This window comes from Camelus bactrianus, chromosome 10, assembly GCF_048773025.1.
Source record: "Camelus bactrianus isolate YW-2024 breed Bactrian camel chromosome 10, ASM4877302v1, whole genome shotgun sequence".
NCBI lineage: Eukaryota > Metazoa > Chordata > Mammalia > Artiodactyla > Camelidae > Camelus > Camelus bactrianus.
In genome coordinates this window covers 89,464-156,634 of record NC_133548.1, presented here as the reverse complement: position 1 = coordinate 156,634, position 67,171 = coordinate 89,464, and the positions used below count along the sequence as shown (strand labels likewise).

Genomic DNA, 67,171 nt, shown 5'->3' with positions numbered 1-67,171 from the left:
CCACCGGGCAGGTGCCTTTCCCCCGGAGCAGCTGCGGTGTCTGTGGGACGGCTCAGGGGTGTGTGTCGGTCGCCGGGTCTGCGCCTTTGCTGTGCTAACCGCCCGGTGGGGGGCAGGCTGCCCGGTTCCGCCGCTTTCCCAGGAGGCTCTCTGCCCACACGTCATGGGCTTCTGCCTGTGGAGCCTCCAGGTCCACTTGGGCGGGGTCAAGACTGCCCTCTTCAGGCCACTGCGTCCTTTGTGTAGACGTGGAACTGAGTGGGACCCTGTGGGTTCCTGTGTCAAGTTTGTCATTAACCTCTCTAGCCAAAACTTTATTCCTTTTTTGTTCTACCCCTGTTCCTCCTCAGGATTGAGGGGTAGCAAAGAAAAGAGGGGAATTGGAACCAAGCAGGACCCTGCAGCCCCCTCAAGCCCTGCCTCTTGTTGGTGGAAAAGCTGATGCCCCACCCACTCCGGCTCCCTGAGTCACAGAAGAGCAGCTCGAGCTGCCGATGGTCAGGAGAGGAGTCGGGGCCTCGTGTCTGGCGCTCACCCCCAAGCAGCTTTACAGACACTGTGACTGACCAGGGGAAAGGCTATCTGCACGGCGAGAGAGGCTGCCCCATCTTGAGCAGCACTGAATCTGTGTCGAGCACAAGTCCAGGAACTGGCTTTGAGAGAATGGCGTCACCACTGCTGCTTACAATGAGCTGTATCTGAGGGGCATCAGCGTAAGTGTAGCTTGTTCCACCCACATATGTAAGCGGGCAATTAAAACTGTCAGCAAAGAGATGCTTCAACCCATGTCGACATCTTTCACTCTAAGACCTCGACACCTTTTCTCAGGACGAAGCAGTTACAGAAGACGGAACTTGGTCTCTAGTCCCACAGGAATGGAATGATGTTCTGATGGCGTGGGCGGGGGAGGAGGGGTGGATTTGTAAGCAGTTCTTTGCAGGAAACTGCCCTCAGCAGGAGACTCCTTTTCCCTAGTCCCTTTAGCCACACTGTAACTAACTTTTAAATCAGGCAGCCCCGTGCTTTTCAGATCTTTTGATTACAGATCACCTTGCCTGGCTTGCTGGTTTTCTAGGCAGATCTAAGTAGGAGGGGAAAGAAGTGACTAACAGATGAGCACATCTTCTCCAGCTTCCCCTTCAGTCATTTCGTGAACAAACCGTGTGAACAAGACAGCGCCTAAAGAAGGACCTCGAGAAGTCGACACGCCTGCATGCGGTGGGGGGTGGTGACGACTCTGACCCCCGGCTCAGTGATCAGTGAGACCACTTCCCCTTTTCCCTTTAGAACTTTCATGGCTGAGCACAGAATTTGGAGATGGTTTTGGGGGACACTGAGTCCACCATCTCCCCGGGTTGCTGGCATTCTGATTAAAGGGAACTTTCCTTTCTACCAACATTGCCTCTCTCAAGTGTTAATTTTTGAGCAGCAAGCAGCCCACCCCCAGCTCTATAACAGACAGAAGTTTATCTTATGGAAGTGAGGTGGGGAATCGGTCAAAAATAAAATCGCTGGGGGGACAGAGAAGGGTCTTTTAAAGACAGAGAGTTTCGTTGTGACTTTTAGGCTGTGGTGGATGGATTGATTTGAGTGATTTTTTCCTTTTTCCCATCTGTCACCGCTGCACAGATCAGCTACTCCTAAGTCAACAGGAAGACCACACGACGGGAAGAATTCCTGTGGTGTCTCCAGATGGGAAAGCAGTGGGCGCCCAGGACACAGCATCTGAGGAGCGGCTGCGTTAGGGGAGCAGCTCGGTCCCGACTGGGGTGGGGCAGCAGGGGCCGCAGACCTCACGAGCCTCGGACAGGACTGGTGGGGCCTGGGGGAGACCAAGGGGCAAGCCTGGGAGGGTCCAGGTGCCACGACAACCCCTGCTCTCACCCCTGCCCTGTCTGCGCACCCAGGACTGAGGACCGGGGCAGCACTCGTGGGGACGGGGCGTCCCGGCAGCACGCCCAGTCAGGCTGGACTTGGTGCGGAAAGGGCTTGTGCTGTGGACTAGCACACAGTGGCCTCCGTCAGCGGTGAGGGAAATGAGGGCCAAGATTTGAACTGCTCCACCCTTGAAGGCAGTGGGGCGCTTCAGCCACCCTCCTGGTGGGATCTGATCAGGAGGACCCGCCGGGATCACAGTCCACGAGGGATGGAGCAGCGGTACCTCGGAGGGAGGGAGGGAAGGCCTGGGCTTCTGTTGCTCCCCGACACTCCTGCCCACATGTGGAGCTCAGGGCATCCTGCCTGTGTGTTCTCGGGGAGTAGGTGGGGACTCTTATTGCCAAATTTGGGGGTGCTTCCCATTCTGTCTGGGCCTTGTGTGTGGTGAGGCCTTTCAAGATGGCTGCTCTCTGGCTCTTGGAACCTCCCTGCTCGACCAGTTCTGCCTCACCTACGCACTCACCCCACTGACCTCCCCTCTGAGTCACAGATCCCAATCAGTAAACGCCTGCCCGCCCCTGGCCCCAGCTGGTGACTGTTCTGACCTGCAGATCAGAACTATCTCCTCGTGATGGTTTATCAAAGGGGCGGTGGGGGCACGCCCCTCTGCTGGCGTCCCTGGTCACCGGTCAGCCCGCCTGACCTCTCAGCCCTGTAACTGGTAACCTCCTTCTCCCCACCGCCCGGCCCCGTAGTGACCACTGCCACGTCCTGACCGCCGTCTGCTGCACACGGTGGGGTGTCGCTCCGGGGCCTTGCCTCAGACACACAAGATCCCTGCCTGTTAAACCGCCGATGACTCTGTCGCTGACTCCGGGCTCTTCCTTCCGTCCTGAGGCGGCCCTGCGGGGCGCAGCCCAGCACCTTGTCGTGAAGCTGGCGCCTGGCCTCCTCTCCTCCTGAGCTCTGGCTGAGCTGATGTGACCAGACACCACGGGGCCTGGGTTTGAACTTGCGCTTCTCCCTGGGGCTCCAGCACCAGCAGCCAAGCGCCCACTGTGGTCCCGAGTGGAGGCGGAGACCTCAGGCTGGCACTGGGGAGCAGTGCCCCAGCTCTGCTGGGCTCGGCTGAGCGGCCACGCGGGGCAGTCAGGGCCCAGAGGGCGGAAGGCAGATCTAGTGCGGTCGGTTTCTGCCGACCCTCCCGCTGGCTGTCCTCCCAGGTGCACCCAAAGTCTGGAAAATTAGCTTAAAGGAAAAGACACTCAACTGTATACTTTAATAAGTTTAAAATGGTCAATTTTATGTTACATACACTTTACCACAGTAAAAAAATTTTAATTGATTCTGACACCTTTGACAGTTTATTCATTGATTTTGTGGGGGGAGGCTTTCAGAGCCATTTTACCTGTGTGATTTAATTGTAACGACAGCTGCGCTTCACAACGGGCATCAAAACTCCTTGGATCTTGAGGGTCAGCCCCTACAAGGTGCCGTGTCTGCAGCGGGACTTCTGCCTGGAAAGTGCATTTTACTCAGAGAGCAACACGTGAAGATCTTCGTGTTCCCCGCAGCCCGGGAGGGAGCAGGGCACAGGCACTGGGAAGCCCCGGTGGTGACTCGGGGTCAGGACAGCCTTGCCTGTTTGACCTGGGATGTTCCACTTCCATCCTCAAAGGCCCAGCTGCTCGGGGCACCCCAGCCTCCCTCTGGGTGGGTCTGACACAACCCTCCTGTGGCAGACAGTTCCGCCGCCAGCTCCCCAGGCAGCCCGTGTCCGGCTTTAGAGGTAGGTAGGAAAGACCACCTCCACCAGATCCCTGTCCACACGCCCCAGCCCCGAGGCCGGGCTGGTGTCCGTCTGGCACAGCAGCTGCGCTTGGACTCCCACGGGCTGATCGGCCGCCGTCCACCGCGCCCGACAGGACCGTCTGGGTCTGGGGTCAGACTGGTCAGTGAAATGGAGGAGTGTGTCGGGGGCACCCTGCACCCACTGGGCTTTGAGGCGGCGCGATTGCTGCTCCTTCCCAGGATGGGATATGGTTTTGGTATTTCCCTTGCTAGGGTGGGTGTTGGGGCGCAATTCCAGAAGTCCCCACCAGCCAGCCCCACGACCCTGGCTCTCACCCAGAAGCCACGGGCCCAGGGTGCGGACGTGCAGACCTCCCCTGATGTGTCCTCCCGTCCCACCCCCCGCAGTGGAGATGCCAGCTGGACTTGGCCAGGGCTCTGTGCTTTACTCAGCCCCATGTGCCTCACACAGTCACCAACATTCTGCATTTTGTCGTCTGTCATTCTTTTTGTCATTCTTTTCCTTTATGTTATTGTTTTTAACACTAAAAAGCTGGCATTCATCTTCACTGGTAGCTGCTCAGTGTTGAAGCAGGAGGGCCCAATCAGCTGACACACTTATCACGGTGGAGAGCGTCTCTGTGTTGCAGTCAGCTCCTATCAATGTGCTGGAGTTGGTCTTTCAATTACTAGGCGTTTGTGTGCCAGTCATGAAAAACCACATAGAAATTTGGGGGGAGGGGTGGGGAACTCCAAAGGCCCATCCCTCCACAAAAGCAGGAAAAAAAAACTTGCAAAAATGATCAGAATCAACATTTTCAGACTCTGGAAAGTGACAAAAGGCTTACAGAAATCAGAGGACAGCTTAATCAAGAAAAAATAGTGGAATTTCAGTACAGAGCTTTGTGGCATCTTGACGTCCCTGGTTCCAGCCCTAACCTCCAAGCTCCATGGCAGAACAGCATTCAGGGTCAGCTGCTGTCACTCAAAAGTCAATGTTCTACAGAGAAGGGTTCTTTATGCAGGAGGCCGGCAACCTGGGGGAATGCAGACTATTGTCCCCCAAACTCTCTCAGAGTTGCTGATGAGGGACGAAAGCTATTAGAGGGGAGTTTCCCGGGTGCCAGGGCTACACTCAGAAGCGCACGGGCAGCTCCCACCGTGTCTTGAAAGTGGCTTGGGGCGGTCTGGTCGGCGTCGTCTGGAGTGTTTTAAGCGCAGTTACCTTCAGCCCCAGGGTCAGTTTATTCCCGTTTTCTTGAGGCCAGTTCTTCAACTGTGTAAGGTGGAGCAGCTGATGCCATGGCTGTAGCCTGGCCACCATGCAGGAGCTCCTTGCCTCGGGGGTTTAGTGTTTGCAAAACAGCTCTGGAAAGGGCATGAGATACTGTTATCTGTGCCCTTCAGGGAAGAACCGTGGCCTCTGTCACGGCTGGACGGCTGATTTGCCGTTTCGATTGTAACCAGTTCTCCTGGCCCAACTGCTCTGTTTTCACTACATGTTCACATCTTTTCAATCCTTAATTCCTGAACCAGGCTTCTGTGACTCAGGGGAGGGCCTAGGAGACGAGAGCCTTTTTCTACAAACAAGAAACAGAGGACATGGAGGGGCTTTTGCACCTGGGATAGCCCCACAGGGTCCTGCTTGGTTTAATGACCAAGAGGGTTTTATCCCAGAAATGCACGCATGGCTTAAGAATAAAAATCAATCAGTATAATTAATGCACAATATTAATAAAATGAAGAAAAAATATAATCACACCATGTGATTATCTCAACTGCTCCAGAAAAAGCATCAGACAAAAACCAACAACATTTCATGATAAAAACATTCCAAAAAAACACTTCCTCAGCCTGATAAAGGGCATCCATGGAAAAGGGTCAGCTCACGCTGCGGTGAAAGGTGAAGACTGCAAGCTGCCCCAAGAGCAGGAACCAAAGACGTCTGCCTGGATCCAGCCTCCAGGAGGTTCTACCCAGGGTAAAGAGACAGAAGATGAAAAGGAGGAGCTTCCAGGCCAGAAAGGGAGAGTCTTGTGCAGACGGTGTGACTGTGCATGTGGAAAACCCTAAGGAAACAGAGGAAAATCTACTAGCGGGGTTAGCAAAGCTGCAGGCAGCAGACCAACATAAACAGCCACCGGCAACAGTCAGTCCGACCACGCCATAGACAAAGTAGCCCGTTTACCGTAGTACTGCAAACTGCTTAGTGAAAGACTTAACCGAACAGCTGCGAGACTTGTACGCTGAGAACGACAGAACTTGGCCGAAAGGAAAGAAAGAAGCCTAAGTAAGTGAACAGACATCTATGCCCGGAACTGAATTCTTAGGCGATGCCCCACAAACTGACCTACATTTCAATACAGTCACTACCGGAATCCCCACTGCTTCCCCCTCCCAGAAATGGACAGGCTGACCCTAAAATCCACATGGGATTGTGAGGCCAAAACAACCTCGTGGAAGGAGAACACAGGGCTCGCTCACCCTGATTTCCATGCCACAAAGCACAGTGACAGGCAGGTGGTGCTGGGTGCAGGGTGGACACGGAGACCAACGGAGCAGAAGTCGGAGTCCAATCATACACCTGCACATCTGTGGTCCTCGGATCCAACAAAGTGCCACACCCTTTCAACCAACAGAGACGCTGGGTCTCCACATGGGAAGGAAGGGAGTTGAACCCTTACCTGACAAATTGTACAAAAATTAACTCAAATTGGATGTAGGATCTAGTGAAAACCCAACCCTACAGAACAATTGGAAGGAAATGTAGGTGCAAATCTTTATGACCTTGGACAGGCAACGATTTCTTAAATACGATACAAGTAACAGAAGACGACACCGATAAATTGCAGTTTGGCAAATGCAAATATTTGTGCCTCAAAGGACACCCTCAAGAAAGTGAAAAGACAACCAAAAAGTGGGAGAAAGTCTGCAATTCTTGTACCTGACAGGGGACTGCTATTCAGAACGTAGACCAGTCACAGTCTGACAACAGCAAGGCAACAGCCAACGAGCAAAGGGACAAAGGCCTTGTGGGGACTTTCTCCAGAGACACACGACAGTGACGTAGGAAACGCACATCAAACCGCGGCCAGCGGACCGGCTGCGACTGCTATCGAGGTGGAAACAGGAGTTGGAGAGGGAAGGCAGGTGCACAGCTCATCTGTTGCTGGACTGTAAAACAGCGGGTCTGCAATGGTTGAACACTGCTTTACGACGCGGCCCAGGAGTCCCCCTCCTGGGTGCAAACTGACGAGAATTAAGTGTGTGTTCACACAAAAACTTGCACGAACGGGTTTCTAAGCATTCTTCTTAAAAGCCAAGAAACTAGAACAAGCCAAATGTCTATAAATTGATGACAAAACCCACAAAATTGGGTATGGGTACAACACTGATCAGCCAGGAAGGAATGCAGCTCCGACGCACCCCACAACATGGATGAGCCCACGACACGGATGAGCCCACGACACGGATGAGCCCACGACACAGACAATGTCACGCCCAGTGAGATAAGACAGAAACAAAAAGCCACTGATGTTATAAGAATGTCCAGAAAAGGGAAATCCACAAAAACAGAATGCTGACTGCTGGTTGAAGGAACTGGGGCTAAGGGAGGAGAGACTGATTGTCTAAAGGGTTTCTCTGTGCTGCCAGGAGGAGGCTGGGGCTGGAGTAATGACTGCGACACCAACAAGGGACTAAAAGCCACCAAATTGTACACTTTCAACTGCTAAAATGACAAATTTTTCCCATACAAATTTGATGTGATTAAAAATTAAATCATATAACCTATGAATTAAATAAAGTATATCAACCCAAAGTTATCACTACCCAAAGCACAGCTGTGGCGATTAAATTCCCCACGGCCTATGGTCACCTCTGCACTGAAGGCCTCTTCTGTCCGCTGGGTCCGCCACCTGGTGGAAAGCTGCCCAGGGCAGAGCTACGGCCCCGCACTGGCCACAAACACGGATGTCGCACTGGTGGAGGGAACAGCCTCGGCTGGAGCATCATCCCAGACGCAGGCAGGGGCAGCGCGTCAGGGCCTGCGGGCGTCCGCCCCGCCCCCGCCGACCTCACCCCAGACCGGGCGCCAGGCCCAGGCCTCAGACTGCCCACGCGTGCACGTCCGCCCAGGCGATCAGGGCGGCCTTCTGGGTCGGTGTGGGCCCAGCAGGAGAACAGGCCACACCAGCTGTCTCAAGATGAGGAGGACTTGAAACGAGGAGCGGGTCACAGAGAACGCCTGGGTCCGTGGGCCCGGAGGTGCTCAGGGCGGGGGCAGCTGACGCCTGTGAGGGAGCCCAGGGCAGCGGCGGAAGTGGTCAGGGCCTGGACAGCTGGAGGAGGCCCCAGGGCCAGAGGCCTGCCTTCTGGGGGGCGTGGGGGCCACTGGGGGCCCTGAGCCCACGGGAGCCAACTCGGGTGAGGCCTGTAGGTCCTAGCAGGACAGTCCGGCCCGGACCATCGCATCCCACCCGCTCCTCCACCCAGGTGGTAAGGGCGCAGGCGGCACCCAAGACGCTGCCGTCCCTTAGTTTCTGGAGAGCTGAGTCCTGGCCTGAGCTGAGCTGACCCCGTCCATCCCTGAGAAGGGGGCACAGGGCCCACAGCCAAGGAGCTGTCCCACCAACACCCAGTTCCTGTGTGAAATGCCAGGGGTGGGGGGAAGGAGGGAGGCAGCGGAGGTGGGCCGCACAAGCACGCAGGCCCTGGGCCCCGAAGCTGCTGCCTAAGGTCTCCCACCACGGCTGCCTCCTCGGGTCAGCAGCTCCCAGTGTCCTGCTCATGGGAGCCCTTGGGAGATCATGGGAGGCTCCCCCGGGGCAGGCAACACGGGCTTCTGGGTGCCCACCTGCAGCCAGGCAGGCCCCCAAGCCCGCCTGGAGCTCGGACTCAGAACCGGGACGGCACAGTGCGCGTCAGGGGGAGGGTGTGCAGCTGCGGTGTGGGCTCTGGGGTGCGGCCCTCTCTGGGGGCTGGGGTGTGGGGGCTGTGAGGGGCTGGCAGGGCCCTGCGTGGGGGCAGGGAGGGCCTGCAGCAGGCTTGGGTCCCCAGACTCCCAGGCCGGGGAAGAGCCCCCGGGGCCTGACCACACCCCTATATAGGGGTAGGGGCGGCTGAGCAGGACCTGCAGCTCCTTCAGAGCCCTCAGGCTCCCTCCCCCCTTCCCTAGTGTAACTTGACACTCAGTGGTTCAATGGGCCTCCTACGGCCAGCCCATTTCCAATTCCCCAAGCGCCAGGAAGAGGAAATTTCAGAGGATTCAAAACATCTGGGGAAACAGAGCGTCCCTTGAGCACCATCCAGGCGGTCCAGGTCCACAGTTGCTCACTCCCCTGCTCAGAAAACCCACTTCTGAGACACCAGCACCTGCTTCTCTCAACTCCTGAGATGCTCAAAGAAGAGCACGAGGTGAGGGTGCTGGGAGCTCCCAATTACCCGGCCCCCGTGCCCCCCACCGTGATCAACATCCGCAGTGAGACCTCCGTGCCCGACCACATCGTCTGGTCCCTGTTCAACAGCCTCTTCCTGAACGTGTGCTGCCTGGGCTTCGTGGCATTCGCCTACTCTGTGAAGGTGGGAGGGTGCCTGGGGGAAGGAGCGTGAGCCCGGAGAGGCCCCTGCCCAGACGGCATGTGGCATGTGGGAGGCCTTGTGCATAAAGTTCTGTGTGTGTGTGTGTGTGTGTGCGCGCGTGCGCTCGCACGCCCAGGTGTGCAGGTCGTGATGAGGTTGCAGGGGTGCGTGGGGATGACCAGGTCAGCCTTTTGCCCCATGGTGGGGCGGGCGGCCAGTAGGAGGCCAGAGCTGAGGGACGGTGAGCCCTGGGGCCTCCTGGACATGCTGAGAGTCTGTGAGGAGGGAGATCCAGGCCCCAGGAGGGGAGGGAGGGCCCACCGGGCACGGTCCTGCTCAGGCTGTGGGGGGACGGGTAGGGGTGGGTCCCCACCTGGGTGGATGGACACTGGGGGACCAGCAGGGGAGGACCTGAGTCTTGGCACCTGGCCTTCACCTGGCCCGGCCCCAGGTCCCCCTCACCATCTCTTCTCCCCCAGTCCAGGGACCGGAAGATGGTGGGCGACGTCCTTGGGGCCCAGAGCTATGCCTCCACCGCCAAGTGCCTGAACGTCTGCGCCCTGGTGCTGGGCATCCTTCTGACCATTGGAGTCATCGTTCTCCTCGGGGTTGGACATGTGGCAGTCTACCAAATGGTTTCAGAGTTTATGAAGAAGAATAGAGGCTACTAACAGCTACCCATGGAAGGCAGCCCAGGTCTTCCACCATCCACTGCTGTCCCTGCCCCTGGGGCTGGGAGCCTGCTCTCAACCCACCCCTTTACACAGCAGTTTATACACACACCTGATGACAACTGAATTCAATAAAGTGCACTTGTATGTGAGGGTGCAGTGATGTCCCTGGGGAGGGGGCACGGCTGGGAGTCCCCAGATGTGAGGGTGCAGTGAAGTCCCCGGGGAGGGGGCACGGCTGGGAGTCCCCAGATGTGAGGGTGCAGTGATGTCCCTGGGGAGGGGGCACGGCTGGGAGTCCCCAGATGTGAGGGCGCAGTGAAGTCCCTGGGGAGGGGGCACAGCTGGGAGTCCCCAGTGGCCCGACTGCAGAAGCAGATAGCAGAGCCGGTGTTTCACCTGGATGAACAGAAACCCCCAGAGGAAAGACCACTTCCTCCCTCCAAACCCGCCTGGCCCTGCTGGGTGAGCGACTGCTCAGTGTCCCGGGAAGGTCTCCCAGAAACTGGGGACCCTGGGGCATTGGGTGTGAACCTTTGCCAGAGCCTGGGCTGCACCCAGAGAGGTGGGGACCGCCCTCAGCCCAATGCGGGAGAAAGGCCCCAGACCTGTGTTCCCATCTCTGAGGCCCCAGAGGGAGTTGGTGGGTGGGGAAGGGGCACCCTGCCACAGACCACCGTGCCCTGCACACTATCCCGAGTGTGCTGGGCGTCACCCTGGGGAGGCAGGAGGAGCCCAGGCAGCCTCGCCTTGTGTCGAGAAGGTGACCCCTTCTCCACCTGCCCCTGGACACGCCCAGAGAGCTGAGGCCAAGACCTGCTGGCTCTCACTGAAGTCTCAGCCCTTCACGCTGGGTTCCCTTCAGTCCAGGCACCCAGGAGGGAAGGGCGCCCACCCCCCGCAGTGGCCTAACTCCGAGGCCACGCTGCTTGGGGTCCTCACTGGTGGGCGGTGTCTCAGAAGAGGCTGCCCACGCTCTCTCGGGTCCCACTTCATCACGGGAGGCTCGGCCCAGGGAAGGTGGGTCCTGGAGGAGGGGAGGCTGGCAGACCTGCCCCTCTAGGCCCAAAAGGACTTTCTCCAAGCTGGGGCTGGGGGCCAGAACGCATGACCCTGACCCCAGCCCCAACAGGGCAGACTAGGCGGGTCCCACATTCCCCTGTTGGGCAGCCGTCCAGAAGGGCGATGGGCATTGAGCCCAACCCCACCTGTGCTCCACTGACTCGGGATTAGGCTCCTGCCAGGTGGAAGACCCCCTCTCTTGGCAGCTAGCAAAGAACTAGGGATCTGGAGCTTTCCAAAATAAGCAGGTGATGTCCCAGGCATCGCGCCGGGGAACTGTAGGTCCCTTCCAAGGTCCTGGGTGCTGACCGCTGGGTCCTGAGCAGCTCTAACCCTTGGAGCCACACCACCAGCTCTGGTTCTGACGTGGGCAGTTACAGTGTCCTGTGGCACCTGCAGGTGGGCGCTGCCTGGTGAGGTGGACGATCTATGCGGGGCTGAGAGAGCTGGGCGAGCTGGGAGCACTGAACGCTGGAGGGCCCAGAGCTGGGAGAACAGTGAAGTGGGAGGAGGAGGGCGCGGAGGTGGGGGAGGAGGGCAAGGAGGGGGAGAGGAGGGCAAGGAGGCGGCGGAGGAGGGCAAGGAGGCGGCGGAGGAGGGCATGCAGGCGGCGGAGGAGGGCACGGAGAGGTTGGGATGGTGGGCCAGGAGGACACAGAGCCAGGACCGGGCGCACAGGTGGGCGGCAGCAGCGTCAGAGGCCTTTCTGGACATTTTCCGAATAGCCCTGGAGAGAGAATGCTCTTCTGCTTTGCCTGGAGGAAGTCGCACCTTACGACTCCTGCTGAGGGGGCACGAGGGCGGAACAGGACACCTGTGCTCCTGGGAGGACAGAGGGTTGCTCCTGGCCGCACACCGCCGGCTCCCTTGCCAGGCACTGCTGGTCCGGAAGATTCCATCTGCCCAGCCCACCCCAGCAGGGGTCCGTGCCGCTGGGCAGCGCCTGCTCCAGACTCCAATGCTTTGCTGGCTGTTGGCCCCTTCCCACCTTGGAGTCGGTCCTTCCCAACCCAGAGCGCCAGGTCGGCTTGCCTTCCCTCCTCCAGGGCCAACCTTCCCAGGCTCTGTCCCCACGCCTGCTGACAGGAGTCAGATCGCCCGGGAGAGGGGGCTTCTCCATGGCCCGCCCTGGGACCCCCAACACCCCATTTCCTGGACTCAGGTTCTGCTGCCGGGAACAGAAAAGGGGTGTGGGTGAGGGCTGGGGCTTACTGACTAAAGAACTGCACGACCTGAAAGTTAAAATTATGTTTTATCTGGTGGGCTTTCTGAGGACGTCAAGCCGGGAGGCAGATGGCTCTGAAGGACTGCCCCGAGAGGTCGGGGAGGAGCCAGGACACAGGGGAGCTTTGTAAGACGCCAGGCGGTCGGCACATCAAAGATTACTGTTCATTAAGATCAACTACCTCGAGGGAAGGAATTTCAGGTGTCTCTGTGTCTGGGAAGATGCCAGAGTCTGGGCTCCTTGGAATCCTTCCTGTGATGTGCAGCTGAGCTCCTAGGGCCAGTGTCCGGGCTCTCCCCGCCTGAGCCCCTCAGGGCTCAGGGCTCAGGGCTCAGGGTCCCGGGTGGCTGCCGTGGCTGAGGACTGGGTGGCTGCAACATCCTTTGCTTACGGACACGGCAGGTGATATCATCCACTCACAGGAGGGCCCGCAGCTGGGGTCAGGTGGCGGGGAGGAAGGGGCAGGCGATGGCCACCCCAGCTCACACCGCACCTGCCCAGCTGGTTGTGGGCAGGGTCTGCCCCGGGGCCACCCCGTGCCCACAAGCCTGGAGGCCACGGCAAAACCGGACGGGGGGCTGATTTCCAGGGCGGGGGGTCTCCTCCGCCTGAAAAGCAGGGACCGCCGGGGCCGTCCCTCCACAGGTGGACGAAGGGCTCCTGCAGCCCTCCCACTGACGGGGACCCCGGGGTTGAGGGCTACGGACCACCAAATGCAGCCTCATGGTGGGGTCTCAGACAGCCCCAGAGCCCCCAGGACGTGGGGCTGACACCCACCTCACACGCTGGGACCAGCGGGGACTCACTTTCTTCAGTCCCTGCAGACCTCACTCTAGCAACCAGTCAGCTGCGACGTGAGCCTCAAAGCCTGCTGGCCCCACTCCCAGCTCTGAAACAGCCCTGTAACTTCTCAGGAATGTCTTTGTCTTTGTAACCCCCACCGTGTTTACTTCCCTCGGAGCACATTTGACTTGCTACTCGAATGTGTGCCTCCCAGTTGCAGATCCTAAAGCTCCCCCAAAAAGCCTTTTCTCTCTTTTGCAGGCTTCTGCGGGCTTTCTCTCTCTCTCTGTCTCGTTTTTTTTTTTCTCGACAGGCAAGGGAGTTGGACCGAGCACAGCCCGCCCCCACAGGGCCCATCTTGGGCCGGGGCTCAGGCCCCTGGGCAGCAGAGCAGGAGGGAGAGGTGGGGCTGGGCTGTCTCAGGGGCAGGCGGGAGCTCTCAGCAGGGCGCCCTCCCCAGGTGAGAACACAGCAGCCTCACACAGGAACGCCGGCTTTTATTCAGCTGTAGACGGGGGTGTGTATAAACTGCTGTGAAGGGGTGGCCGCGGGCAGCTACTAGTATCCTCCATACTCCTTTATGATCTGTGAAACCGCCTGGAAAATCATCAGGGAGCCGGTGGCAAAAATAATGATGAACACGATGGTCAGAAGGATGCCCAGCACCAGGGCGCAGACGTTCAGGCACTTGGCGGTGGAGGCATAGCTCTGGGCCCCAAGGACGTCGCCCACCATCTTCCGGTCCCTGGACTGGGGGAGAAGAGATGGTGAGGGGGACCTGGGGCCGGGCCAGGTGAAGGCCAGGTGCCAAGACTCAGGTCCTCCCCTGCTGGTCCCCCGGTGTCCATTCACCCAGGTGGGGACCCACCCCTGCCCGTCCCCCCACAGCCTGAGCAGGACCGTGCCCGGCGGGCCCTCCCTCCCCTCCTGGGGCCTGGATCTCCCTCCTCACAGACTCTCAGCCTGTCCAGGAGGCCCCAGGGCTCACCGTCCCTCTGCTCTGGCCTCCTACTGGCCGCCCGCCCCACCACGGGGCAAAAGGCTGACCCTGGTCATCCCCACGCACCCCTGCAACCTCATCACGACCTGCACACCTGGGCGTGCGCGCGCGTGCGCGCGCTCGCACACACACACACACACACAGAACTGTATGCACAAGGCCTCCCACAGGCCACGTGCCGTCTGGGCAGGGGCCTCGCCGGGCTCACGCTCCTTCCCCCAGGCACCCTCCCACCTTCACGGAGTAGGCGAATGCCACGAAGCCCAGGCAGCACACGTTCAGGAAGAGGGTGTTGAACAGGGACCAGACGATGTGGTCGGGCACGGAGGTCTCACTGCGGATGTTGATCACAGTGGTCGTCACGGGGGCCGGGCTCTGGGAAGCCCCCAGCACCCCCACCTCGTGCTCCTCCTTGAGCATCTCATACGCCGGGGGTATGCCCACGTGGGCACCGGGGAAGGCGGCCTGGGCGACGCGGTTCATGGTGCCAGAAGAGAGAAGCTGCGGTCGGGACGGCGGCACGGTGCTCGGGGGACCCACCCTCTCCCCAGTAGTTTCGATTTCTCTAAAATTTCTCTTGCCTGGAGTTTTGGGAAACGGAAATGGGCTGGTACTGGGGGCGGGCTGAACCGCTGCGTGTCAGATTACACAGGGGTGGGCGGGAGGGGGGCCGGGGGCTCAGAGGGCGCTTCCTGTCCCAGAGGCTGGAGGTGGCCGAACATTTTCCTTCCTCCCTCCATGGCCTGACTTGGCTGAGATCCCCTGTTTCAAAAAGACAGGTTGTCTGGAAAAAAGTGAATATGAGTTGAATAACATGCGTTGCATCCTGTGTACATGGGAGACCCCCAGGAAAACTGAGAAACTCCCCGAAATGGCTGAAGCTGCGACAGGAGGGAGGCAGGCAGGGCACAGCCATTAAAGGAACCACACAGCCATTAGCACCAATATTTCGGGAGGTTTGGTGCCGGTTGACCTTGAGCCTCCCGGCTCATTGTAAAGTAAGAGCCTGCTGAAGGGCCCTCCCACGGGGGCCGGGGCAGTTCCGAGGCTGACCATAAAAGGTCAAAAAGTGGGCAGGGGCCCCGTTGCTGGGAACCCCTGCCCCTTCCCCGAAGTGGTTGGAATAACCCTCCCACTTGTCAGCACAAGCAGCTCGCGAGCCCAGAGAAGCTAGCAACCCCACGCCTCGCGGCCTCTGGATCCCTCCCCACGGGAGCAGCCCCACACGCGGTCTAAGGAGTAAATCCACTTTGTCTCAGTCGTGGCTCGATCCGGAATTCTTACCTGCGCGACGCCAAGGACCCTCACTTGGCGGGGCGCGTCCCAGGGGCTCAGACCCGACATGGGACACGGCCATCCTCTCGCCCCATGTTTTCCTGTATCAGAGCCACCACCCGAAGTGCCACCTCCACCAGAGACCAATGGCGCCGGGGGCAGAGGCCTGTTGGGGGGGGACCCGGAACAGCACACGAACAAGGGTCCGGCCTCATGCAGCCCCAAGTCCTGCCGCCTCCAGCCGCAAGACTTTCGAGAAAGGAGTCGTCCCCCTTCCTGGCACAAGAGGAGACAGCCTTACAAACAGGTTCCCTCTGTGCAGTAAATGTCTCCTGCAAAGTGCGACCTTTACTCAGCTTCGGAGCGTCTCCGCGGTGTAACCAGCTGCAAATGGTCAATATGACAAGGAGGCGTATTTTGGGGTGATGAGTTCTGCTTCCCTTCCTACTCAAGTCACTCCTGCTCAGCCGCCCCCACCCCTATATAGGGGTGTGGTCAGGCCCCGGGGGCTCTTCCCCGGCCTGGGAGTCTGGGGACCCAAGCCTGCTGCAGGCCCTCCCTGCCCCCACGCAGGGCCCTGCCAGCCCCTCACAGCCCCCACACCCCAGCCCCCAGAGAGGGCCGCACCCCAGAGCCCACACCGCAGCTGCACACCCTCCCCCTGACGCGCACTGTGCCGTCCCGGTTCTGAGTCCGAGCTCCAGGCGGGCTTGGGGGCCTGCCTGGCTGCAGGTGGGCACCCAGAAGCCCGTGTTGCCTGCCCCGGGGGAGCCTCCCATGATCTCCCAAGGGCTCCCATGAGCAGGACACTGGGAGCTGCTGACCCGAGGAGGCAGCCGTGGTGGGAGACCTTTGGCAGCAGCTTCGGGGCCCAGGGCCTGCGTGCTTGTGCGGCCCACCTCCGCTGCCTCCCTCCTTCCCCCCACCCCTGGCATTTCACACAGGAACTGGGTGTTGGTGGGACAGCTCCTTGGCTGTGGGCCCTGTGCCCCCTTCTCAGGGATGGACGGGGTCAGCTCAGCTCAGGCCAGGACTCAGCTCTCTCAAGACTTAAAAACTGCCAATTATTTTACCTGCAAAATAGGTTTATTGAGGAATAACAGATTACGATTCAGAATAAGCAACCGATTGCAAAAACTAAGCAAATTTTTGAGACAAAGGATAAAAATGTTACATACAGAGAAAAAGGAGGCAGTTGGGCACCCGGGGCACTGCTTTGGAGGAAAGTCAATTGGAGGAACGGTTCATGGTGGTGGTAGGTCCAATGACCTTGAGAAGAAAACGCTGGGCTGGGCCTACTTGTAAATCCAAGCCTGAAGAGTGTGGGTCCCTTTTCTGTTCTTATTAGCTGAGTCCTTGTTCACTGATTCCCTGCTCCCCTTTTGTGGTGTTGCTGAGCTGTTTGCGCCTTATTGGCCAGCATACCCCAAGCTTGTAATCTACCCAGGAAAACCTCACGACACGTCTTGGAGGTGCTCAGAGCCCCAGAGCGACAGCCCCTCTGAGCCCGCCGGCGTAACGAAGCTGAGTACCCTAACCCCCGAGTGCAGCTTGTTTCTTGGCTGGCCTGTCGTTTCTGTAACAGTGTGTGTTGCTGGGTGCCATTGGCTGGGCTTGCTGCTGGTGGGGAGAGTCTTCCTCTACCCTTGTAAGTTCTTCTGGCTGGTCTAAGGATTAAGTGGACATGAGACAGTTTAACAGGAGAAAACCACAAAAAATTTCAATAATACGTATACGTGGGACAGCCCCAGGAAACTGAGTCACTTGCCACAATGGTGATGCCCTCACCAGAAACACCGTCTCCAGCTGAGACAAAGGGGGCGCTGGGGAGAGGTCTGGGACCTCAAGTGGGAGGGAGGATATTGACATGGTGTTGGGAAAGCAAATGGTAAACCAGTGTTTGCCCGGCCAGCAGAGATAGCAGGACAGAGTGGACTCTGGTCTCTAACAAGTCCTTCATCTAAATTATTTGAGGCAGGTATGGGGAGGTAACAAAAAAACTTCCTGAGTCTTCTGTGTCTTACGAATAATCAATCTAAATCAATCCTCAGTCCAAAGAGACACATTTCGAGGTGACCAGTGACGCCGCCTGCACCTGGCACTCTTGAGGCTGTGGGAGCAGACAGCTCTCCTAGCATTGGACACCAGCATCTTGTCGTGTTTGCAGTGACCCGGGGGAAAAGCCCTCCCAGTGGAGGCAAACCTGGAGCCATGTCTGCGTCTGGGGAGATCCTGTTTATGGTGCTGAGGAGGCTTGATGGGTGGACCCACAGCGGCTTCTGATCTGCTGTGGAGAGAAAACAGGACAGTAAATGCAACAAGAGCACACTGCGTTTTTACCCTGCAGCTGTCAAATCAGAGCTGCCCAAACACAGACCTCTGCTTACAAAGTCGGGGCTGGGTTGTGCTCCTGAGTCGCAGCACCTGCAGACCCGCCGGTGCGAAGGCATCCGCACCACTCATCCAAGGCACTGGCCTCCCTGCAGTCTGTCTTATAACACAGATCTTGTGTTTGTTTTCTTTTTTCAGTGGAGGTGCTGGGGACTGAACCCAGGACCTTGTGCATGCTAAGCATGTGCTCTACCACTGAGCTATACCCTCCCCCAGACCTTGCTTTTCCATCCCAGGGTTGGGTTAAATTGGAACGAGGAATGGGGTCTGGAATTAATTAAAGAAACTCATCTATGATTGGAGTCAGGACAGCCCTGTAAGGGGAGCTCTCACACCTGCCATGCATCCTCAATTACTGCAAAGAGAAAAAGAGTCCCCTATGCCTCTGACAGGAAGGCGCCTCTACCTACAACCAATCAGGAAGAAGGAAATCCCTCTGCACCCCAGGACAGCCCAGCCAATCCAGGCCTGCAGCGGCCCCGCCCACGGGGAGCCTCCGTACTCTGGGCTGCCGGCTCCTGCAGCTCCCCCTTCTGCCTGTAAAGGCAGGTTCCCTCCCTTGGTCTCTGGATTTGCCTGCGGCCCAGCGCGGTTCGGAGGTCCAGAATTGCCGTTCCTCTGCTATTCCTGAGTGAACCCGCCTTTGCTGGTGAAATAACTGGCGGTTTTATTATCACAGTTGACGACAGCCGTGTACAGCTCTGCGTGGACACGTTTTCATTTCTCTGGTGGCTATACCTAGGCGTGGACGTGCTGGGTCACACGGTAACTCCTTTTCAGTTGCTGCCAGACTGTTTTTCAGATGGCTCAGGGCTCAGTATTTCTGCCAGGGCCCTGTCTGTGTTAACAACTTGAGTCACCCAAGATCAGTGCATCTGCTCCTTTCTGAGAAATCCTCAGAACAATTTAGACATAAAGGGGCACTTGGAATTCCGGCAAAATTCCTTACAGGGTCAGCTAAGTGGTCGTGGCTGTCTTTGATAGATCAAGGTTTCTGATGGCAAATCCAACAGTCTTTTTGCAAGGGATTGGGAAATGCAGGTAAGGACATTGCTTTTCCATGAAGGAGAGGGAGAAAGTAAAGTAAGGAGCAACAGTGAGAAAGGGGTGCACAGGCCTGGCCTGGACATTTTGGGAAGGTATCTGGTCAGATGCCGTCTGCTTCCATTCTGGGAGATCCTTACCTTCAGGTCCCTGGACGGTGGGCAGGGCCACTTGGGGGCTGGCGCTTTGTTTACGGTTCACCTGATGCCAGGAGCCCGTCCCTGCAGTTTGGTGGCATAACGTTTGGTCAGCAGTACCTGACAGCAGCCTCTCCACACAGGTGGACGAGTCTTTCTGGGGATGTCTTTTCCAATAGACAAAACCTCCAGGTTGTAAGGTACGATGCTGTGGGCTGTCTACAAGGGATTCAGTCCGGTGAGAAAACACACAGACCACAATGCAAACATGTTTGCATCCGAGAGATGGGGCAGCTGTGTGAAATCCACTTGCCACACCTCGAATGGCCCGTTCTAGGCAGTTTAGAATGTTGAGGAACAGCGTGAACAGGCTTACCTGGGTCACATTTTGGACAAAGGAGGCAGGTGCTCTTTTCAGACTTATTAGCATTTCCCACCGATACTGGTTCATGAAGGTTGTCATCTTCTCATGGACCAGCGGCTCAGTGCACGGACACAGGTCAGGAGTAGGAACTGCAGGACTTCTGGGAAGACCAGGCTGTCGTTTGGCCCAAACCAGAGTTTCTCTTTCTCCACTGAGCCAACAGCTGTTAGGTTTCTGATACTGCTTTTCCTTTCCCAGGGGCACATGTCGGGCATCTTCAGTCAACTTTTCCACATTGGTATCTGGAGGAACATCCTTTGGGACCACGACAGAGGCTCAGCTACTGTTTTCCTTGGAGAACAGCTCTTCTGGTGGAAACACCAGCAAGGTGTTTTCCTTTAGCCCTGGTGGGGCCCTGGGCAGGCCACCCAATGGCATACTGAGCATTGTGAATTAAAGTTGCCTAAGACAGAGCTGCTGCAAGAGGGACGCTGACCCTCTTCTCTGTTCCAAGCAGGGAGTAAAGTCCTCATGTGAAAGGTGCCCTCCCTGCATCTGCAAGTAGGACATTGTTTGTTTCTTTGTTTGTTTGCTTTTAACTGACTTACTGTCAGTCTACAATGTTGTGTCAGTTTCTGGTGTGCAGCACAGTTTTCCAGCCATACGTGAATATGCATATATTCATTTTCGTATTCTTTTTCACCGTGAGCTACTACAAGATCTTGACTACATTTCCCTGTGCTGTACAGTATTGTCAGAAGCCCAAACTCTATTTAGATTCTTCACTAATTAAGCACCCAAAACCTAAGTTTCTTTGTCCTGTGAGTCCCTCACAAATTTACTGTTTGTCTGAAAATATAAAAGCTTCCTGCCTTGGCCACTTCTTAGATCTCATTTCTGTGAGACTCCAGTGCTCATGAGTTAAAATTTGTTTCTTCTCCTATTAATTCTATTATTAGTCCAGCTACAAAAACTCCAGAGGGGTAGAGGGAACTTCCCCAGCCCAGCAGCCTCTAGGGAGTCAAGCTTGGAATGCAGGGACCTTGATAACGGCCAAGGCAGCTGGCGAGAGTACTCGTAGATGTTGGACACGTGAGCCATTTTTAATCTTCTCCCCATTAGAGGTAAGAAAACCTCGCTGCTTCCATAAGCATCCCCAAGTCACGGGCTACCCAAAGGCATACGACTGCCGGTGAGAAGGCTTGTGGGTTTGCCCTGGGCAAAACCCAAGCGAGGGCATTTGCTCTTTGGTAGTGAAGCACCTAGGGGCTGGGCCAGGAGAGAGGAATTTGGGTTCCAGTTTCGACAGTAGCCAGCTGGCCAGAGAAAACCTCATAATTGGGGCTTAGTTTTAGGTTTGGGAAAGCTCAGGATGCAGTGAAGTCTACTTGGATCCAAATGTCATCTTTGTTCTGGGATCAGGTGCCCTAAATATCCATCCTGAGTTTGAGTGACTGCAGTTTTTCCTTGGAGACTTATGTCCCTTCAAGGCCAAAAGCTCTAACAGGTGGACGCTGATTCCTGGGAAGAGGTCTGGGGAAGGGAAGCAGATCATCTTCGTGTTGTAGCAAAGCCAAGTCTGCAGAAGACTTTATCTCATCGAAGCTCAGCTTCCCAGACCTGTGAAAGGTAGGAGGGACTGTGAGCCCGGGGGCAGTCGTTTCCTTGCCTGGTGAGGACAGAAACCTACTGGCCAGCCTTATCATCAGAAACCCTGAAGAAGGCACTGTATGGACCCGCCTGTGCTTCCCGTGGGTGTGACGCCGCCAGCGTGTGGGGCTTAGAACCGCAGGGCACTGGGGGTGACCGTGTTGTCACTTGGTCCTGGAAGGTCCTGGAAGAACCTCCATCCTTGGCTTCTGGGTTTCCTCCCAAAATAGGGGTCTTTCGGTGATTAGCGCGGGGGCCAGTGTCCAGGCTGGGTCTCTGCGTCTACCCTTTGGGGAGTTGTTGACCTTCTGGGGTGTGTGCATTAAACTTTTCACCACAGTTGGGAGGTTCTCGGCCCTTACTTCTTCAGCAAGCACTTCCAACCCCCTCCCATCGCCCCTCCCGTCCTGGGACACCCATTATTCGTGTGTCAGATGCTTTTTGGAGACGCACTATCCGCTGGGGGTGATCCTTTGTTAGCACTCTTGCCAGCTGCCTCAGGGCTTTCCTCAGGGGAGTGATCTGAAGTCCACTGGCACTTCCTTCACTGAGTTCCTCTCGGTGTCTCTGCCTGCCTGCCTGTTGCTGAAAGTTTGGCCCCTGCCCCTGACGAGCCAGATAACCCAGAGACGAGGTCTTGGAGCTTGGAAGAAAAGAGGCAGCTGTGTCACTTTGCTGGGCAGAGGGGACTCACGGCAGGCTGGCGCCTTCAGAACTGTCAGCCGGTCTCGGGGTGGGGCTTAGTGATTACATAGTGAACAAACTAGAGAGTGAAAGGGGGCAGCAATCAACAGGAGTCTCTGGTGAAGCTCCCTCCCGAATCTTGGTGAGTCTGTGCAGCATCGTGGGACTGTCCGGGGGTCTGGAGTGTCATCAGCCCGCAACCTTCTCTATCTGATCAGACTCATTAGGCCCCAGGAGGGACTTCGGAAGGTCTGGTCACTCTCCTGAGGTTGTTGTCTAGTGACCCCCTTTCTAGGGGAATGACTCAGAATCCAAACATGATTGTCAATTCCAGTTGCCAGAGTGAGGTAAACAAACAGGAAAACCAGCAACTCCAGCTCTAGCTCTAATTGTAACAGTGGGCCTGGGGCTGGGGACAGTGTCCTGTCAGTCAGATTTACTGACTGTTTTAAAAGCAAACAGCAAGTGTGAGGCCAGGAATTGGACAGCCTCAGCGCGGCCGTTTCCTGTTTCTCCTCGTGTCTTCCCTCCCTCCTTCTTCCTTCTATTCACATCGCTCTCTGCTCTGGGGCTTCTGCTTGGTCCTTTTCGGTGGTTTCTACTTGGTGAGACACATGCTCGTGCACTTCTCTGTTGGTTTGATATGATTTCCTTTAGTTCTTTGAACAGACTCTGTTGGCTGATTTAGAGTATTTTTCTAGTAATTACAACGTCTGGGCTTCCTCAGACACAATTTCTATTGACTACGTTTTTTTCCTGTGTGTGGGCCGTAGTTTCTTGTTTATTTGCACTTCTCATAATTCTTCGGGTAAAAACTGGGCTTTTAAAATAATGTGACAACTCAGGAAACCAGATTCCCCTTCCCCAGAGGGGACCGTTTCTCCTTTCTTGTTACTGTCACTGCTGTTGCTGAAAAACTGGCCTCTGTACCCTAATGGCCAAGCTGAGACTTGGAGGCAGAGCCTGGGCAGAGTTAGAAGAGAACAGCTTTACTGCTTTGCCTGCAAAGGGGGTCACAGCAGGCTCGTGCCTCAGAGGCTGTGACTCTGACACAGGGAAAACGAATGTGGGCAAGAGGGCGACCGTGTCCCAGGTCTCAGCTGAGCCCCCGGGATGTGCCCCGCTGAGTGTGGGTTCTTGGCTTCACGCAGGAAAGAATTCAAGAGGGAGCCACAGTTGAGTGAAGGCAGATTTATGTAGAGGGATACGTACTTCGGAGTGCAGGCTGTTTCAGAAGCAAGAGAAAGGCCACGAGGTGTCGGGGTTGGGTGCTCGGTAGATGCACACTCTTCAGACAGACTGTGGCCTGGCTCCCTCAGAAGGGAGAGCGGCCATGAGGTGTGGGGGTTGCTAGCTTTTATGGGCTGGTACCTTCTTAGGCTGACAAGTGGGAGGATTATTCCAACCACTCTGAGGGAGGGGCTGGGATTCCCAGGAATTGGGCCAAACACCCTCCCTGTGGGAGGGCCGTTTACCATGCTGATACACTGCAGTGAGTGTATAATGAAGCTCAAGGTCCGTAAGAAGCCGCATCTCCGCCACCCTGGGCCCCAAGGTCTGCCGGGAGTGGACCCTTCTATAGCTTTGGTGCTAACTGCTGCATCAGTCCTCGAATGGCCCTGCCCTGACCCCTTCCTTCCTGTCTCAAATCCATCCTGGGGCTGGTGTCCTGAGGTTTTATAGAAAACCCGGCTGGAACAGAAAGGCAACAGCCATTGGGGCGTCTTCTGGGCGCTGCCCTCTTCCTCACCTTGATGAGGCCACCGGGCACCACAGGGAAACTCCAGAGGGTCTGCTCATCCTTCCGAGGCTGTCAGCCATGAGCACCTTCCTGGAACACCACTGCTGGGCTAGAGGAGCGGCTGTTCTGGGAGAAGAGCGTACAGGGATTGGTGGGGGGGAGTGCAGCGAGCAGAGATGGGGGTTTGTCAGAGAAAAGAGAAAACAAGCTGCAAGGACTTTAAGTCAGAACGGGTCAGCAAACAGCCTTCGCATCGGGGAAGCCCTTCCGCTAGTCTCCTGCTCTCTCATGGCTACTGTCTGTCCTTTCCCCAAAGTAGCATCGCACGCAAGGCAGTTTTGTCTGGTCAAGCGAATGATTAGAGGTCTTGGGGCTGAAACGATCTCAACCTCTTCTCAGAATTCCAATGGGTAAGAAGCCTGGCTCGCTGGCGTGGAGCCTGGCATGGAACGCGAGTGCTTGCGGGGCCACTTTTGCTAAGCAGAACTGGAGCTGCTGTGGGATGAACCCCAGTAATTCTGCTACCTCGGTGGCACGTACGTTCCTGATGATATCTGTGGTCAGCTAATGTTTCTTAAACTTCCGGAACCAGTCAGGCCCCCTCTTCGTCAGTAGCATGGCTGCTGCATTCCTCAGGCAGAGAAGTCGGCTCCGAGGCCGGGTCGGGTCAGGGTGGGTGAAGGCACGGGGGAGGAGGGCTGTGTATAGGGTCCCTCTGGCTCTCCTGAGTGTGGACACAGCCCTACGTGTGTGCCTGGCTTCTAGAAGCCCAGGGAGAAGTCTGACCTTTTATTTTTCCTTGCTGTTTCTAAATTGAGGTAAAGAGTGTGCAGTTAGCTTCCTCCCCTCCTCCCTTTCCTCAGCCTCAGCCGTGAGGGAGGCAGGGCAGGGGGAGTGAGCCCCTCACTGGGACAATGGTTTCTGTGACACCGAGCCCTGAGAGAGGCAGGGACGAGGCGCTGCTGTCTAGGGGTCCCAGCTCTGGAGAGTTGCTGGAGGCGCTGAGCCTGAGGAGACCAGAGGAGCGAGGTTGGGAGCATAGGGAAGGATTTTTGGTGTCGGGGTTGGTGCAGGGGGCTGGTCAAGAGACACGTAATTGAGTTAGGGTGTGGGTGATGCCACTTGGGGTGGTCGTGTGTACACATGATGGGTGAATGGGAAGGTGGGGTTCACGGAGCCAGGGTGGTGCTCAGGGGTGAAGGCTATGCAGTAAGAAAGCATGCCTGGAGGCCAACTGCAGGTGAATTTGACTGGAAGCATACTTATCGATAAATATTTGTTAAAGGGATGAATGTAAAAAGAAGCAGAGGGAATGAGGGAACAAGAAAAGGGAGAGGAAGACAGTATTTTGATTAATCAGAGGAGGTGGAAATAGAAAAAAATGTAGGAATAAAAAAAGAAACTGTACAGTTCAGGGGCATTTGGTGAACACACAATGTTGTGCAACTTCCACTTTTCTCTAGTTTCAACACTTTTCGTGACCCCAGAAAAACATCCGGTGCCCAGTAAACACTGCCCTTCCCTCTCATCTCCCGAAAACCACTAACATGCTTTCTGTTTCTGTGGAGGTTCCTGTTCCGGATAAGTCGTGTAAAAGGAAGCGTACAACGCGTGGCCTTGCGTGCCAGCCTCTTCTCCCTCGGCGTGTCCTGGAGGACCGTCCAGCTGTCTCTTGTCTCAGTACGCTGCCTCCTTGCCAACACTTGTCATTTTCCGGGGCTTGGGGTGACAGCTGTCCTACCCTCCTGGGTGTGAAGTGGTAGCTCATTGCGGGTTTGATTTGCATTTCTTAGTGACTGGTGGTGTTTAATGTCTTTTCATGTGCTTGTTGACCACTTGCCACTTGTGTGTGTTCTTGGGAGAAATGTCGATTCAAGACCTTTGTCCATATAAAAATCGTGTCTCTTCAAAGCCCCCTATGGACATCTCACCCCCAGTGTCTCCTGGTGAGCTTTCTGGTTAGCTTCTTGTTTGCCCCGAATACTCTCTACCGCCTCAAGAGCCACAGTGTTTAACCATGGCTCTGTTTTTCAACGAATGTCGATAGGGAAAAGTTGTTTGTGCTCTGCAGGCTCCCAGTGGAGAGATCAGAGGAGCTCTCTGTGTGTGGTTTCTCCCAGGGCAGGGCGACAGAGGAGGAGCCTGGAGCCCCGCCACGCCCCGCCGGCCCCAGACTGATGGTTTCAAGTCAACAGAGGGTGGGTGGGAGATGCATAGACACACCACAGCCTTGCTGTGTTGACAAAGATGCAGGCATTTTCTTGATTAAATCACACCCAGATTAGTGCAAGAAGTTTGCTAATTTCCAGAGTTCTGAAAAGTTTTATTCTTACAAGTTTTGCCGGGGTACTCGTTGCTCTTATGACAGAAAAGATTTAGAGAGGAGGGGAGGCTTACTTTACCATTCTTGCCAAAATCACCTAAACGCATTTTAACCGACTATGTGCACCTTCAGATACCACCGTGCTGCTTCACAGGTGGTGCAGGGACCCTGGCGTGTTCCCAGGCCCTCCCGCCAGGGCCTGGACAACATTGCCTCATTCATCTCCCTTCCTGGAGCTGTCATAACCGAACTCACAATCACCACAATCACTGTAACCAAACAGTGGTTCTTATTTCTCATTCAGTTAACAATAAGAAATAGAATATTCTATTTTCCTGTCGTTTACTCCTTCACTGATTCACTTTCTTTCCTAATGAGGATCAAGATTTCTAACCTGCATAAGTTTATGTCTTGCCAGAAAAAACTTTTTGTAGCATTTCTTACTGGGTCCATCTGCTGACAAAGGAATGCCCTGTTTTTGTTTAGGAAGTCTATTTCCCCTTTACCTCAAGGAATAAGTCACTAGAAATAGAATTCCAGGTAGATGGGCTCTCTCCCTTCTTTCTACACAGTCGATATCTGACTCTGTTTCTCGCAAGATCTCCGATGCGGCATTTGATACAGTTCGTCTCATTGATTTTTTGTAGATAAGGTATAATGGTTCGCGCACTGGTTTTTCAATCTGGCTTTTTTCAAAATTTTGTAGTTTGAATTGAATATGCTGTGTGTGCATTTTTTCCCCCCGCTGTGAAATATCCCACTGAAGGTGCTTTCCCTCCAGATTTATGCTGTCTGGCATTAACGAGATGCATGACAATCTTTTGGTTTCATTGTTATAAAATTCGTCCTTTTCTATCTCAAAGTTTATCTTCTTATAAGGTAAACTTCTCAAAGTTATCTCAAAGTTTGCTTCTTATAAGAATACAAAAAGGTTTTTGTTTTAAAACAATGCTAGCAACCAATGAATTTAATTTGAAAAAGTGTAATGTCTTACACTTTGATTCAATTTTTATTTATCCTGCTTTCCTTTCACTAGCTTTCTTACTGTCTTTGAATAGATAATTCGTTATTGCACTTCTGTTTTACTGATGTGTCCACTGAAAGAAATGCACAACCTAAAAGTTGAGAATTATTTTTATTCTGTGGATTTTCTGAGGACTTAACCTTGGGAGACAGCCTCTTAGATAGCTCTGACTGGCTGTTCTGAAGAGTTAGGGGAGGAGCCAGGATATATAAGAGTTTTTCCAACAAAAACTAAGTAGTTGGAATATTTAAAGATGTCTGTTAATTAAAGAAAAACAAGGTACCTCAAGTTAATGAATTTAGAACTTTCCTATGTGTGAGACATGCAAAAGTCTGGCTCACTGAAATCCTTCCTTTGCTCTGCACCTTAACTACCTAGGGCCACTGTCCTGCTCTCCTCCGCCCTGAGACCCTCAGGGGCTCCGTCAGGAGCGCTGCAGGGCATGCTGTCTTTCTTTATTATTACTATTGAAGTACAATCAGTTTACAATGTTGTGTCAATTTCTGGTGTCCAGCACAGTGCTTCAGCCACACATGAACACACTTACATTCATTTTCATATTCTTTTCCACCATGAGTTACTACAAGATATTGAATATGGTTCCCTGTGCTGTACAGGGTGATCTTGTTGTTAATCTATTCTACATATATCAGTTAGTCTTTGCAAATCTCTAATTCCCCCTCCCCCCATAACCACAAGTTTGCTTTCTGTGTCTGTGAGTCTGTTTCTGTTTTGCAAATAAGTTCATTTGCCTTTTTTCTTTTTTAAAGATTCCACATATAAGTGATATCATATGGTATTTTTCTTTCTCTTTCTGGCTTACTTCTCTTAGAATGACGATCTCCAGGTCCATCCATGTTGCTGCAAATGGCACTCTTTCATTCGTTTTTATGGCTGAGTAGTATTCCATTACATAAATATATTCACATCTTCTTTATCCAGTCATCTGTCGATGGACATTTAGGCTGTTTCCATGTCTTGGCTATTGTAAATAGTGCTGCTGTGAATATTGGGGTGCATGTGTCTTTTTGAATTATGGTTCCCTCTGGATATATGCCCAGGAGTGGGATTGCTGGGAAAGTCTATTTTCAGTCTGTTGAGGAATCTCCATACTGTTTTCCATAACAGCTGCACCAAACTGCATTCCCACAACAGTGTAGGAGGGCTCCCTTTTCTCACAGCCTCTCCAGCATTTATCATGCATGGGCTTTGGAATGATGGCCATTCTGACTGGTGTGAGGTGATACCGCATTGTAGTTTGGATTTGCATTACTCTAATGATTAGCAACACTGAGCATTTTTTCATGAGCCTGTTGGCCATTTGTATGTCTTCACTGGGGAATTGCTTGGTTAGGTCTTCTGCCCATTTTTGGATTGGCTTGTTTGTTTTTTGGTTATTAAGTTGTATGAGCTGTTTGTATGTTCTGGAAATTGAGCCCTTGTCAGTTGCATCGTATGCAAATATGTTCTCCCATTCCGTAGGTTGTCTTTTCGTTTTGTTTTTAGTTTCCTTTGCTGTGCAAAAGCTTATAAGCTTAATTGGGTCCCATCTGTTTATTCTTGCTTTTACTTCTATTGCCTGGGTAGACTGCCCGAGGAGAACACTGCTGAGATCTGTGTCAGAGAATGCTTTGCTGCGCTTTCTTCTGGGAGGTTTACAGTGTCTTGTCTTACGTTTAAGTCTTCAAGCCATTTTGAGTTTATTTTTGTGTATGGCGTGAGGGAGTGTTCTCACTTCACTGATTTACAAGTGGCTGTCCAGCTTTCCCAACGCCATTTGCTGAAGAGACTGTCTTTTCTCCACTGTATCTTCTTGTCTTCTTTGTCAAAGATTAGTTGACTGTGGGCGTGAGGGTTTGTCTCTGGGTTCTCTGATCTGTTCCATTGATCTGTGTGTCTGTTTTTGTGCCAATACCACACTCTTTTGATTACTGTAGCTCTGTAGTATTGTCTGAAGTCTGGGAGGATTATTCCTCCAGCTTTGTTCTTTCTCTTCAATATTACTTTGGCAATTCTGAGTCTTTAGTGATTTCATATAAATTTTAGGATTATTTGTTCTGGTTCTGTGAAACATGTCCTGAGTAATTTGATAGGGATCACATTACATCTGTAGATTGCTTTGGGTTGTTTTGCCATTTTAAACAATATTAATTCTTCCAACCCAAGAACATGGGATATCTTTCCACTTCTTTACGTCATATTTAATTTTCTTAGTCAATGTTTTGTAGTTCTCTGTGTGTAAGTCTTTCACTTCCTTGGTCAGATTTATTCCTAAGTATTTTATTGTTTTGGATATACTTTTAAAAAAGGGATTGTGTCTTTACTTTCCTTTTTTGATATTTCATTAATTGTATAAAGAAATGCAATTTCCAATCAAGATGGCAGAATATTAGGACCACCAGCTTGCCTCTTATCACGACTAAACAAAACCACAACTGACTGCTAAACAACCATCAAGAGAAAGAAAAAAGAACTGGAACCTAGCAAAAAAGATCTTCTTCAACTAGAAACATAAAGAAGGAACCACAGCAGGATGGTAGGAGGGGCGTGCTTGAGTCCCAGGGTGGGTGACTCACAAGCTGAAGAATAAGTAAGTCACAGAGGTGATCCCACAGGAGTGAGTTCTGAGCCCCACACCAGTCTCCCCAGCCTGGGGTTCTGGCATTGGGAGGAAGAGGAGACCCCAGGACAGCTGGTTTTGAAGGCCGGCAGGACTTAACTCCAGGAGCCCCACGGGAGTGGGGAAACAGCAACTTCATTCTCTTGGGAAGTGTGCACAGAACCCTGAGTGTGCGACGCCCAAGGGCAGAGGCAGCGATTTCATGGGAACCTGGGGCAGGCCCGCCTGCTGATTTTGGAAGATCGTCTGGGGACGTAGGGGATGGCTGCGCTCACTCAGGGGACATAGAGGCTGGTAGTGGACATTCCAGGAGGGTCCATCTACATAAGCTTTCCTGGACTGGAGGCTGACATCTTGATTGGATCATTACCACCAAGACCGAGCCCCACCCAACAGCCTGTGGGCTTAAGGGCTGGGAAGCCTCAGGCCAAACAACATAGTGGGTGGGAACACAGCCCCACCCATCAGCAGAATTCCTAAGCCACAAAGGCCTCTAGACAAGGCCCTACCCACCAGAGGTCCAGGACCAAGCTCCACCCGGCAGTGGGCAGGCACCAGCTCCTCTTGCCAGGAAACCTGCACAAGCCTCTAGTCCAGCCCCATCCACCAGAGGGCAGATTCCAGGAATAAGAAAACAACAATCCCAAAGCCTGTGGAAGGAACCCACGAACACAGACAGACTGAAGATGCACACAGAAGGACTGACGACTATCCAGAGCTCTGGTTTTAGACGACCAGAGAGAGCAGCCAAGATACATAATGGAGCTAAAGGACCCTGGAGTGACACCTACAGGAATCAAGCTCATAGACAGCACACCAGCCCTCCACAAAGCTTTCTTTTTAACTGAAACACTGCCCTTTTATTTCAGACTTCCAAATAGGGGCTCCAGGACCAACGGTCACCAGCTGCCCAAATACCAAAGACTTTTGCTTCGGAAATCTCTTGATGTGAACAAAAAATACTGCAAACCACATCAGTAAACAAGGAATGCTGAAGCCATCATGTCATCAGCGGCTGCCCCACCCCCCAGTGAAGACCAGCCTGCAGCCTGGCCTCTGCAGCCACTTACAGTGGTGCACTCAGAGGAGACTCAGAACAAGAAAGGACAGGACACTGGCCCTAGGCAGCTAGGAGCTTGTCAAAGGAATGAATTCAGTGAGCCCAAATGCTTGCTTCTTCCCATACGTAGAAAACCGCTAAATTCTTTAACTTGAGATGTCTGGTCTTCAGTTAACAAGTAGTCTTTTAATGATCTGACTACCTGGTCCTTGTTGTAAAGCTCCTCCCCTGCCTCTTTGGAGCCGTCCCTCAGAGCCATCTGAGAGGCTGTCACCCTGGGCTGAGTCTTCAGAATTGTCCACTGAATAAAACATAACTCTCAGCTTTTAGGTTGTGCGTTTATTTCAGTCGACAATGTCAATTCCCCATGCAGAGCAATCAAGCTGCCTTACCTGTGCCACTCACGACAAGAGCCTTTTCCCACACAGTTTTTGGTAGTAATTTTACCTCAGATGACCCTGAAATGGGAAACAAAGCCTTCAGAACAGAAGAAAAAGAGGTGCCAAATAATCTCCAGCTAACACGCCAGCTGGGTTTGTTAGGCAGTTAGATAGAGATGAGCACTGGGCAGGGGGAGTGGAAGGGGAAGGGGAAGGGGAAGGGGAAGGGGAAGGGGAAGGGGAAGGGGAAGGGGAAGGGAGTAACCCAGAAAACAACAGTACATCTGCACGCAGGATAAAGGACTCCAGAAACTTACTTTCTCTAAATGAGGCCAGCAAAAGCAGCCAGCTAAAATCAAAATGCTGCAGGTGTGTGGAGAAGGACCTGGCGTAACTTGATCCAATGCTCGTTAAAATGAAATTAACATTACAGTTTGAGCCCCCTCCCATAGGTTTCTCCGTGTGAAGAACCTGCCCAAAAGGGGATGGGTGTGCCAGAGCACAAGGAACCTGAGCTGTCAATCAACCTGAACACCAGGAACCTGAGCTGTCAATCAGCTCGATCACTCAAAGAACCTGAGCTGCTAATCAATCAATGAATCACAAGAAATGCCCCTAAGCCAGGATAGAAGATAGGAAAGCAAAGGAGAGGCCCCACTTCCCCTGTCGTGGGCTGGCCGGCTCCCAGTTCTCAGGAGGGCGCTGTCTTTTGCTACTTCTTTACTTTACTAGTAAAAATCTTGCTCATACCACGCTTTCTGCCTCTCATTAAAAATTCTGTTTTTTTGGGTGACTAAGAACTGAGGTAATTCTTATGGCCCTTTTCCTGGTAACAGGTTTATGTACGTATGGGACTATACGTGAAGTACTTAATTGGGAAATACAAAATCCTCACCCTGAAATGGCCACGGTGGGGCTTTTTTGACATTCCAAAACTGTTTGTTGTGTAAGCAGTTAGAGAAAGCTGGCTTGACAAAACATCTTTTACAGTTCTAACCCTAAGGGAACAAAATTCCTTCTAGAAGAAGCTTGCGTTTCTCTCCCTGGGCCTTTGGATGTAGGTGCTCTGACAGGTCAGACAACTCTTGTCTAGACCATCTCCAGTTCCTGAGACTAAAGGAAAAAGAGGGAAGAGGCCTTTTTAGAAACTCAAGCAAATAGACTTAGTTTATTCCAACTATTATTTATAAACTAGTGAGTTTTATATTTAATACTTGATTCATGACTAAATTTTAAAATGAAAACTATGAGTCTATGTGAAGGTATGTACATTACAAATATGTTTCTATGTCCAGATGGTATTGCTAAAAGTAATCGTAAAATTAGCTCTATTTAGTTTGTTCACAAAAAGTTAAGTGCTTATGTTCATTCTCAGAAATAGGATAGAAACTAACCCAGATAAATTTCAGGTTTATGAGATCCAGAAAATATCCAGTATTAGATTAATATTCAGTTTTAAAGTTAGTTTAAGTTTGGTTTAATTAATACAAACATGTTTTTTGAGTCATCAACATTAAATATAATACTGTTATTGTACCCAAGTTTACTAAAAGTCAAGTAAGTTTATGTTATCTCTGTTACAAAATTTGTCAGCAAGAAAAGTAGTTTGGGATGATGGCTGACTGAGACAGGAGGGAAGAGGGCACAGCCATTCAGGGAATGCCACAGCAATGAACACCAAAATGGGGAAAGATTCAACCCCCAGCAGGCCTTGAGGCTCAGGATGGTGGGAGATTTAACTTCCAGCAGATCTAGAGCTTCACTATACGCCCACTGTAATATATTAACATGGGGAATAACACGCCCAGTCCCGAGGTCAGCCACAAAAGGTCAAAGAGTGGGAAATGGCCAACTTCCTGGGAATCCCAGCCCCTTCCTCAGGCTACTTGCACTGGTCCTTCCACTTATTAGCATAAGCCACCAAGCCCATAAAAACTAGCAACACGGTGCCTTATGGCCGCCGCCCCCCTCTTCAGAGACGGCCCGCACTCTGTCTGTGGAGTGTGTACCTACTTTTAATCTGAGCACCCAACCCCCACACCTCCTGGCCTGTCCCTTGCCTTTCATGGTATCTCTGTGAATAAATCTACCTTCACTCAACCGTGGCTCCCTCTTGAATTCTTTCCTGCGCGAAGCTAAGGACCCACACTTGGCGGGGCACGTCCCGGGGGCCCAACCGAAGCCTGGGACACAGCCCTCCTCATGCCCCACATCCATTTTCCTGCATCATCTCGGTCTAGTGTCTCATGAAGTTTCAATGGATAATCTAAACATAATTATTGGTAATAAGTGAATTAAAGAGATAGAAATGGAGTAAGAGCCTTCAGGTGAACATTTCAAGAATAATTGTTTTATGATATGTCTAGTTAAAAGTAATTTCTCCAGAGTTTTGGTAACTTGAAACTTAAGAATCTTCTTAACTTAAGTTAAATGATGAAAATTTATTGAATGTCTAGGTCATTTCCAAATAAAATACTGGAAGATTAACTACAGAAAGTTATTATGAAAGATATTAGTAAGTAAGTTTGGTGCCACTGAGACAGGATGGAAGGGGGCAGGGCACAGCCACTCAAGGAATGACAGCAATTTAACACCAAAATGGTGGGGGATTCACCTTCTACCTGGCCTTGAGGATTAAGAGGTTTAACTTCTAGTAGACCTTGAGCTTCATTATACGCTCATTGTAATAGCGTGATCAAATAACATGCCCAACCGCAAAAGGCCAAAGAATGGGCGGTGGCCCAACCCCTGGGAACCCCAGCCCCTTCCCCAGGGCAGTTGGATTGATCCCACCTGTAGGCGTGTGAAGCTACTGAGCCCATAAAAAGTGACACTACCACGCCTAGTGGCACCTAGTGCGCTCTCTCCCCTTCGGAGATGCCAGCATTCTGTCTACGGAGTGTGCACCTACTTTTACTTTAACCTGAGCACCCAATTCCCACACCTCTTTCCTTCTCTTTCTCTTGCCTTACACTCTATGCAGTATGTATCTCTCTAAATAAATCTACCTTTACTCAATGGTGGCTCACACTCGAATTCTTTCCTGCATGAAGCCAAGGACCCACACTTGGCGGGGCACATACCAGGGGTTCAGCTGAGACCTGGGACTTGGCCCTCCTCATGCCCCACATCCATTTTCCTGCATCACCACACTGAGGCATATTCTATAAGAAAGCACATGTCTTTTGAAATTATAAATAGTAAGTTTTCTGATCTACAGAGTGCTAATGTAAAAGAGTTCATAATTGCTTACTTCTTGATTTTCACTAGAAATTAAGGGTTTTTTTTAAAGGTTAAGGATTGTAATTAAAATAGGTAATTAAAACTACTAAAATTAATGAGGAAGACATCTTTGCATGCAAGGAAAAAGAAGATATAAAGAATGGAAATGCATTTTGTCAATGGAAGAAATAATTTTGTTCTAAAAAGAAGTTGAAATAGAAAGGGAAAGCAAAGGACAAAATACCAAGGTGAAGCATTTCTGATCACTTTCAGACAACTGCCACTGAACTGGGGAAGACATGACAGAATTCTGATGGGGAACCTGATGGCTACATAAACCTGGTAACAGAAGGTCAAGATCCAGAAGAATTAGTACACAGGGATGAAGGGCAACTGTTACGACTTTTTGTCTGAAATATTGGTTTTTAATGTTTGTTTTTCAGATCTAAGGAAAACTTTCTCCTTAAGGTTACCATGACTTACAGCAATTTGATAAATTATACCTTTGCAAGCAGAATTGAGTCATTTATCTTTTCTCTCCACCTGATCCCTCCAGAGTTTGGAAACTCCTAGTGAGTGTTCTTACCTTCCTGGCAATATAGTTATTTTTGGAAGTTCAATGAGAATCTCTTCTCCCTATAACAAGACACAATTGGAAGCATAAGTTATATTAACCTGGCTTTGAAATGTCATATTTGAGAATATGCATAAAATCAGATATGACCAGACAGCTTTAAAGAACAAAGGTGAACTTTATGGAGCCTGAAGCTTCTTGGAAAAACAACCTGATACCTTGTTTACTGGGTTCCAAGCAGCTTTATCAGGTGAATAAGGAAGGTCACCTCCTGGCAGGTGCAGAAATCTCAGTATATTCTGGAGGCTTTGAGAAGAGTGGAATCCACCCAAACCTGTAGGTACTGCAGGCAGAACCTGATGGCAAGTCCTTGGTGTGACTTTCCTGGCCTTGGGAGGCCTTTTAAAGTTCAATCTGAGACTCCTTATAAAAAGTTCCATCAACTAACTGCTGAACAACAATTGATAAAAGAGTAGAACCTACCAAAAACAAAGAGCTTCTACATCTAAAGACATAAAGAAAGAACCGAAATGGGAGAGTAGGAGCGGGGGCACTTGTAATGTAATCAAACCCCATACCTGCTGGGAGGGTGACCCACTGCTGGAGAATAAGTGTATTGTGGTGGTTCCTCCACAGGAGAGAGAGTTCTGAGCCCTACACAGGCTCTCCAGCCCAGGGGCTGGTCGCCAGGAAGAGGAGCCCCCCAGAGCATCTGACTATGATGGCCACTGGGACTTAACTGCAGTAACTCCACAGGTCTGGGGAAACAGAGACTTCACTTTGAAAGGTCATACACAAAATCTCATGTGCACTGGGACCAAAGGTAAAAGTAATGACTTCAAAAAACACCCAGGAATAAACCTACCTAAGGAGGCAAAGGACCTGTACTCTGAAAACTGTAAGACACTGATGAAAGAAATTGAAGATGTGACAAACAGACTGAAAGATATTCTGTGTTCTTGGACTGGAATAATCAATACTGTTAAAATGTCCATACTACCCAAGGCAGTATACAGATTCAATGTAATTCCTATCAAATTGCCATGACATTTCGCACAGAACTAGAACAAAAAATTGTTAAATTTGTATGGAAATCACAAAAGACCCCAAAAAGCCAAAACACTCTTGACAAAGAAGAATGGAGCTGGGGACCCAGGCTCCCTGACTTCAGACTATAGTACAAAGCCACAGTGATCAAAACAGTATGGTATCAACACAAAAACGGACATGAAGATCAGTGCAACAGGATGGTGGCTGAGGGTGAGGAGGATGCAGACTGGACCCTGGAGGAGAGTTGCTGAGCATCAGCTTGGCCCTGGGACCGGCTGCAGTAGCAGAAGCCAGACTTCGTCCCACTCACTTAGGAAAAGGAACATCCTCGAGGGGCTGCTCACAAACCTTCTCAAGGAGGCTCATGTGGGCAGCTTAAGGGGCAGGCTGCGCATTCACACCCACCTTCAGGAAGGAAGGACTCACTCTCCCAACTGCTGGGAGAGTAGGCAGCTGTCTTGGGGACTGGATCTGCTGAAGAAAATGGTGTCACTTAAGGTCACATCTCCTTTGAGGGGCAATGTGTGACCAACATGGATGACTTGCGCTGCTCTGGATGTCTCTGGAGGGTCCTCCAAGCTCCAGAGCTCCTGAGGGCTCAGCTCAGGCATGTGCTGGTCCTCGGTGCAGCTCAGCGTTTCTGCTCCCATCCCGTTCCTTCCCCACCTCAGCACTTGACAGGGAGAGCCTCCTCTTAAAGTCCTACTGCCGAGTCTCCTTCTCAGAGTCCAGGAGCGTGGCCTGGAGCAACCCTGCAGGCCCTCGTTAGCCATCGCAATGACTTTGGCTGTCACCGGACTGAGGTGGGGCCCTAGAGGGGTGGGAGGCACCACCTGTTTTCTGTTGCACCGGGATCACTCTGGCTGTAGTACTGAGAGTGCCCAGGAGGGGGCTGCCCTGATCCAGGAGGCGGCCAGGGTGGCTGAGGCTCAGAAGTCACAGTGTGAAGTCACAGTGTGGGTGGTGAGACTCTGTGCTCTGGAAGGTGGGACCACATGGATTCAGAGTGAGTGGTGGGAGGGGCAGGGGGAACTAATGCTTTTGGCCTGAGCCGTTGGATGGGTGGGTCCGCCACCACCTTTGCTGGGAGAGACTGTGCAGAGGATGAGCAGTGGGCTGACGTGTTCCCCCAAGTTCGTATGTTGAAATAAACCCTAATGAGATGGTGTCAGCAGGCAGACCACTGGAAGGCAATTAGGTCACAGGAGTGGATCCCAGGACCCCAGGGAGGAACAGTGAGAAGTCGGCCATCTGCAACCAGGAAGAGGCCTCACCAGAACCCGTCCAGCGGGCACCGTGACCTCCGGCCTCCAGCCTCCAGCCTCCAGAAGTGTAAGAAATGAATTCCTATTACTTGCGAGCACTGGCCTGTGGTACTCTGTTACAGCTCCCCAGCTGAGTAAGACGGGAGGTTTGGGGGCCTGAGGTCTCCTGTTGAGGAGTTAGAGCTCCCTTCCGTGGAGCAGCCACTTGGGTGTGTGAGTCTGGGGCTCCGGAGTGAAGTCTGGCCCTTCGACATAAATGTGAGTCATGGGCGCACAGCCCCATTTATAGCCAGGAGGCTGCTGGGCCCCTAGAGGGAGGTGAGGCCCGAGCGCAGCCGTAGGCTCATCCCCCTAGCAGTCCTGGGTGGGGGAGGGGGGTAACCAGCCAAGGAGCCTGAGAAGCGGCAGCTGCCTGCCCTGGAGGGAGGGGCAGGCGCAGGGCACACCCTGCAGAGCTCCTGACTGGGGTCTGCTGGGGCTCCTCTCACAGACCCTTAACAGGCTTCGCCCCGGCTTCCTCTCTTCCCTACTGGTTTCTCCCTAGCTCTGTCCCTCTCCACCAGGCTGTGGCCCGGCTCCTCCCACTGGCATGCCAGCAGCAACTTTTGTATCCCCAAGGCTGGGCACTGCGACCAGAAGGTGCTGCGGGCAGTTCTGGGGATAGAGGGGCAGTGTGTTCAGCAGCCCTGGTCCTGAGGAGCTCTGCCTAGCCCAAGCCTGGGGGCTCCAGTCCTTCCCTGAGCAAGGCAGGGTCGCACCTACCCAGCCCTAAGCTGGTGACCTCCACCTCCTTTTGGCCATGGGGCGGGGGGGGGGGCTCTGGTGGGCAGACTGCCGCCACTGCCTGCTGCCGCCAGCAGCCTTGGATGGGGAAGTGAAGGGGGGCTCTGGCAGGCCTCCCTGGGCCCTGCTTGCCCTGCCTTGGCAGCCTTGGATGGGGACTCCCTGGGCTGGACCACCCTGACAGGAGGGGCTCTGGGGCTCTGGGGCTCTGCACCGCACCCCCAGCCTCTCTGAGGGTAGTGTTTTTCTGCGGGGACCGGGGGTTCTCTTCGGGGGCAGGAGGGCTCTCCGCGGGATGGTGAAGGCAGGGGGGCTCGCGCCGGCGGGGCGGTGGGGCGGGTGGAGATGGGCGGGGACGGGCGGGGATGACCACTCGGCTCCGGGCTGTCATTTGTCGTTATATTTAGCGGCAGGGCTGGTCGGCTGGGGCGGTGGTGGGGGCTATAAGCGGCTGGGGCGCCCACCCTCAAAGCAAGAGGCTGAGAAGGAGACGGCGCTGGAACCTATGGACACATCGTACCCCCGCGAGGACCCCCGGGCTCCGACGCCCCGCAAGGCCGACGGCGCCCCCCACACGGCCCTCACCCTGGGGGCACCGGGACCCCCACCTCGAGACCACTTGATCTGGTCCGTGTTCAGCACCCTCTACCTGAACCTGTGCTGCCTTGGCTTCCTGGCGCTGGCCTACTCCATCAAGGTGAGCTGTGTTTCAAGGGGGGCTCAGGAGCGTTTCATGGGGAGCAGCTTGTCACGGTGGGATGCAGGAGGGCTCTCCATGGGGAACCGCCTGTGAGGGGTCCGCTCCGTCAGCATGGAGGTGGTGGCGGCCCTTCCCCTCATGCAGGTGTCTCCACCGTGGCGGGTGCCACTCCTGAAAACGAAGATGGGTCTGGTCCTTGGCGGGGGGGTGGTCTAGTCTGTCCCAAAGAGCCCAGGGTTAATGGGGGCTTACCCAAGGGGGGTCTCTTCCACCAAATGGGGACTTTTCTCATGTGGGGGGCTCCTGTGAACAAAGCCCCCTGGCTTTGGCTCCTCTGGGAGGGGTCTCAGCCCCCCAGAGGACTCCCCACCCCTAGAGGTCCTTGGAGACTGATGCTGGCCTGGGATAGCCACTGGGCCTATAGCTGGGGTGGGAGGATGCAGAGGCCCCTTCCAGCTCCAAGTTAGGCTGCGGCCCCCTTAACCCCCACCCCCGAGGGCACCAAGCTCATGTGTCCAGTTGGAGGCAGTGAAGGGAGTGGGTCAGCCCAGGTAATATCCCCTCAGGCCACACCTCTCCAGCCCGATTTTGGGTCCAGCACGGGTCCTCCAAGCTGTGGACCTAGTGGCTGCCTGGGGTGGGGGTGGCAGGGCCCCCGGCCCCAAGCATGTGTAGTGACCTGGCCGTGCTGCTGGTCTGCAGGCCCGAGACCAGAAGATGGCTGGAGACCTCGAGGCAGCCCGGCGTTTTGGCTCCAAAGCCAAGTGCTACAACATCCTGGCCACTATGTGGGCATTGGTGCCGCCTCTGCTGCTCCTGGCGCTGGTGGTGACTGGCGCCCTGCACCTGTCCCGGCTGGCCAAGGGCTCTGCCGCCTTCTTCAGCACCAAGTTCGACGACTCAGACTATGACTGACAGGCTGGGCCCTGTCCCCGTCCTGACCCAGGGACCCTGGCCCCAGAGCACTGCCCCAGGGGCTCCACCCTAATCCCCTGGAACCCCAGCTCTCCTACAGGCTTAAGGCTCACCACCAGCCCCAGTCTGGGCACCTAACACTGACCTTGAAGACCCTCCTTTTGGACCCCAGGGGGCTTGCTCTGACCTTGATGCTCCCCAGTTCCCTCCCTCCCCACTCACCAGGCTTAGCTTTGGCTTCACAATTAAAAGTGCCTGGCTCTAGAAAGTGCCTTCTGGGACCCATTCCTGGCTCGGTGGGGGAGAGTGTCTTCCTGAGGGAGCTTCCTAGGGACCACCGCAGCCAAATCCCCCTGGACTGCCCCCAGCATGGATGGTGGGACGTCCTGTCCTGCAGCTTGGCCGTGCCCTGACTGTCCCCTTTACTCAGCTGGTCCTGTGGCTTCTGGGTGGAGGTGCCTGGGTATTTTAGAATGAAGTTTGGAAACTCAAGCTTTTGATCTCTGTAGTGCTGTGGTTTAGTGGCCTGTCTTCCAGAATGTGTGTCCCCAATTCCACGTGTGTGCCCATCCCCAAGTCAGTGCATGGGCATGCATGTTAAGTAGGAGTCCTGGCTGGCGAGGGACTTGTCCTTGTCCTGTGTGTTCCTGTCTGGGTGGGCCTGTGCTGACCTTCTTTGGGTCACTCTGTCCTCATGACCCCTGCATCCCTTTAATTCTGGTAAATCTCCATCCTGGCAGTGGGACCCCTCCTTCCTGGATCATTGGGGCTGGACAGAGTCCCACTGTCATCCGTGCACACATACATCCTACACACACACACACACGCACACACACACACACACAACTGTGCAGAGAGGGAGAAATTTGGGGGTGAGGACATTTTCTGAGTGTCCTGGGTGCGAGGTGCATGTCCTCGTATCAATTCATCTCCCTTGTGCACCCCCCACCCCAGACCCAGCAGTCTGGCAGAGGGGGCATTGCTAAACACACGCGCACACCCTGTGTGGCTGGGGCTGAGGCCCCTGGGGCCTGGCTGTGGCTGGGCCAATGACAGGGCAGGCTAATTGCAGGGACCTTAATCACAGGGTGGTGCAGGGCTTTGAGCACTCCACCCATGGTCCCTTCCCTCCCCAGGGAGCCCTCTTTGCCTGCCCACCCTGCCTGGGCTGGGGGTGTGGGTCTCTGTCTAGCTGATGTAACTGGAGCCCCCTGAGTAGCCCCCCTTCTCTGACAGCCAACAGTGTGCCCTCAGAGATGAGTCCTGGCTGCCTGGTGCTGCTCGAGCCAGCCCAAGGCAGAGGTTGTGCTGGCAGGGGCCTGGGGTGGAGATGGCACTGGCCCATGCTGGCGCCAGTCCCAGGTTGGGCCAGGGACAAGGCCAGTGCTTGGACCAGGAAGGAGACAGTGTTCCAACACTAAGCTCCAGGTTTGACCCAGGAAGGTACCAGCTTATGCTGGACACAGAGTCTGGGAGCGGGGGTCAGCCTGTGGATGGCCAGGTACATGTCTCCAAGCATGGTGGTCTGCCAGTGCCCATGTTTGGTGAAGGGAGCAGAGATTATCCAGACTGTGCCCAGGTGCTGAGGACAGAGAATATGCAGTCAAATCAGACGCAGGGGAAGGTCACCAGCAACCCTTCCTGCCTCAGGCTATCTCCTGGGCAGGTCGAGGGACCCTGATCAAGTTTAAGCAGTTGGCTGCCATGGGCTACGCACTGTCACCCTGTCAGGCCCCTCAGAGGGCTGCCCCACTTCACGTGCAGGTGGACGCATATACACGGCACCCACACAGCAAGTATCAGGTCACATCGGTCCCAGGGGTGAAGGGCCACACACCACCCCAACCCAATGCCTGTGCACACATGTGGCTCCAGGACTGCAAGGTGAGCGTTCGCTCCAAGGGGACGGTCACTGGCCACCGCGCTTGGCTTTAACAGACCTGTCTGGGCCTCTGCCGCACTGCTGGAGGCTAAGGGAGAGCCCATGGGCGCCCCAGCAGGGCACAGGCACTATTCCGAGGACACTAGCCTGCACATTGGCCAGTGAGCTGCCTGGAGGCCACAGTCCCTGCAGTGGCACGGAGGCAGCCCTGTGACGCCGGGCCTCCGCCCACCCTCCTCACCCTCTCCATTGTGGGGCTTGGTCCCTCCAGCTTGTCTGCCCAGTGGCTGCTTCTTGGAGACCTGGGGCTAACTCTCTGAGAACAGCCAGGACGAAGGAGGGTGGAGACGCAGATGTGACGTCTCTACATGGGCAAGGTTCTGTGGTTCTGGCCCGAGTGGAAGGGAAACTGCCTCCGGTTCAAATCCTCCCTTTCAGGAGGGAGCCCAGCAGCGCCTCGCAGCAGACAAAGCTTGCCCAGCACTGAACTTTAATTCCTCAGGCAGATCTGGTGCCTTGTGCACGGCCTTCACCAAGATTTCAGGGCAGACGCCACCTGACCTCATCCTCGGGAGACCCCAGAGAGCCCAAGTCTGATGTGCGAAGGCCCTGGGGGGAGGGTGGGCAGAGCCTCGCTGAGGGCAGCCTGCGCAGGTCGTGGCCTTGAACTCACACACAGCTGGCCCAAGCCCTTCTGGCCGGTCAGAGGGAAATGCAGGATCCTGCTGGGTGTCCCACTCCGTCCCTTGTTGGCTGAGGGCAGGCATGTGACAGAGGCAGCCACTCGACCGAAGGGGCCCAGAGGCAAGAGGAGCCAGGACGGAGGACACTGAGGCCCCACAACAGCCCAGGGCACCTGGACCCTGCCACGCCTGCTGCTGCTGTGTGACACAGAAGGCCCTTTGCGGCAAAGCTGCGACTCAGGGTCCTGAGTGAGCCCACAGGAGACTGAGTCTTCCCCGACACCCCTCCTCCCTGCCGTCCACATCTGCCTACACCTGCCTCTGTCTTCTCTGCAGAACTGTTGGTCACCCCCCCAGCTCACCCTGTGGCGTCTAGGGAAGGGGCGCCAAGGGAGGGCAGGTGCAGGTGTCAGCCCGGAGGGGCAGGAGCAGACGTGGCTGCAGGGAAGCTGCCCGTCCATGGGGTTTAGGCTGGGGGAGGGGCGCCCAGGCTAGAGGCAGCGTCTTGAACTTAGGCCAAAGAATCCAGACTTTCCCTGGAACCTGTGAGTCTGGCTGCCAGGTGGAGGGTGGAAGTGGGTGGCAGGCCAGGAGGGCATCGGGGACGGGGGTGCAGCCGGCTGGGGGCACCTCCAGAGGGAGTGGCCAGAAGGGTTAGGGTTAGCCAAGAGCCCTGGCCGTCTGGGGGCAGGGGCAGGTCAGGGCCGGAGGAGGGACTCTGTGGGGCTGGAGGGGGTCTTGTGGGCTCTGGGGCAGGTGTCTCATGTAGTCCAAAAATCCTCCCAGGAAACTGTTGGAGCAGAACCTGCTGCCCCTGCTTCCTACAGGCGTGACCTCTGTATCCGGCCAGCTGAGCAGGGAAAGGAGATCTTGTGTCCTGCAGGGAGAGTGGGCGTTGTGGAGTGAGGGCACACACTGGGGGGCTACCTTGGGGGTCACACGTCCTGGACCCCTGAGTGGGTCTGGGAGTGGCTGCCTACCTGGGGGCAGGGGGAGCCGAGCCTGTGATGGCCAGAGCTCAGCCTCTAGTGGAGGGGCCCATGGACCTGACCGGGCCATGACCTCGACTGTCACAGAGCCCTCGGAGAAGGAAAAGTCAAGCTTGCTTCCCTGGTAGGAGATGCCAGCGACATACACTCCTGAGACTCCCGCAGGACACATGGGGTCGAAGGTCAGACCAGCCTGGGTGATCCTGGGGGAGGGGAAGCTTCTGTGCGGAGGGCAGGTGGCAGCAGACGATTGCCCTCCGCTGGCCACTGCACTCACCTGAACCCCGTGAACCCAAACAGTGCCGCTTGCAGGAAGCCCCCCATGCCCGTTAAGAAGTTCACGGCCCCCGACCCGTCTGCATTCTCCGTCCACACCTGCAGGGGGCAAGGCAGTCATACAAGGGGAGGGCGCAGTCAGCGTGTAGGTTGAGGCTGGGGCCAGGCAGACCTTGAAGGGCTCTGAGATGTTGGGAAAGCTCTTCTCCAGGAGGTCCCACGCCCGCCTGGCGTCCTTCAGCTCCAACCAGCCCACAGCAAACATGCTCTGGGGTCAGAGATCAGAGGACATGATGGGGTGAGGCCCACTGCGTGGGGAGGTAAGACCAGGCCAGTGGGGCGGGGCTGGGGCCGCGTGAAGACCACCACCCATCACCCCTCAGTCTCCTTACCCAGGTCATGGCCGGGCCCTGGGGGGATGTTACAGGCTCATAGAACTCCAGGTTTTTCTTGCGAACCTGAGGACTTAGGGGGAAGGGGACAGGGTACCCCAGCAGCACGACATCTGCCTGCTTCACCTCCTCTCCTGGGGGTGAGGGGACAGGTGCTGCAGATGGGGTGGGGGGAGGGTGGGGACAACTCTATTGGGAAGGGGGCATCCAGGGTGGAAACGAGGTCCTGTGGGAGGGGAGAGGGGCCTTGAAGGAGCTCGGAGTCCACTCACCAGGCTGGTACCCATCAAATTCAGGGTGGAAGTTCAGCTTCGGGTCAAAGGGCACCTTGATCTTATCAGCCACCACCAGCCACTGGTTGGGAATGGGCCGACCCAGGTCCTGTGCCAGAGCAGCAGCAAAGTGCAGGCTAGGAGCAGAAAGGGGACAGGGGGCTGCAGCCCCGGCACTCCTGCTGGCCCCCTGCAGAGTAGAGGCTGGGGGACTCCTGGGTCTGACCTGTTCTGGACCAGGACGTTGGTGTACACGGAGTTGTCAACTCCTGAATGATACTCATCAGGCGGCATGACTCCTGGGCACACAGTGCAGGACGATGTTTAGTGCAGGGTCTCAGGGCCCGGCTCCTGGTGCCGGCAGCCAGCATGGGGCTGGCAACACCAGGTGCCAGAAATCACTCTCCAGCCCCGCCCCGTGACCCTCCACTCTCCTGCCGCTTTCCCCTCCATCATCCACGTGCCTCCTGCCCCGACCTTCCACCTTCCTCACGCTCTTACCCTTCAGGTGGTACTTCTCGTCCCCAGGATTCCACTCGACACGGCTGCACCAAAACTCAGCCACGGCACTGACCACATCCCAGCCACCAGCCTCTCGGAAGAGCTGCAGGTCCTGGGGAGCAGGAGAGGATGGGCCAGAAGCCACAGGACCTGTGGTTCTAGCTCCCACTGGTCACTGCATTTCTTGCCAACACCCACCCTCTGAGTGCCCGGAAATGAACACCCAGCTCCGAGACACTCCAAGGGACTGGCCCCAGACAGGAAGTCAGGGCAGCGCGAGAGGGTGTGGCCCCGCTGGGTGGGAGGTCACACCCGGTGGGCACAGTGACCCCTCACCTGGGTGGCGTGGTAGTACAGCTGGAAGGCCAGCACCACGGCCCCGTTGATGTGGAGCTCCTGGGTCCCATAAATGGCCTCGGGGCACACCTCCAGGCCAGAGCCTGCGCTCTCCCAGGCAAACTTGGCTCCCTGCGGGGTTGGGGGGATGGAGCAGACTTGATGCTGTTCTCAGGGCCAGGGGTTAGCTGGCCCATTTCCTGATGCTGTCAGCCTTCAGCCATGGAGGGCAGACAGAGGTGGGGGACCCACCTGTCCCGGGTGCCCTTGTGGGGCCTGCTGCTCTGAGTCCCCACCATGGGCCAGGTGGCTTCTGTCTAGTTTCCACTGCGTGCTTGCCCTATGGCAGGGCCCTGAGTGGACCCCAGCCGGGTCCCAGTCAGGCTGTTCTTCCCACACGTGCATACAGGCTGGGGAATGTTGCTAAGCCCACCCGCAGAGGGGTCTGGGGTGAGGGATGTAGGCTTGGGAGGGCCATGGGAGGGGGCCCCATAGGCTGGGTGACCAGGTCCCCCTCACCTGGAAGCCCAGGTCCCGGGCATTGTTCAGGGCCCCGCCCAGTGTCCGGATGCGGTACTCCAGGAGAGCCCTGGCAGCCTCGGGGTGGAACATCAGGATATTGGGGAGCATCCAGAGGTCCTGTGAGCACAGCAGAGGAGTCCCTGGAGTGGAGCTCTCACCCCTCTCCCCCACCTTCCCTGGGGGCTCAAAGCAACCCCTGCTCTCACTGCCTCCTTGGCAGCCCCTCCTCCACTGCCAACTCGGGTCTGTCCTGGACCCTCCACCTGCCAACCACAAGGCCCCATCTGCAGCCCAGTTGCTCCTCAGGCCTGGTCCCCAGCCCAGCACTTCGTGTCCCCATCTGGCATCTGGGCTGGGGCCAGGATCTGGGCGTGGGCAGCCTAGGGAGTGGGATGGGGTGGGGGGCTACTCTGTTGCTCACTGGCTGCCTGACGAGAGGGAATGACTCAGCTTCTCTGAGCCTCACCTGTAAAGGGAGCCCCAGCACAGGCTCCTCTGGCACCAGGTGGCGTGGGAGCAGCACTCTGGACTCTCCCAAGCCCAGTGGTCACCCAATCCCTGCTGCCTCTGGGCCCCGCTCCTGTCTCAGGCCTCACCTTCCTCCACCCTCCCTCCACTCAGCAGCCACAGCTCTCTCCAGAACACACCTCTGTCCCTGTCCTTCCCCAGGCAAAGTGTCCGTGGCCTCCTCAATCCCTCTACGGCTGCTCTCCTGCCTCGGTGAGGGCACCCCTTGCCCTGGCCGGGTGCCATACACCCGCTTAGCTCTGGGCCTTTGTACCTTCTGGTCCCCTGGCCCGAATCACTCCTTTCCACCAAATGCCTACACATCCTTCAACTGAGACACTGCCTCCTCCAGGAAGCCTTCCCTCTGCCATGGTCCCTGTGCTTCCCCAGCCACAGCCCCTGTCCCAGGCAGGGAGAGGCAGCAGCAGTGCCCTGTCCTTAGCCACAGGACTCTCCTCATCTGTGTGCTGCTGGCCCTGCTGCAGGTGCGTGTCAGGGGTGAAGCGTGCCCACCTGGTCCCAGAAGACGTGGCCCCAGTAGCATTCCTCGCGGCTCCCGTTGGAGAGGCCCCCAGGGCTGAGGCCATGGCAGACATAATGCGGGGCACCGGGCTGGGGCAGGGCACTGAGCAGGTAGTAGAGGGCCCCACGCAGGGCCTGGCGCAGGGGCAGGGGCCCCACCACGTCCAGCCCACAGTCTGCCCAGAGCTGAGCCCAGGCCTGGGCATGGGCTGTGTAAAGAGTGCCCTGGGCCTGCAGGTGCAAGGCGTCGGAGAGGCAGGCCTGGGCCTCTGCTTGGCTGCCACCCACCACTGTCAGGAACTCCCATGTCCCCACCTCCTCCCCTTCCCTAAGAGTCAAGGCTGGGGGCACTGGTGACCACAGCATGTGCACCTCCTGCTGTGGCCCCCCCGGCTGCTCAGACGTGAGTGTGCGGCCGTACACGTACCTGCAAGTGCACGGCTGTGTCTCAGGGACAGGCTCCCTCCTCCAGCCACCCGGCCTGCCCCGGCCCCCTACTCACCGGGCTCCCTGGAAGTCAGGACCCAGATGCAGGTCCAGGTCCGGGCTTTCTGGGGAGAAGGCTGACTGCAGCAGCACTGTGACGGGCCAGCTTCCTGCAGCCAAGCGGGTGATGGACACACTGAAGGCCAGGACGTGAGGCAGTGTGCGGTGGGCATAGATGCGCTGAGAGGCCCGGAAGCGGGGGCCCTCCAGGGTGTGCAGAAAGGAGCCTGGGGAGGACACAGCAACTTGCACACCCCACTTTGGGCCACTGAGGACAGTTTCAGAGCTGCTGGCCTTTCTGGGCTGGGAGTGGAGTCCGTCTCTCCCCTAGTAAGGTATCTCTACCTCCAAGCCCCAGCTGCCTTGTCTGGGAAGTTACAGCTGCATAGGGGACCCCAGGCTCAGGCCAGTCCAGGAGGCCCACTGGGCTGAAGGCCTCACAAAGTGGCCTCTCAGTGCCTCCTTTTCTCTGGGAGTTGGCCATCCTGAGTGAGGAGGTGCCAGCACGGGACCTCTGTCAGTTCTCCATTCCCTGGGACAATGGTGGGGGCTGTGGGGGCAGGACAGGCAGTGGCTACCTGTGTTAGTGTCCAGGGCAAAGGTCTTGGTCAGCTGCTCTCCTGTCCCTGCAGGGACCTCCAGCTTGACATTGAGGGGACTGGGCAGAATGGCCCGGTGCGTGTCCCCACAAGCCCCATTGTACACGCCGCTCACATGCAGTGTATCATGATACACGCGTGTGCCCAAGTATGCGTTGGTCACAGTGGCCAAGAGCCGGGGGTCACTGGGCAGAGAATGGGCAGAGAATATGGTGGGGTTCTTGCCGGCATCCTCCATGGAAAGGCTTGCACAGTGGAGTGGCCTGGAAAAGGGGGGAGTCAGAGGCCTCTCAACGGCAGGGACTTCCTCTTCTGACTGTAAACCCTAAAACCTGCCTTGGAACTTGGCTGATGCCCCCACAGATGGTGGGAGAATTGTAGGCCCACCTGGGAAGCCCTGATTTTCCAGACCCCCCACTCTTAAGCCACCCCAGGAAACACCCTGAATCTTCAGGGATGCTCAACACCACCCCCCCAATATTGATCTCCATGGACCCAACTGAGACCACAGACTCCCACTTTAGGACCTCAATCCTAACCCTTCCAGCTCCCTCCAAGCCCCACACCCACGAATGGGTCTTGCTGGCCAGGAAGCGAGGAGGCCTCGGCCAGGCTGGGCCCGGGTGGGTTGTGTGCAGGAGTTCGGGGATGCAGGCTGCCGACGGCAGGCGGGGCTCCGGGGCTCGCCGCAGGCCTGCCGTGTACCTTGGCTCCAGCTGGGTCGGTGCCGCCCCTCTGGGACCGTAGAGAGAAGTCGCCTGCAGGGTTGAGTCTCCCGGAAGGCCGCGCGGTCCCCGCCCCAGGGCGGCGCGGGGCGGGAGGGAAGGCCGAGCCCCACCTCCGGGGCGGGGCCCGGCGGGCTGCGCAGCCTCCACCGTCCCTCCTGCCCGACCGGCGGACCAGTGCACAGGTCGGACTCGCGGGAACTTGTGCCAGGAGCCTGTTGGAACTTTGACCTGAGATTTCTCCAAGGGTGGATCTGAGAGGAACCGGGGCCTTCAGCTGAGGTGGCCCCTCTCCTGTCTCCGGCTCTTGCCTCTTTCCCTGAGCTTCCCCCCTCCCCCAAGGGTGACACTGGCCGTCCTCATCCTTCCTGCCTTAGTCCCGATCTCACTTTCTGGCTCTCCCCAGCCTCTCCTCTCATGCTCCGTCTCCCTACTTGCCCCCACCCCCACCCCCTGGAGGTCACAGGCCCTGGGCTATCTCAGCTTTGTGTAACCCTGGCCTGACCCGAATGACTGTACTCCGACCACACAGTGCCCCAGCCAGAGGCACTCAGATTGAACCCATCCCCTAAACTGCTCTTTCTGTGGCCTCCCTAGCCCAGGTGATGGTGACTTCACCTGTCCAGCTGCACAGCCCCCTCTGTCCCCACACCCACATCCATCCTCGAGTCCTGTGGGCCCTGCCTTCCCGGGTGTGCGGCTCTCACCAGCTGCATGCGCTGCCACCTGTAAGACCAGGCTGTCCTCCTGGATGAGTGCCTGCTCCTGCCCCTACAACCCTTGTCAGCAGAGCTGCAGCCACCCCGAGAGCGGTTAGGTTCTGCTCAGAAGCTGCAGTGGTGCCCTCACTGGCAGGACCCTGCACGCAGCCCCTCCCGACCCCACCCACCGCTGCCATCCAGCTTCCTTGCTGCTTCTGTGCCTGCCCAAGCTTGCTCTCCATTATGGATGGATGTGTCCCCCAAAGTCCACCCGGGAATTCGAATCCCCAACGTGACAGTACTCGGGGGTGGGCCCTCGGGACACAGCTAGGTCAAGAGTGGCAAGAGTGGGTTAGTGTCATGCAGGGAAGGACACAGCCAGAGCTGCTTCTGCAGCCAGGAGCCAAAGTGAATGGCATCTTGACCTTGGACTTCCCAGCCCCCAGAACTGTGAGAACCAACTTCTGTTGCTGACAAGCCCCTGGGTCTACGCATTCTGTTATCGCAGCTGAGCTGAGCTGACTGAGACAGGCCCCTTCTCGGCCTTCACCCTTGCTATTCCATTGCCCTTCCTCCAAGACGTCCTTGGGGCTTGCTCCCCACTCTCTTTCAGTCTCAACTAGGTTTCCCCCAACTCTTCACCCGGGACAGGAAGCCCCTGGCTCCACTCTCCTCCTCTTACCCTGCTTTCCCCGCCTCCACAGCAGCTATCAGCTCCCCAGAATGCCAGCTCCAGGTGGGCAGGGATTTTTTGTCTGTTTTGTGCATTTGAAAATAGATTATGGAAGGGGAATTTTGGGACATGTAGGGGCTGACCCCCAGGGTTCCCTCCCACCTGGACTGGGATCTCAGAAGCTGGCCGAGTGCAGCTGACTGAGCAGAGGAGACTTGAGGACGCAGGAGCTGTCCACTGCTGGCCTTGCCATCGAGGCTAAGCCTCACTTCAGAGCTTCCTGCCTCAGTTTCTTCGTCCGTGAAATGGGGCTAAAACTCCACCCCACTCAGATGGATTGGGTCCCAAAGGAAAGACTATGAGCACCTGTTAGGTGCCCGGCCAAGTGCAACAACCAACAAAAGTGAATCCAAAGAATTTATTTTCAGTGCCTGGGGCGCTGCCCACCACCAGTGCCATCACAACCCACATCCTGAGCTAAGGACCACTGCTCCATCTCTACTCCTGTGGTCTCTGTCCTGAAGACCTCAGACAGCGTGTGGACACCTCTGTACTCGGATCACACAGCCTCAGGGATGGCTTCATTCCTAATGCCAAGACCCAAATTCCTGAGGGACAGTGGCCTACCTACTTTCAGCCCAGGGCAGCCCTGCTTGATCGCCTGTGGCTGGGAGCAGCACTGTGGGGCTGTGGGAGCCCATACTGTGCCTGGGGGCAGGGTCAGTGAAGGGGTCACCCAGTGCTGGGATCAGCAGGTACAGGCCCTGCCATGGAAGGTGCCCAGTTGCTGGGAGCTCTCAGCCATCACTCTTGTTGCTGGGGGCGCCTATAATGGGGATGACTGGAGGGTCCCAGGAGAGGAAGGTAGGTGGAACAGCGGTGGGGGTTTGGGGGGAGGAGTCCCCTGGGTGTGGGGGACAGAGACATAACCTGTCCCCAGGGTGTGGGGGACAGAGACATAACCTGTCCCCAGGGTGTGGGGGAAGGGGCATGTCCTGGTCCTGTCCAGGGCCAGGTGAGGGGCCATGTCTGTCTGGGTCTCCCGTCTGCCTGTCCAGGACCCTCTGCTCAGAGCAGAGGGCAGCATCCTCTCGCCCCTGGACTGGGGAGGACTACTCCGTGGGGCTGACAGAGTCCTCCGCAAGCCTGGCCTTCAGGGCCTCAGAGGGTACTGTTGAATCCTTTGGGAGGCTCGGGGTGGCTGTCCAACATCGGGTGCGTGATGACCAGTCCTGGCTTTGCTGTCCCCAGGGCACGCAGTGCTTGCAATGACTGCTCGCTCAGGTCCATGGAGGTGAGGCTATAGCCACGGGCAGAGGACAGAAGTCGGGGTTGGCGGGGGGAGGAGGCCAGGGCTCTGGGGAGGCAGTGACAGGGGAGCGGGTGTGGGGATAGTGATGGAGCTGTTGACCTGGGTCATGCCAATGGCACACAGTGACAAGAGGTGGCCAGTCCGGGGGATTGTCAGAAGATGGGGGTAGTGGGCAGGGACTAGGGGCCAGAGCCTCCGGGGGAGCAAGAGAGTGTTGGGATCACTGGCCCAGACTGTGGCCAAGGGCAGCAGACAAAAGATGGATATTTGGTGTGGCAGAGTGGTCAAGGCCAAGGGCTGGGGCCAGGGGTTTGGAGGGTGAGGCTCCAGGGGCTGGGTTTCAGTGAGGCCACTCAGGAGGGTCCTGGGAGGGGCTCCTCTTTAGGGTCCGGGGGAAGCCCCTGGCGCCCACCCCAGCCCAGGGTTGACAGTCTGTGTTCCCAGCACCCTTCCCACCCCTCCTTCTACCTGAGGGTCTGCAGGCGGCATCCTGGGTACTGCAGGGCAGCACACAAGTAGGTCACCATGGGTCCCGACAGCTGGCAGCCACTGAGATCCAGGGTGGTCAGTGCTGGGCTATGCTGGAGCACGCCCACCACGTACTGGAGTGCTTCCTGGAGGCCGGGCTGCTGCACCCTAGTGGGAGGGTTGACTTCAGGAGCTGCTGTAGGAGCCGCCGCCCCTCCCTTGGTCCCTTCCAGGCCGAGCCTCACCTGAGCGTCTGCACCCGGCACTGGGGCCAGGCCAGGCCCTCACTCAGCACACGCAAGCCGGCCTCGCTGAGGCTGTTGCAAACAAGGCCCAGGTCCGTCAGGGCAGGGGCCTCCCTCAGGGCCTCAGAGAGGTCTCTGCAGACCAAGTCGGGGAGTTTGCAGTGGGACAGCCTGTGGTCAAGAAGTACAGGAGTCTGTTTGCCTCTTGGCTACTCCCCAGCTGGGCAACTGCCTCTCCCTGGGGGCCGAGGTGCAGTACGCAGATGGTTTGGCGCCACACCTGTCTCCCTGGGCCCCACAGAGCTTCTCCCGCCCTTTGTCACCATGACTATCCCTGGGGAGCCATGACCATGTGTGCAGTGGCTGGACGGCACCTCCCAGTTTCCCTCTGTATAGTCTCCACGAGCTTTCGGACGAGCTGATAAGAGCCCTTACCCTCGCCCTGTCTGACTCCCTGCGACCACCGCTTGGGGACAGGTGGGCAGAGCTTAGTCAGCCCGTCCCTGACAGCTGGTAGTTGTGTCAGTTCTGCTTTTTTGCTGTTATAAGTAATGCTGTGATGAACATCGTTATGCATGTAGTTTAGCGGCAGAATTGACGGCCCACGTGAGCTGGTCTCCGTCTTGGCTCCCTGTGTGTCTCTGTCAAGCTGCGTCACCGTGTCAGCGTCGACATGTGACTACCTCTTTGGCCGTGCCCATCAGTGCACGCTCCTGCCTTCTTGCTTACTTTCCGTACTTGATGGTAGCTGACAGCAATTGGAAAGGTGACGTACTAAGTCCTGCCTCACTGACTCTCACATCCACCTTCTGTGGTGGGAGCTTCTGGGCTCCATTTCCCGGGAGAGGATGAGAATCAGGCAGACTGGCCCAGAGCCTGTGCCTGAGCACCTTCCACAACTGCTTCTAAGAGTCCAGAGGGACCTCCCGGCAATATCCAGGAACACTGGCAGCCTTCCTCGGGAGGAAAATACATTCTGGCCAGCTTCATCCCTCCCTCAGAGTGTTTAGCTGTACCCCACTCAGACTGGAGCCAAATCCTCCATCCTAACCAGCACCTGAGCTGTGATGGAGTTCCGCCTTCCCTCCTCTGTCCCGTGTGGGCAGAGCCTGTCCACCCCGGCACAGGACACCAGAGGACACAGATTCTCAGCCTGTTCCCTCGGCTGCCCCCAGACAGGGCCACACCTCTGTGCCTTCCAGGGAAGGGGATGGGCATGGTCACTCACGTCAGGCTATTTAGACCACACTGTTGGTCCATCATGGCCTCGCAGAGTGGACGCAGTGGAGAGCCCAAGGGTTTTCTTATGGTGGCTTGAGAGCTACTAAGAGAGAAAAGAAGGTGAAGCCTCCTGGCCCCTTCTAACCCCTCACTCCTATCAAGACCTCCTTCCTGTGGTCCCGAGGTGTTGCAGCTGCTTCTGCCCTCACCCCAAGATGGGCCAGGACCCCTCCTCCCCCTTCAGCCCAAACCCAGAGTGAAACCACTCATCTGTGCCCCCACGCATATGTCTCCTCACTGAAGCTGTCTGTGTGAGTCCCGTGGGGCATGCCACCTGCATACCCAGCGTGGGCCTGTCCTTGCGCCTGCAATGGGCCTCCTCAGCCCAGCCCCTGTCAGTGTCCTGACATGCATTCTCCCAGCAGATGCTGAGCACCCAGGTCCAGTGCTGGGCTGGAATTAAGTGCACAGAAAAATGGCACAGGCTTTGCCTTGGAGGACCTCAAGGGCTGGTGGAGGAGGCAGGCATGGGCAGATGTCACGGCATGCAGTAGTCAGTGGGGCACTTCTGAGGCCAAAATGGCCTCCAGCCAGTTGGGGGAACCTGGAGAGACTTTGAGGATAGGCAGTGAACAGAGTGCTCTGGATGGAGGGAACAGCAGGTGCAAAGGCTCAGGGCACAGCAGGCATGGCGTATTCTAGAACTTATTATGAGAAAACATCGTGGCAGAGGGGAGTGTGGGTCAGAGCCACGTTTTGGTGCTGGGAGGTTTGCCTTGGATACGGATGCTGGGGGGTGAGTATGGTGAGGACCCCTGGGGAAGAAGATGGACACCAGGAGGCGGCCTTGCAAGGGGGTGGGGAGAACCAGTCCTGAAGTCGTGCCTCTCCTCTGGTGGAACAGGCATCAGGTCTGGACACACTCCCCAGGCCCAGATGGACACTCAGGTGATAAGCATGCACTGACATGCATGACCCACACAGAAGACCTGCAAAAGAGGGCATCCCTGCCCTGGAGACTCACGAGCTCCCACCCAGGCTGCCCTGGAGCCGCTTCATTAGGCTCTTCTTTTTCTTCTCCTGTGCAGCGGCCAGCCTGCAGCTAACCAGCCGCAGTGCCTGTCCCGCTGGGCAGCACCGAATGCAGTAGCTCAGGACGGCCAGATCCATTCGACTCAGGTGCACTCGCTCCAGGACCAGCTCTGGGAGGCCACGCAGGGCCTGGCACACGAAGGCATCCTCCTGGGTCTCATAGAGGCAGTACAGCAGCTCCAGCGGGTAGTTGAGCTCCTCGCCCTCCTCCTCCTCTGGCTCCTCAGCGCCCTGGAGCACTTGGGTCTTCTCCGTCCCCTCTGTCACCCTCCTAGGGCAGTCCTGACCCTGGTCCTGCACCCACCTCAGGACATCCTGCTTCACCCGCTCTGAAACTGCGCAGCCAAAGTGGCGCTCAATGTCCTGCATCCTCTCCGTGCTCAGCAGTCCGAAGAGAAAGCGAATAGTGAGCGCGAGGTGGCAGCGCAGCTCTGCGTCCCCCCGCAGAAGTGCCCCTACGCCACCAAGGGGTGCCCTGGGGGCCCCTTCGTCCTCCAGCAGGTAGGACAGCGCAGCAAAGAACTCCTGGAAGCTCTGGTCCATGAACTGGTAGGTGACCTCGGTCTCCAGCACTCCTGGCAGCTCCTTCCTGCTGAGAAACAGTGTCTGGACTTTGGAGCCACGAAGCTCCAGTCGTTCCAGGTCCTTCTCGGAAAACTGCGCCCTGCGCCGGAGGACGCCTTCACGGGCCAGGCGGGACAGCTTGCGCAGCTCGTCCTGCACCCGGCGCCCGTCCGCAGCGGGCGCGGATCTCAGGACGCTGGAGATGAAAAGCAGGTACACTGACGTGGTGGTTTTGGAGGTGCGCGACAGGTCCTGGCCGAGCTCGAGCTGCTGGCGCAGCACGGTGCACACGATCCAGCACACGAAGGGCACGAAGCACAGCGAGAACAGGGTCTCATTCTCCTTCACGAAGCGGTAGGCACGCTCCGCCCTCCACTCATCCTGGAAGAACTTGTAGAAGTACTTCTTCTTGTCCTTGTCGGAGAAGCCGCGCACCTCGGCGCACTGCGGTGAGCACAGACGGCCCTGCAGCTTCCCGGGGGCGGCGCCGCGTGTGGTCACCAGCAGGCGGGCCTCAGGCAGCAGCACCTTGCTCAGCAGGCCGCCCAGCACCCCTGCGGCGCTCGCGACTTCAAAGGGGTCTATGCAGGGTGCGGTCTCGGCAGACCCCAACGCCGGCAGTTCATCCACGCCATCCAGAATGAAGAGCAGCCTCTCGGACTGCGCTAGCATCTGCCTCACCGGCGCGCTGCGATCGGGGCACTGGTCTAGGATGAGGTCGGCCAGGCTGCACGTGCCCGGTCGCTCCAGTAGCTCGCGGCAAGGCATGAAGAAGGCGAAGTCCACCTGGCCGTGGTACAGCTTGCCCGCCGCCCAGTCGTACAGAATTTTCTTGGCCGCCATGGTTTTGCCGATGCCCGCCGGGCCCTGCAGCACCACGGTCAGCGGTCTCTGGCCCTCCTCGTCCCGTCGGAACAGGCGATTGAAGGTGTGCGTGTCCGAACGTCGGGCGCGTTCCCTCTCCGGCTCCTCCGCAGGCTCCTGAGCCGCGTGCTCCGGGACAGCGCTCTCGGGCGCGATGAGCAGCTTGGTGAAGCGCTTGGTGATCTTCACGGAGCGGGCGTTCCTCTCCTTCACCTTGGCGTGCTGCCGCAGCACGTGCTCTCGGTATTTCTTCTTGTACTCTGGGGGTAGGGAGGGGAGGGACAGAGGAGAGGAGAACCGCGGGCCGAGGATGAGACGGGCTGTGCCGGCCGACCCTCTGGGGCCCTTTGCCCTCCCCACCGGGCTCAGTCCTCAGTTTCCCCTGTTGCACCATCGCCTCCCCCCACCCCGACCCTCACTCCCGCCGGCCTTCGCACACCCGCTTCTCCCTGGGACCAGCTGTTGGGAACCTCCGAGAGGCGTCGAGGGCACTCGTGAGCCAAGCCCAGTGCTCACGGCCCCAGGACAGCTCGGGACTTCCCCCTCCCACCTAGAACGACCTACCAGACACGGAGAGCAGCGCGGAGGAGCTGGGGCCGAGCCCTGGAAGGGAGAACTAAGGTGAGACCCCCTCACCAAGTGTGCGGTGTGGGGCGGGGCGCAATCGGGGGTCGGGGCCTCACGCAGGATTCCAGCCCCGAGACCCGCGAATTTGTGGGTGAAATGTGCCCAGGCCGGAGGCGCGTCACTGCTTTTCTGGGGAAGCAGAAGGAAGGGGGCCTTTGGCCAGGACTCTGCACAGGCAGGAGAAAGGAGGGGCAGGGACCCAGGGAAATCCCCACCCCCACCCCCACGCTCACTCTGCAGCCGCTGCTCCTTGAGCCTCGCCGCCACGTCGCGCACGTCCGCCCTCTTCAAGGTCTTTCGGGCCACGTCCAGCGCGGGCTCTGGTCCGTAGAAGTTGATCAGCTCCTCCGCAAGGTCCACGGCGTTCGCATTCTCCAGCCGCCCCCAGGGAATGCTGCGGCCGTCCAGCGGCGCGTCCCGCAACTTGTGGCGGAAGCGCTTCAGCTGCTGCTGGCTCAGGTCTTCGAGAGCAGCCAGGAGCAGCTCGCGGGCAGCGCCAGAGGCAGCGCCGGGCTCCATGCTGCGGGCGGGCGCACGGCGTTAGCACCTGTGCTGCGCCCCAGTGACCCTTGTCCCTCCCTGCCGCCCCCGACCCCTACGCGGGGCGCCCAAGATCCGCAGGGTCTTAAACGCGCTCGCATCTCGCCTGGTGGCTCCAGGCCAAGCTTGGTAGCGCTCCAGGGGGACGGTCGTCCTCCCCTCCCAGGACTCCCACCAGGAGATTTGCTCCAAGGCGTTCCATCGCTTTGCCACCGACTGTGTCGCGGCCTGGTGGTGAAGTGGGGTTACTCCCCGGCAGGCGCTGGCCGCCGCTGAACCAAGCCCCTGGGAGCTCCTTCCTGCTATGCACCTCCCTTCCCGTTGGTACCTTCCACGGGTCCAGGTCAAACGCCCCAGATGAGTTGTCTACAAAGGCCTGTGCTCTCCCCTCTCCTGCGTCTCCCTCCCTTCCCTCCATTCTCTTCCCTAGCAGCCTGGAGCAGAGCTGGCCTCAGCAGGGGGCCAGAGTTCCCCCTCTGGCCCACGCTGTGTTCTTGAATTCCCCAGGACACCCATGCTCACTGCACCCTTTGGTGGGGCCCAGCCTGGGGGCCTTGTACCAGCCACTGAGACTGAGCCCCTGGTGGGAGACAGACAGCTACAGACACCCTCTGGGGGATGGAGTCCCTAGAATCCTGAGCCTGGGGTCAGCGGGGGAGGGTTGTGTCTAAGGGGGTGGGGAGTGAAGTCCCAGAGAGTCAGTAGGGTGAGGCAGAGGACCCAGAGGGCTGAGACCAGCTAATTCCCAAGTGACTGTTCTGAAAGCCAGCACTTACCTGGAGCAGGAGGCCTCTGGCTGGTCCACAAAGACTGGCCCCTAAGTCTAGCACTCAGGAACAGAGGTGGGGATCAGAGAAGTGACCCCTGCCCAGGCTAACTGGAGTCAAGTCCTAGGGAGATTGTCTAGTCCCGTCCATGCCCCCAGACCCAGGTGCTCTAGTTCAGGCAACACTGAGATGTTCGGCAGTCACCAAGCTCCCAAACTCAGGCACTATGGCACCTGCATACCACCAGCCTTTAAGAGCTCTGCTCAGTGACCTTTGATTTTCTACCGTTCCATGTTCTCTGAAAACCAGTGGGGTGTGGCAGCAAGGCATGGCTGTGAGCAGGTAACTGCAGAACAAGGTGGGCTGCATGGAGGAGGTGGCTGACTCAGAACAAGACCTTAAAGTTTAAGGCCTCAAGACAGATTAACTTCTGAAGACAAGAGTGAGGGAGGGTCTCCTAGGTAGAGGGAACACTGAGAACAAAGGAAGGATTTGCACGGTGTTGTCAGGGAAAGGAAAGTTGTCACCTAGGGATCAAGAAATAATGGGACAGGGAAGAGTTCTGTGGTTTCCCAAACCTGGCTGGAGCAGGCTGATGGGAAGAGGTTTGGACCTGAGGAGTATGTGTGACTGACAAGTGGCTTCGTGTGACCCCATGAATGTGGGCTTCTATTGACAGTGTCTGCCCATGTGAAATGTGGGGCGTGTGTATGTCTGCGTCTGCCTGTGTGACCACCTTAATACTGTGTTTGTGCGGATGTGTTTGTGGTGGGGAAAATAGCAGTCCCTGATAATATCGGGTCCTAGTCCCTGGAACCTGTGAATGCTCCTTCATACACCAAAAAGGCCTTTGCAGATGTGATTAAATTGAGGGTCTTAAACAACACGCTCACACTGCAGAGCACAGGGAAGTATACTCAACATCTTGTAGTAACTTACGGTGAGAAAGAATATGTATGTTCCTATATGACTGAAGCACTGTGCTGTACACCAGAAAGTGGTACAACATTGTAAACTGACTGTATTTCAATAAAAATTTATGAAAAAAATTGAGGATCTTAAGATGGGGAGATTATCTTGGATTGTTATTATTTAATATCATCACAAGTGTCATAGGATGGAGACAGAGGGAGATTGGGCACAGAAGAAGAGGGCAGTGTGACACTGGGGCAAGACGTTGGCTACTGGTTTTGAAGACACAGGGAGGGGCCACGAGCCAAGGAACCCAGCTCCAGAAGCTGGAGATGCAGCTGGAGAGGGAAGGCGGTCTCCCCTGGAGCCTCCGGAAGGAGCACTGCCGAGCAACACCTGGCTCTCAGCCCAGTGAAACTGATTTTGGACTTCCGACCTCCAGAACTGTAAGGGAATAAGTGTGTGTTGTTTTAAGCCACCAAGTTTATAGTAACTAGCTTAGCAGCCACGGGAGATAAACACAGTATCTCTCTGAGAGAACTTGTGTGAGTGAGCACTTCTGTGAGAGTGTGTCTGCAAGAACAGGGGCTCTGGGACAGTCACTGTCTTTCTGGCTCCGTATGTCATCCCTGTGTTTGGTCCTGCTTCCATCAGGAGCCTTGAGAGCTGCACTTGGGGAGGGAACCCAGAGTCCAGGGAGCCTCTGTTCTGCTGGCCCTTCCCCAGGAGCAAAAGGTCCATGGAGGTGCCCATTCTACCTAAGAGTTTTGTGTTTTATTGAAGTAGTTGATTTACAATGTTGTGTTAGTTTCTGGTGTACAGCAGAGTGATTCAGTTATATATTTATATATATATTCTTTTTCATATTCTTTTTATTATAGTGTATTACAAACTATTGAATATAGTTCCCTGTGCTATATAGGACCTCGTTTTATGTATTTTATATATAGTAGTTAGTATCTGCAAGCCCCAAATTCCTAACTTATCCCTGCCTCTTTCCCCTTTGGTAACCATAAGTTTGTTTTCTATGTCTGTGAGTCTGTTTCTGTTTTGTAAATTAGTTCATTTGTACCAATTTTTAGATTCTACATATAATTGATATCATATATTTGTCTTTCTCTGTCTCACTTCACTTAATATGATAATCTCTAGGTTCATCCGTGTTGCTGCAAATGTCATTATTTTATTCTTTTTTATGGCTGAGTAGTATTCCATTGTATAAATATATCACAACTTCTTTATCCAGTCATCTGTTGATGGACATTTAGGCTGTTTCCATGTCTTGGTTATTGTAAATAGTGCTGCTATGAACACTGGGGTGCATGCATCTGTTTGAATTAGAGTTTTCTCTGGATACATGCCCGGGAGTGGGATTGCTGGGTCATATGGCAAGTCTATTTTTAGTTTTGTAAGGGATCTCCATTCTATTTTCCATACTGGCTGCACCAAACTACATTCCCACCAACAGTGTAGGAGGGTCCCCTTTTCTCCACAGCCTCTCCAGCATTTATCGTTTGTGGACTTTTTAATGGTGGCTATTCTGACATGTGTGAGGGGATACCTCATTGTAGATTTGATTTACATTTCTCTGATAATTAGCGATGTTGAGCATCTTTTCATGTGCCCACTGGCCCTCTGGAGGTCTTCATGGGAGTAATGTCTGTTTAGGTCTTCTGCCTTTATTTTGATAGGGTTGCTTGGTTTTTCATTACTGAGTTGTACTACCTATGAGTTCTCTTTCTATTTAATACAAACAGACCTCATCACTCCCTGAGGAGGGCTCAGGTGGTTTCATCCACACTCACATCTACCCCAAGGTAGCCTCCTTACTCTCTCCTGCTGACTGCCCCCCATGCAGGCAGCCTCCTGGGTGCAGAGCAGGGCGGGTGAGGGGAAAGCCTGGAGGAGACACGCCAGCACACATCCTGGTGGGAGGGATACTTTGTGCTTTTTAAAAACATGAACAAGTCTCACTTGTCCCCACAGAGCCCTGAGAGGATGAGGCAGCACGCCTGCCCCATGGGTTGAAGCAGCCCCCCCCCCCCCACCTCGGGCCAGGCCCAGAGTAGGGACGAGATCTTCACCTCGATTGCGGTGTGGGCAGCACCCAACAAAGCAGAAGAGCGGACAAGGTCTCCTTGGGGTTAGGGTCCTGGAGACAAGCCCCGAGCAGAGTCTGGCTTCAGCTGCCAGGGGGCAACTTCTGTGAACACCGTGTGGGGTCCCAGCTCCTCTGACATGCTGCGATTCTGCAGAGAGCTTTCCCAGGCAAAGCAACAGCTTAGACAACAAATGCAGATGTTTCAGAGCTGGGCTGTGGACAGAATCTGGCCCTGCGCAGCTCGGTGGGCATCGCGGGGCCCCTGAGCCACAGCCCCACTCCTGAAGACCCAGCGCACCCCTCACTGAGCCCTTCATTGAGCCCCAAGATGCAACACTGATTCCCACACAGGCCACTGCTGTTTTTCTCCTAAATGCACATTCACTTTTCTCTCTCCACAGTATAAATTCTTGAAAGCAAGCTCTCTACAACTGAACTCTCTCTCCCTTTCATTGTTGTTTTAGACTGAAGAGCACAATCTTCTAAGCCAGGCTGTCTGGGATCAAATCTTGGCCCCACCACCCAATAGCTGGGTGACCTTAACCTCTCTGTGTCTCCATTTCCTCATCTGTAGAATGGCATGATAACAGCACCTCAGTGTCGAGGGCTGTAACACATGTGCCTAGCGCCTTCTGGGCATTAATTATCATCACCACTCAGGTCCTGTGGGTAACCCCCTCACTATGAAGCTACATTTTCTGGGGTCACCAAGACTGTTCCAATTTCTAAACCACTTCAGTTCTGATTCCACTTCACTTATCCTCAGCTCTTAGCCCTGCTGACCATGAACTTTTCCTCAAAATGGTCTTTTCCTTTTGTCAAAGGAACCAAGGGTGCAGGTCAGAGATAACACTCGGGCCCCGGTAATGTGGGGCTGAGGCATGTGTCTGGTGCATTCTGCCACAACCAGCCTGGGAAGGGTCCTGAGGTCATGGCTTGGGGGTGCTAAGTTCAGCCCATCTCCTAATATGGACCCTCCTTGAGTGGACCCTGCCCTCACAAACTCTCAGCACCTGCTGAGAGCAGCCCTGGAGCCAGCATTTCCAAGAACCTTTGCCTGGACCTGAGCTGAGGAGGCGGGGGCGGGGGTGGGGTGGGTGGGTGGGGTTGGGAGCAGAGGGAAGGAGAGGCCAAGAGAGCAGGGAGAGGAGAGGTTAGTGAACTGATGAGAAAAAGAAAATGAGAGCAGGGTGGGGAGGGGAGCCAGCATGCACATTGCCAATCTGCTCTGGGCTGTGTCACCCACAGGGCTTAGCTTCTCCGCAGGGCCACTTCAAAAGATATGACTTTTAAATTGTTAACAATGATTTATACTGCATTGTGAATTTCCTCAAAGTCCCTCCCACCGGATTTCATTACCCAACAAAGTTTCATGAAAATCTTTAATCCTTTCTTCCTCACTCTCAAGTGTTGTCCTCATGGCAGCTGCTAATGAGGTCTCCCTGGAGTCCTCTTGACCGTGCCTTCAACATCACCCCCTCCACCTTTGGGGTTTGAAAAGCCTAGTTCTTGAGCACTTGGTGTGCCCTGAATAGAGTCCTTCTTTCCCTGTTCTGAGCACCCCATTTATATCTTGACCTCAGAGAAAGAACCACTGAAGGGTCCACGACCTCCTTCTCTGGAGGAGTGGGTAACCAGAGGGCAAAAATGGGCCTATAGCTGACCCACTCCCTGTACACCAACAAAATAGATGGTTTAGATGAAGCAGACAAATTCCTAAGAAGACATAAACTACTGACACTGACTCAAAAGAACATTTAAAGTCTGAATAGACCTGTAGCAAGTAAAGAGACTGAATTAATAATCAAAAACTTCTCACAAAGAAGAGCCCAAGCCAAGATAGCATCCCTGGTGATGCTACTGAACATTTAAAGAAGAGTTACTGTTACTCCTTCACAAACTCTTGCAAGAGGTGTAAATGGAGGGAAACCTTCTCGCCTTGTTCTGTGAGGACCTATGACCCTGACACCCAAAGCAGGGCATCACAGACATGTCCCAGGAAAGCTGAAGACCAACACCCCTGATAAACACAGACACGAAAGCCCTCAGTGACCCACTAGCAAGCAGAACTCCCTAACACGTAAGAAGACTGACAAGCCGTGACTAAACGGCCTGGCCCCAGTAGTGCAAGGCTGGCTTGACCCCCAGATCCGCTAGTCTAGCAGGAGAGCCCTCGCTGCCCCCGTTCTGCAGGAGCTGCCAGGCATCCTGGGTGGCGCTCATTCCCCTTTTCTCTGAATGAGGTTTTTCACTGCAGCAATTCTTCTCCTTTTATATTCTTGCACCCTGGGATTTTGGAAGTGGATGTTTGATTTGTTGGCTGTCAGAAGTTCTGGTGACCACAAGTTTGAGATCAAAGTGTCAGCAGGGCTGATTTCTTCTAAGGCCTTTCTCTCTGATGTGTAGGTCACTGTCTTCTTCCAGGGTCTCCACACGGTCTTCCCTGCTGGTGTGCAGTATGGATCCTAACAGAGCCCAGCCTACCTGGGGAAAGGAAAGTATTCAACCCTAGCCCTCGTTAGCCTTCCAGTCTCACTCAGAGAGAAAAATACCCTGGCCTTACCAACAGAGGAGCAAGGACAGGGTTACAGCAGACTTCTCAGAAACCATGCAAGCAAGAGAGTGGGAGGAAATATTCAAACGGTTGAAAGGAAAACTCCACCAACCTAGAGTTCTTTACCCAGTGAAATTATACATCAGACATGAAAGAAATAAAGACTTTCTCACACAAACAAAAACTGAGGGAATTTCTCACTGGTAGAGCAGCCCTGAAAGAATTGTAAAGAGAAGTTCTTCAGAGAGAAGGAAAATGATACAGGTCAAAATTCAGATCTACATAAATAATGAAGAACATTAATGAAGGAATAAATGAAGGTAAAATAAAGTCTGTGTTTCCAGTATGCTTAGCTGATCTATCAGTTTGCTCAAAATAATGAAATCAGTATCAGGTGATTGTAGCTTGTGGGTAGGAAATGTGTGGTGACAGTGTGTGTGAGATGGAGGAAGACTGGGGATATGCTGGTCATAGGGCTTTTGTGCTGCCTGCGAAGTTCTGGAGTGTTATTTGAAAATGGATTTAGATTGATTGTAAAAGTAGATTGTAAACTCTAGGGAAACCACTAAAGCATTTAAAAAAAGACATATAATTGATATGTTAAGAGAATAAGAGAAATTTGAATCATATAAAGTACTCAAAACCAGAGAAGGTGGAAAAAGAGTGGAGGACAAAAAAAAAAAAAAAAAAAAAGAAAGAAAGAAAGAAAGAAAGAAAGAAAGAAAGAAAAAGGCTTCAAATAGAAAATAGTTATAAATATGGTAAATATTAATCCAGCTATATCAATAACCACTTTAAATGTAAATGATCTAAATATACCAATTAAAAGAGAGAGATTATCAGAGTGTATAAAAAATGTGATCCAACTGTATGTCATCCACAAGAAACCCACATTAAATATAAAGACACAATTACATTAAAAGTAAAGGAATGAAGAAAGATATACCATGCTAACACTAATCAAAACAAAAACAGTTGGATAAAGGTGATCAAAAGGCATAAGCTTCCAGTTATAAGATAAATGAAGATGAGAGATGTAACGCGCTGCAGGATGACTACAGCTAACACTGCTGTATGGTATATGCGAAAGCTGTTAAAAGAACAAATCCTAAGAATTCCTTCCAAGTGCATACATAACATTCACCAAGAGCGGCCACATTCTGGACCCCGAAACTCATCTTAACAAATTTAAAAGAACAGAAATCATATAATATCTGTTCTCAGACCACAGTGGAATTAACAATCACAGAAAGATAACTTAAAAATTCCAAAATGTTTGGAGGTTTAAAAATACACTTCTACATAACACAGTGGTCAAAAGGAAGTCTCAGGAGAAATTTTAAAATATTTTAACTAAGTGAAAGTAAAGATACAACTTACTGATATTGAAGGGATCCATCTAAAGCCATGCTTAGAGGGGTATTTATAGCATTGAATGCATAGATTAGAAAAGGAGAATGATTTAAAATCAGTGATGAAAGCTTCTACCTTAAGAAACTAGAAAAAGAAAGGTGAATGAGATCCAAAGCAAGCAGAAAAAACGAATAATAAAAATTAGAGCAGAAATCAATGAAACCAAAAGCAGGAAGTTAAGAGAGAAAATCAAAGAATGAAAGACTAGTTATTTGAAAAGAGCAATAATATTCAAAAGCCTCTATCCAGGCTAACCAAGAGAAAGACAGATAAGGTAGATTACACAGGGGCCATCACTGCAGATCCCGCAAACATGGAGAGGATGATGACGGGGTACTGCGAACAGCCCCATGCCCACGAAGGTGACAGCTTAGATGAAATGGATTGGCTCCTTGGAACACACAGTCTACCAAAACTCACACAGGTAGACACTGTGAACATGTCTGCGTCCATTAAAGACACTGAATCACTGACTGACAACCTTCCAAAGCAGGAAGCATCAGGCCCAGACGGGCTTACTGGTGAATTCTACTAGACATTTAAAGAAACGATGATGGTTCTCTACAATCTCTTCCAAATACCGAAGCAGAGGGAACACTTCCTAACTCATACTATGAAGCCATGTTTCCTTAATACCCAAACTAGGTGAAGATATTATAAGAAAGGAAAATAATACGCCAGTTTCTCTCATGGGTAGATGCAAAACTCTTCAACAAAATTTTAGCAAGTTGAGTCCAGCATGCCTAAAATGAATTATACAACACAATCATGTGAGCTTTACCCCAGGCGTGCAAGGCTGGTTTAATGTTAAAAATCAGCTGAGTGCAACCCAGCTATCAACAGGCCAAGGAAGAGAAATCACATCATCGTATCAATAAACTTTTAAAAAGCATTTGCAAACCCCACGCCCATTCACAGTGAAAGCTCTCAGCAAACAGGAGCAGAGGGGAGTTTTTTAGTTAAGAAATAACAGCTGCCTAAAAGCCTACTGCTAGCATCGCGCTTGAGGTGAGAAGCCAGATGCTGCCCCTCCCAGCTCAGGAGCAGCGCAGGGATCCTCTCTTCCACCCTTCACGTTCCACAGAGTCTTCATTATGCAGTGAGACTCAGAAAGGTAACAGACGCGTGCAGACTGGGAAGTGAAAGATAAGCTCTTTATTCCCCACACATAATTGTCTATGTAGAAAATTCCAAAGAACAAAAAACTCCTGGAACTAATAAGCAATTACAGCAAGGTTGCAGGACACAAGGTTCATGTGCAAAAGCCGCCTGCTTTCCTGTATGCCAGCCATGAACAACTGGCATTTTCAATTAAAGCATATGTCATTTATATTAGCTCTAAAAAGTGAAATATATAGGTACAGATTCAGCAAAGTGTGTGCAAGATCCACATGAGGAAAACTGTGGTGCTCTGATGAGAGAGATCAAGGATCTAAATCAAGGGAGAAACAGTCCACATTCAACAGACAGAAAGACCCAATATTATTAAGATGCCAGTTCTTCTCAGATTGGTGTATAGATTCAGTGCAACCCCAGTCAAAATCCAGCCAAGTTATTTTGTGGGTATTTACAAACGGATACTGAAGTTTTCATGGAGAGGCAACAGACCCAGAATAGCCAACATGACAGTGAGCAAGAACAAAATTGGGGACTGACACTACCTGGTTTTGAGACTTTCTGTAAACTCCAGTGATCAGGACAGGGTGGTGCTGGCAGAAGACTAGCCGCACGCATCAGTGCAACAAAACAGAGAGTCCAGATGCAGACCCACACTAGCACAGTCAGCACATCTTTGACACAGGAGCAAAGGCAATACAGTGGAGAAAGGAGAGCCTTTCTCCACAAATGGTACTGAAACAATTGGACTTCCACGTGGGAAAAATCAACCTGGACACAGACTTTACACCTCTCATAAAATTAACTTGAAATGGATCATAGATACAACTGTTAAGTGCAAAATAATACAACTTTTAGAGGAAAATCTAGGTGACCTTGGTTTTGGCAATGATGTTTTAGATACAATGCCAAAATAATGATCCATGAAAAAATGGATACATTTGACTCAATTAAAATGAAAAACTTCTAGTCTGCAAAAGACACTGTTCAGAGAATGAAAAGACAAGACACGGACTGGAAGAAAATTTTGCAAAAGACATATTTGATTAAAAGCTGTTATTTGAAATACATAAAAAGCTTTCTAGACTCGACAATAACAAAAAAATGACCTGCTTAAAAAATGGTCAAAAGATCTGGATACCTCACCAAAAAAGATATTCAGATGACAAATATCATATGGCAAGATGCTCAGCATCATATGCCACTAGGGAAATGCAAAGTTTTAGAAATTTATTATTATTTTTTAAATTGAAGTACAGTCAGTGACAATGGGTCAACTTTAGGTGGACAGCACAATGTCTCAGTCATGCATATACATACATTTATTTGTTTTCATATTCTTTTTCATTAAATGTTATTACAACATATTGAATATAGTTCCCTGTGCTATACAGAAGAAACTTGGGTTTTTAAAACATATTTTTATATACAGTGGCTAACATTTGCAAATCTCAAACTGGGAAATGCAAGTTAAAACAGCAGGACACCACTACACACCTATTGGAATGACTAAGACCCAGAACACCGACAGCACCATATGCAGACAAGGATATGGAGCAACAGGACCTCCTTCATTCACTGCTGGAAGGAATGTAAAATGGTACAGCCACTTTGAAAGACAGTTTGGAGGTTTCTAACAAAGCTAATGTAGGCTTACCAGACAATCCAGCAATGGTACTCTTAGACATTGACCCAAATGAGCTGAAACTTATGTGCACATGAAACCCTGGACATGGCTGTTTGTGGCAGCTTTAGTCATAACTGCTAAAAGTCGGTGATAGATGTTCTTCAATAGGTGAACGGACAAGCAAACTCTGGTGCTTCCATACAACGCAGTGATGATCAGCGATAAGAGGAAACGAGCTATCAAGCCATGAAAAGACGCCAAAGAACCTTAAATGCATACTGCTCAGCAGATGAAGTCAGTCTGAAAAGGCTACGTCCCGTGTGATTCCAGCCCCATGGCATTCTGGAAAGGGCAGACAGCAAACAGATCCATGGTACCAGGGGCTGGGGGAGGGAGGGTTGACCAGGAGGAGCATACGGCATTTTACAGCAGTAAAACTGCTCTGTGTGATACCGTAATGCTGGACACGGGACATTACGCACTTGTCCAA

The 67,171-nt window shown here is 54.4% G+C and overlaps 5 protein-coding genes across 18 annotated transcripts; 2 read left to right on the top strand and 3 right to left on the bottom strand.

The window, feature by feature from the left end:
• Nucleotides 1–8,910: 8,910 nt before the first annotated feature.
• LOC141578787 (interferon-induced transmembrane protein 1-like) lies at nt 8,911–10,072 on the top strand. Its single transcript, XM_074371280.1, has 2 exons — nt 8,911–9,249; nt 9,729–10,072. The coding sequence occupies exons 1-2, from the start codon at nt 9,064–9,066 to the stop codon at nt 9,918–9,920; spliced, it is 378 nt and encodes a 125-aa protein (XP_074227381.1). The 5' UTR covers nt 8,911–9,063; the 3' UTR covers nt 9,921–10,072.
• Nucleotides 10,073–13,467: 3,395 nt separating this feature from the next.
• Nucleotides 13,468–14,571, bottom strand: LOC105075643 (interferon-induced transmembrane protein 3). The gene is made up of 2 exons (XM_010963531.3): nt 14,225–14,571; nt 13,468–13,740 (listed from the first exon to the last, which is right to left on the bottom strand). The coding sequence occupies exons 1-2, from the start codon at nt 14,471–14,473 to the stop codon at nt 13,549–13,551; spliced, it is 441 nt and encodes a 146-aa protein (XP_010961833.1). The 5' UTR covers nt 14,474–14,571; the 3' UTR covers nt 13,468–13,548.
• Nucleotides 14,572–21,866: 7,295 nt separating this feature from the next.
• IFITM5 (interferon induced transmembrane protein 5) lies at nt 21,867–39,684 on the top strand. Of its 4 annotated transcripts, none has more exons than XM_074371277.1 (4): nt 21,867–22,140; nt 34,349–36,861; nt 37,985–38,274; nt 38,980–39,684. In XM_074371277.1, the coding sequence occupies exons 2-4, from the start codon at nt 36,687–36,689 to the stop codon at nt 39,190–39,192; spliced, it is 678 nt and encodes a 225-aa protein (XP_074227378.1). In that variant the 5' UTR covers nt 21,867–22,140; nt 34,349–36,686; the 3' UTR covers nt 39,193–39,684. The 4 variants fall into 4 exon arrangements, with proteins under 4 accessions (XP_074227378.1, XP_074227376.1, XP_074227379.1 ...); XM_074371275.1 differs by lacking the exon at nt 21,867–22,140 and adding an exon at nt 22,147–23,812 and having other exon boundaries at nt 36,709–36,861; XM_074371276.1 differs by lacking the exon at nt 21,867–22,140 and adding an exon at nt 34,239–34,257.
• Nucleotides 39,685–41,547: 1,863 nt separating this feature from the next.
• On the bottom strand, nt 41,548–48,021 carry PGGHG (protein-glucosylgalactosylhydroxylysine glucosidase). 9 transcript variants are annotated; one of them, XR_012509427.1, is made up of 14 exons: nt 47,865–48,021; nt 47,139–47,422; nt 46,577–46,787; nt 46,066–46,501; nt 45,043–45,162; nt 44,524–44,655; nt 44,188–44,299; nt 43,913–43,985; nt 43,687–43,823; nt 43,415–43,569; nt 43,195–43,290; nt 43,024–43,121; nt 42,738–42,867; nt 41,548–42,634 (listed from the first exon to the last, which is right to left on the bottom strand). XR_012509427.1 is itself a non-coding variant. In XM_074371251.1 (14 exons), exons 2-14 carry the CDS (start codon nt 47,395–47,397, stop codon nt 42,579–42,581), a joined length of 2,097 nt encoding a protein of 698 aa, XP_074227352.1. In that variant the 5' UTR covers nt 47,398–47,422; nt 47,865–48,021; the 3' UTR covers nt 41,548–42,578. The 9 variants fall into 9 exon arrangements, 6 of the variants coding, with proteins under 6 accessions (XP_074227352.1, XP_074227354.1, XP_074227353.1 ...); XM_074371251.1 differs by having other exon boundaries at nt 42,738–42,949; XM_074371253.1 differs by having other exon boundaries at nt 42,738–42,949; nt 43,415–43,548.
• Nucleotides 48,022–49,662: 1,641 nt separating this feature from the next.
• NLRP6 (NLR family pyrin domain containing 6) lies at nt 49,663–57,432 on the bottom strand. 3 transcript variants are annotated; one of them, XM_074371245.1, is made up of 8 exons: nt 56,968–57,432; nt 55,885–56,171; nt 55,589–55,627; nt 53,529–55,284; nt 52,512–52,604; nt 51,284–51,454; nt 51,039–51,206; nt 49,663–50,558 (listed from the first exon to the last, which is right to left on the bottom strand). In XM_074371245.1, the coding sequence occupies exons 2-8, from the start codon at nt 56,168–56,170 to the stop codon at nt 50,420–50,422; spliced, it is 2,652 nt and encodes an 883-aa protein (XP_074227346.1). In that variant the 5' UTR covers nt 56,171; nt 56,968–57,432; the 3' UTR covers nt 49,663–50,419. The 3 variants fall into 3 exon arrangements, with proteins under 3 accessions (XP_074227346.1, XP_045368263.2, XP_074227345.1); XM_045512307.2 differs by having other exon boundaries at nt 52,512–52,607; nt 56,968–57,431; XM_074371244.1 differs by lacking the exon at nt 56,968–57,432 and adding an exon at nt 56,520–56,857 and having other exon boundaries at nt 52,512–52,607.
• Nucleotides 57,433–67,171: the final 9,739 nt, after the last annotated feature.

Coding starts and splice junctions, on each gene's coding strand:
- IFITM5 (XM_074371275.1), top strand. CDS start 23,683: ATGGGTAAGAAGCCTGGCTCGCTGGCGTGGAGCCTGGCATGGAACGCG. Junction 23,813..36,708: donor TTCTGCTACCTCGGTGGCAC/GTACGTTCCTGA, acceptor GTCAGCAGGCAG/ACCACTGGAAGGCAATTAGG. Junction 38,275..38,979: donor CGCTGGCCTACTCCATCAAG/GTGAGCTGTGTT, acceptor GCTGGTCTGCAG/GCCCGAGACCAGAAGATGGC.
- LOC141578787 (XM_074371280.1), top strand. CDS start 9,064: ATGCTCAAAGAAGAGCACGAGGTGAGGGTGCTGGGAGCTCCCAATTAC. Junction 9,250..9,728: donor CATTCGCCTACTCTGTGAAG/GTGGGAGGGTGC, acceptor CTTCTCCCCCAG/TCCAGGGACCGGAAGATGGT.
- PGGHG (XM_074371251.1), bottom strand. CDS start 47,397: ATGGAGGATGCCGGCAAGAACCCCACCATATTCTCTGCCCATTCTCTG. Junction 44,656..45,042: donor CCCGGGACCTGGGCTTCCAG/GTGAGGGGGACC, acceptor CCAACCCCGCAG/GGAGCCAAGTTTGCCTGGGA. Junction 42,950..43,023: donor TTTGGGTTCACGGGGTTCAG/GTGAGTGCAGTG, acceptor CCCCTCCCCCAG/GATCACCCAGGCTGGTCTGA.
- NLRP6 (XM_045512307.2), bottom strand. CDS start 56,170: ATGGAGCCCGGCGCTGCCTCTGGCGCTGCCCGCGAGCTGCTCCTGGCT. Junction 55,285..55,588: donor CGCGCTGCTCTCCGTGTCTG/GTAGGTCGTTCT, acceptor CCCTACCCCCAG/AGTACAAGAAGAAATACCGA. Junction 50,559..51,038: donor TGCCGCCTGCAGACCCTCAG/GTAGAAGGAGGG, acceptor CCGTGGCTATAG/CCTCACCTCCATGGACCTGA.
- LOC105075643 (XM_010963531.3), bottom strand. CDS start 14,473: ATGAACCGCGTCGCCCAGGCCGCCTTCCCCGGTGCCCACGTGGGCATA. Junction 13,741..14,224: donor CATTCGCCTACTCCGTGAAG/GTGGGAGGGTGC, acceptor CTTCTCCCCCAG/TCCAGGGACCGGAAGATGGT.